Raw genomic sequence first — 72,089 nt, forward strand, 5'->3', positions numbered from 1 at the left:
TCCAGATGCGACGACGGCGACTAGCATGTCGATGGGAGCACACGGATGTGGCAGGAAATACGGCTAGATGACAAATGAGAGAGGAAGAACGGCAGGGGAAAGACGGCAAGCTCACAGCGAACTCGTAGGGTGGCTTGGGAGGCTCGGGGAAGTCTCGGATGTGGTGGATCGACCTGAGGACCGTGCGCGAAGAAGACGTCTCGATGGTGACGATACAGGGACGATCTCGGCCGATCTACTGGTGTAGCTGATGCAGACGAGGCAGTAGCAGCTCCTGGATGTCATCTTGGAGCTCGGGGAGGACGATGGCTACGGCGTCGTCGACACCAAGCTCCGGTGCACGGCGGTTAGTTGATCCAGAGTGTGTGAGAGAGAAAGAGCGGCGCGAGGGGGGAATGGTGAGGCTAGGGTTGATAAAGGGGGTGCGGGGCATTCTTATCCAACGCATGTAGATGGTGGCGAGGCGCGGGATGGCCGCCCCGTGGCTATCCAGCCATGGACGACGCTCATGTGTCCACGAGGTGCCTGGTGAACAGAGAGCAAGGGGATGACCGGGGATGGGCTGGGCCTGCACTGTGGCCATTATGGCCGAGTGCAGCAGTAGGAGTTCCTCTACCTCTTTCCCTTTCTAAAACTTCTTTTGTTTTCTGCTTTTTCTTTTAATAGGCACTGTTTGTATTTAACTAAGCCATCAAATGATTTTTGCAAAATATGGAACTTGGCCCAAACTTTCTATTGCATTTTTAGGAACTGCCACAAAAAGTTTGAGAGGTATTTGAATTCAGTTGAAATTTTGTTTAAATAGAAATGATAAAAATTGGGGTTGTTTGCCATAGTTTAGATAGTTCAGGGCATTTAAACACTTTCTAAAAAGGTTGGTTCACCACCAATATTAACAAATGAATTTGTTCCACATGATGAACATTTTAGTTTTAATGTTTGAAAACTTTTATCGTTTGACTTTAATTCAAATTTGAATTTGAATCGGTTTTGGAACTAACGGTAGATTAATAACAGTAACCAAGGTGACGTGGTACCATTAGCGTGGAATTATTGTAGCTTAATTATCCGGGCGTCACGGGTTCCTCATGGACCAGTTGTACGTGAGCCATCTTCGCCAAGGCCAACTGAAGCAGTGCCTGTGGTTACTCCCACTCATGATGAAAATCCAACTCAGCATCAAGTATCTGAAGAAGGAGAGATTCCTCGGTCAGAACGACGAGATTCTCCTTTCCTCGATGAACCTAAAGATTCGGTTCCTCCCTTTGCTCCACCAACTTCAGAAGAAATTCCTCAATAGCCCCAAATGAATGATAAAGCTTCGGTGCCTGAATATACCCCTGCACAAGTGACAAATCTCTCTCCCTTGAGGATTTCACTCGTCCTAGCTCGAAGACCCTTAGATGTTAAACCTTCAGCATCAAACTCACCAGCAGCTCATCATTTGGATTCCGTCATCTATGGCGATGAAGTACTTTCTGTTGAAGAAGAACTAAAGTACCCATATCCTCGCGAGAGACTGCCCTTGTTTACCACCGGCGTCGGCATCAAAGGGCCTTTGTTCAACATAAATACTCACCCACTTTTCTTTCGAGAGAGTCCTTACAGGAAGCCCGGGATATCTGATTCTCCTTAATTTTGGACTCAGGCGCAGGCGATATACTACTCTCGTATTTTGTATGACAGCCTGAAGATTTTCCCTCGTGAGTTACCAGACTTTGCAACCATGAAAAGCACCGGATGCTTCAATCAAATTCTGCAAGACATCAAAGACTATGGTCTCACTCATGCCTTAGGCTATCAGCATCCATGGAATAGGGAGATTATTCTTCAATTTTATGCAACTCTATATATCTCCAGCGATGAGACAGATAGCACACAGTGGATAATGGAACGGATATTCGTGTTCACAACGGATAGCACACAGAAGGAAAAATAATCAAATGCTCTGCTACGGACTTTGTCTCTCATTTTCATTTTCCTCGATTTGAACATGGCAAAACTGATATTCGTGTTCACAACATTGATGCAGTCACTGATGAAGATTTCTGATGCACAATGGATAAAGAAAAGATCTGTGATTATCACGGTTCTCCTCTGCCTGAACATTTAACCTTCGATAATCATACTCTATACCACATCCTCGCATATACCATCTGTTTGCTGGCTGGAATGAATACTTACAATGTAATATCTGATGTTCTTCGAAGCACCATCCATGCCATCTCTCAGGGTTATATCTTCGATGTCGAAGACATGTTCTTGCGCATCCTAATGGATTCAGCTTAGTGTCCTATCAAAGTATTCACACCATGGATTCAGAAAGTGGTTGACTATGCAATGAAGACTGAATATCTTGCTAAAGTCAGTCACAAGAGCTTCATTCCTCCTATGCGTGATACGCTAAAAGTTATGGAAGATATCACTTCAGGTACAGCACCAGGGTCAAGTACTTCTGACTATCACAACACTTTCAATGGACCAAAGCTGCCCAAGCGTGATCGTCTGCCGAATACTCAACCTCCTTCACATCTTGAAGTGAGCATGCGCACTCAACAATTGCTACTGAAGCATATGGCCGAAGACCGCCAATAGAAAGAATACCTGGTTGTCGAACTTAATGCAATTCACAACCGAACAAAAGTTGTGCATATGATTACAACAGAAAACAAGAAGCGTTTATGGAAATTGCTTCAGAAATTTTTCTCCAAGAAGCAACTCAGCAAATCTCACCTTCAAGAACTCTATCAGTACATTGACCAAGGGTTTAATGATGAAGATTTTCACGATCGCTCCACTCCACCTTTGCCAGCTCGTGAACCTTCAACGAATTTACTTCGAATACAGCTGCACAAATTGCTCGATGAATCAGAAGCCACTTCGCCAACTGTCAAGCCTTCTGAAGAAAATCCTCTGTCTCGCAAGTGTAATGAGGCTGGCCCCAATATTCCTTCCTCATCCAAGACCCAAGTCAGTCTCGAAGGATCAGTTGCTGTTGTTGCCGCTGAAGATGAAGATATTCCGCACACTTCCGAAACAGAAACTTCGTCAGACAGTTCCTCAAGCGATGCCTCAGATTGAATCATATTCATAGTTTTTCACTCATGTTGTTTCATTACCTTTTTGACACTAGTTGACAAAAGGGGGAGAATAACATCGAGAGTTTGATAGATTTGCTTTGTTGGATTTGGTGTTTATGTTTTTCTCGCTCTATCTTTGAGACAATTGCACCATTTCATGTGGGCTGATGTAAAACTTCTGTTTTGGGTTGTAATGTTAATAACCCCACCTGCTGCACTGCTCTTTCTCGAAGCTCTTTGTTTTGTAGGTGAAATTGTTAACAGAAGGTATGAATGATTGCACTTTACTCTCATTGGATTATTAGTCATCAGTACGAATCATTACCTCGTATGATTGAAAATTCTTCACACTCTCAAATGAATTGCAAGGAATTCCATTGTATATCAATTTACCTTGCATACATCTAGGGGGAGTATATTTCATCATCGAATCAAGTAACATAAGTTCACTCTTGTTCGATTTACAATTTACTTATCTATCTTCACTTTGATGATTATCTGTTTTGTCAACAACCGTCCAAAAGGGGGGAGATTGTTGGTGTAATGATAGGCCCCTTATGTTTTGGAGTTTTTTGACATAAACAGTTTGGGACTTATGTGTTTGCTAGTGCACACGGAGTAACAGGCCCTAGAGTAATCGAGGAGTTTGATGAAAACGACGAAGATAATCTCCCTGCACAGCAGCGAAGGTTATCACTGAAGATAAAGCTAACGAGAGTGACCCCTAGAAATTGCTGAAGTTTAAGCAATTGGTCCGGTGATTGTTCGAAGCAAATGACTGTGCTCGAGGAAGAATAAAGATAAAGTGAAGACGTAGTATTTATTTCGTTGTTCTTCTTCTTTCATTGAATCATAGGACCACCGTACTATTAAGAGGGGTATAGCGTTTCGAAGCTTTGATTCTCTGATGCTAAACCCAAACCTATGAAAGCTATGAGAGAAATCTCTTTGTGCCCCGAGCAAATACTTGCCAGCAAGAGACTGTGATCTTCTTTGCTGTAAGAGATTTGCCTCGGACCGAGGAGTTAGCATTACTTGTTCTTTAAGTAATGTTATTGTTGCTCCAAAATCCGACCGTTGAGAACGTGTTGGTTGGCCATTGGCTGGACCTCGTGTCCAAAATTGTCATTTCCCATCTAGGAAGGTTGGGGCTCTAAATAGCCACCCCGCGCCGGCTTTGTCCGGTGGCTACTTCATTTGATTTCTGAGAAGATTGTTGAGCAACCCCCTCTCTGAGCGATTTGAGTTTAAATCCACTGAGAGAAAAACCCTAGAGCCGAAGAATTAGAAAGTGGTTCAGCATCACTGGAATCTAAGTTTAGTACGCTCCACCTATTACCCTTAGAGCTGCAAACTCTCTAGACAGTTAAGTGTCAATTTCTTCAGAGACCAGAGACCAAGAGTGAGTGTGGTTCTCGAAGAAAAAGTCTGTAAAGGTTTGGAGATCGACTTCAAGTATTTACCACGAGTGATCGATATCGGTTGGCGAATCGATTGTCGAGGAGAATAGGGTGAAGGAAGTTTATCTTCCGTGTTAAGTCATAGACCCTCCAACCAGACATAGTCCTTGTGCAAAAGGACAAACTGATCGAACAAATACCTTGTCGCCATCGAGTTAGATCGAACAATTGGCAAAGTTGAAGTGGCAAGCAATTGACAAAGCTGAATGCACCAAGATACGTGTGAGTTGATGACCGCATTTGTACCAACATCAGAGTTGATGACCGCATTTGCACCAACATCAGAGTATCTTACATTAGGTTAATATCACTTGGGAAACAGACAAAAAAACAACCAGCTACTATCTATTGGAATGGATGGGGGTCCTTGGCACAGCGGTAAAAGCCGTTGCCTTGTGACCATGAGGTCATGGGTTGAAGTCTTGGAAACTTTTTTTTATAAAAATGTAGGAAAATGCAGCATACAATAAACCCAAAATGATCGGACCCTTCCCTGGACCATGCGCATGCGAAAGCTACATGCACCGGGCTACCCTACTATCGATTGCAATATGCCTCATTTGGCCTGTCATTGCGATATGGCAAGATTTCTTGTCGAATTAAGCAATCTCTTGTATGCCTGGGAAGACATTTGGCCATCGCTTAGCATCCTAACATGCCTAAGATGAAGAACACGGCGTTCCCGCATGCTGGTGCGGTGATATATGCCCATCAACTAATTCTTGCAAAACCCCGCAAAAGAAACTAATTCTTGCAAAGACAGAACATATAAGCACACAAAGACACATATAACTTCTAATGGTACTGTAGTTTTGTGCCGCTTCTACATTAACTACATGCCACTAATCATATACACAAGTTGAAATACAGAATCAGTTGACGATAATTGTCACTATCACAGATTAACACGTAGGAAGACTCCAACAGGAGTGGATTTCATGCTTCTTTATACTTCGTAAGGTCGAAGGTGAGGGTTCTGGAGCAGCTGCATGTCAGATTTGAGTTGAAGGATCAGCGTACATGAAATATGAAAAAAGGTAATACTAACAAAAGTGCACTTTTCACCTTCTTTCTGAATCCCGATAAACACCAACCAGTGCTTCAGCTTTGTCGTAGAAGCTATCCTTCAGCGATATGACAATACTCTGAAACCCACAACCTCCATCACCATCTTGCTCTTCGCCAGCACGTTCGCATGACTTTGATCGAATAAACCCAGCAACCTTGGCAACATTTAAATTATCTAGAGCTGCATCGACTTCATCCAGTATGAAGAATGGTGATGGCCTGAAACTGCACAATTGCCGCACATGTTTACGTTTTGGACAAAAGGTCTGCATGTGGCTCACACGCACCACAACAAATGGGGATGTTCAAAAAGAGCAATTTACCCTACCAAACTGTAGCTACAAAGGCCAAGAAAATATAGATTACGTAATCTATCCTACATTTAAAATGGTACCTACTACATAATCATGGGGTACAGAAGAAACACCAAGATGTATTAGAAGCAAAATTGGCACCTGAAGAGAACATGTGACCACTTAAGCACAATATGTAATTTCTGTATAAATAACTAAGTCATTCACTGCAAACAATGTTACAACTAACTAATGAACAAGACAGCTTTTTTAATTAATAACAGGGAACATGATAAAGGGAATATATTGCCATGTTTACCAGAAATATTTTACCTGTGAATGGCAAAAAGCAATGCCAGTGCAGCAACAGTCTTCTCCCCACCGGATAACTGTTCCATATCCCTAAAGCGCTTCGTAGGTGGCATAGCTGTGTACTTGATTCCATGAAGAAATGGCTCATCTTCATTTTCTAGATTTAAATATGCTGTTCCTCCGAGTGGATGCGTGTGACTTTTTGTTAACTGCTTATAGATTTTGTCTATGCCTTTAGATATATGATCAAAGGCTTCCATGAACAGCTCATACCTAAGCAAAACAATATTCAGACCCAAAAATATATCCTGAGCAGGCAATATATTAACTTGAAACCGAAAAAGATACATGAAATCCGACAATGCTTGATTAAGAATAATCAATAATCTGAGGCTATAGTAAGCTGAAATCAAACACTGTCTGATTTCTTCCAAAAGAATGCAGCATATTATCATATTTTCAATGCCTTACTGCCCCAAACAAGTTAAGGTAGGCTAGAGTTGAAACCCATAAGATCTCGAAAACATAGTCAGAGTTCTGGCACGTTGATAGCTAACTTCCACGCACCCCTGTTCATGGCTAGAAGTTTGATCTACCCAACTTCTCTTGATATTATCAGCACGTTATATATGCACTTCCAATATGCACTGGCGCTTCTGGAGGCCTGCGGTGTATGTGTATATGCCCAAACCATCGCATACAATGTTGGACAAGCTTCTCATCAATTGGTGCTACCACACCTCCATCACACATATCATCATTATACATGATAAGAGTTGGGGTAGCACCAATTGATGCTCACGTATTATCATGTTTTCAACAATGAATATATTAGTAAGATCTTGTGTAAATATATTAGAGCTCTGACATAAATTGAGCACTTAGACGAGTGGTTTCCAAAATAGAACACTTCCTGAACATACAAATACTAACATAAGTGACATATTAAGTTTAAGCTGCGGTTTCCGGTCAGATAATGCAGGCTCGTAAGTTTAAGCTGTGCTAGAAAGTGGAATTCCATAGAATTTTGCTAGTCCTATATGCCAATCATTCAAGCGAAACTCCACAGTTCGATCAGCATACATTTGCATTGAAAATAAAGAAGCAAGTAAACAGTACCATAACTAGAGACGAAAATAATTGGGCAATACCTTCTTTGCTTGACAGAGTTATACTTGTCAGCTACCTCTCGCTCTTCTTTCCTAGCTGCTTCAAACTTCTCGCTCACCTCTTTTTCCTTCGTTTGAAGTGCTTCATATTGGTCCAATGCTTTTAAGTTTGGAGCAGTGCGTTCAATCTCAGCCATTAGTATACCTATTTTTTGTTTAAACTCTGCCTCAAGTTTGTCACGGTCAGACAGCTGCACTTCTTTAAGGTAGATTTCACTAAGCTGGCTGTAATCAAGGACAAGTTCCTGTGAGGATGATCCAGTGTCCATTGGATCATTAACTGTAGGAAGCTTTAACTGCTCCAGTTCGCACTTCTCATGAATCTCACGTTGGCGTGATCTAAGTTGAACTATCTGTCCCTCCTATAAGAACAACGATGGTTTCATTACTGCATCAGCCTTCAAATTGCCAATATAAATTGTCTAAACACAAACCCAAACAAAAACAACAAAGAAATCAATTGTTTAACAGGCTTCAGCCAGAACCCTATTAAAACTGTCTAAATGAATATTCGATGAAAGCAGTTGTACTGTTAGAGAAACCTACCTTTAACTTCACTTGGCGATCCAGCTTTGCCAATGCAGCAGCAACACTATCATTCTGTTTCTTTAGTTCCTCAATTGCTGTCTCACATTCATCTGACTTCAACTTCCAGTCTGTTTTAGTGAAGAGTTTCATGAATCAGTACAAAGGTGAATGGAGAAGGAACAAGATGTACTAAAATTTTGGACAAGCTGATATTCGTTATGAAGAGCTCGGTTGACAAGACGCTTTGTATGGCATGCTCAGTTTAAAATTCACAGCAAGAGCTCGGTTGACACTCACAAGAACGCTCGATGTTCAAAAAACGAAAGCGGAAGCGAAGCGGAAGGCCACACAGTTTAGAGCAATGAGTTATGCGCTTAAGCATTTTTTGTAAATTGGCCTGAATTTGGCTGTTTTTGAATACACAGGAAAATATGAAACATAGCACATAGGTAACTGAAATAGCATATAAAATGCAGTTCCTCTCACTAGCAGTATCATCATCTCCTGCCTCCATAGTTATGCAATTCCTCTGAGTTCCTCTTCAGTGTCAGTGCTCTCTCTTGTGCTGATGCAGCATCACTAGCAGTAGCATCATCTCCTGCCTCCATACTTATGCAATTCCTAGACAAATTTGGCAATGACTGAATGAGATGAGTACAGGAGAGAGGCAGAGCTGCAGAGGAGGAATAGGAGCACTGCTGCACTGGATCTGGAACAAATGAGGAAGAAGAAGAACTAAAGAACAGAAGTACAGAAGTACAGAACAGCGGAGTAAGATCTGCATAAAGAACAATGAGAGGAGGAATCAGTCTCAATCTTCACCTGACTGAATAGAGTGGACGTCAAGGAGGACCAGGGAGCCATGCCTCCAGGAGCCGCCGCAACAGCCTCTCCTTACCCCTCCGCTTCCAACCCTAGCCACCAGGCCAATTTGGGCTGTGGCCTTTATACCCCCTTTCCCCTCCCGTCTACACTTTTCTGTTCCCGCCCGACCGTTTCCATCGCTATTTCATCGATTAGGCGCGCGCACACTCAGCCAGCACCTAGCGCTAAATCGACCACTTGATTGCGCTAAAAACACTTAACGCTAAAATCTGCACCCAGGGCAGAAGCGAAGCTAGCCAACACTCAGCACTTCAGAAAGATTAAGCGCCGCTAAAAAATGCTTTATTGAACATTGAGAACGCTAGCAGCTGTATATTACATTTCAAAACACCATTTAGAAACAATCAACAGAACTCCATAAGAAAATCTTTGCACAAAATACAAGGATGAAACTAGTATACCTCTATGGAAAGGAAACAGCAAGTTATCAGCCCAAACAGTACATATTCAGGTATGGATACTACTAAGCAAATGCACAATGCCATTACTTCTGGTAGAGCTGGAAAACTAAGCTTAAGGAACAATAAGGTGCAATAACTGTGATATGGGTTCTTTGGTACTTAAATTAAGCAGCAATGAACCAATTAAATGGCAAGGGACATGAATCAGCCAACTAGCATCCCTAAAAGAGCCACCTACTTGGCAATCAAGAACTACGGGTGCAAGTGTGGCAAGCCTGCCTGCTAACCCAGTGTCCCACCTCCCAAAGCAAGCCCACATACTTTCTCGTGGGTTGACTGCATATGGCCGCATTGTTCCCGCGGATTGAACCAGGTTGGCTGCAGCGGACAGCCAACATATCCACAAGATGCCTAAAAGATATCCCCACATCTCCTGACAGTAGACTCAACGGCGGCGCCTCCATCTCCACTGGCAACCTTTCTCCTAAGCTGTAGTCATTAGCAGCTCCAAAGGCCTCCCCTTACTGGATTGTGGCTAGAGCCCGGCCATTCCTCCACCGCCGCTCTATCTCCGCAGATTGGTGCAGCAGCCGCAGCGACACGGATGGCTGAAAGTGAATATAGTCCCCATGTGTGGTTTTGGTAATTAACAAAGCCCTATGTACTAATGTTTGCACTGAAATATATAGCAGTGATGCATGAAGGAGATTTGATGGATTTGGAATGAATGACATCAACATCAAGATTTGCATCAAGATCATTGAGTTCTAGTGATGAATCTATTATGATCAAGAAGTAGACTTCATATTGACTATTTTCTATTCAATCATAGAACTCAAAGATTGTCATGCTTGGGCTTATGGGTTGAGTCATGATGGATCAAGACCTCAAGACAATGATTAAAGAGAAGAATTCCATATATGGCTCAAAGATGAGATTATGATGAGCTCGTATGGTGAGTCATTGTTGATAAAGTCTTGAAGCAAGTAATTCAGGTAAAGAATTCATTGTGCCTCTCAAGATATTGTGATGAAGCATTTAGAAGAGCAAGTAATGACCAATCTAATAAACATGAGAAACTCGACATGGTGATGAGAGAAATGAGATATTGGTTATCATGTCTTGAAGCAATAAAGTGAAGGGAATAGTTCAATGTGGCTTCAAGACATCAAGATAGACTGATAGAGTATGGAATAAAGATAAAGGTTGACCAAGATAAAGCTCAAAGATTGAATTCTAGACGGTCAACACACAAGCGCAAATAATGTACCACATGGGATCTAGTGATATGGTAAGCACTTGCGAATTGTATTTTGTGAACTAACTCATACTATGTGTTTTCTATGTCTATATGGGTTAGGTGATTCTCATGGTCTTGCAACAAAAGAAAGATTTCAAGTAGCCCATGTGAGGATGAAATCAAGTGAAGATGGGCATCAAGGTAGATAAGGGCGAGTTCAAGATAGGTATCTCGAGGAACTACAAGCTTGAAGCTTGAGGATGATCACGTGATGGTCATGTGAAGATGGTCTACACGAAGAGGCTTCCCATAAGGTTATGAGTGATATATTCGAAGAACTTAAACAAACTTCGTACAGACATTGATGAATGGACATATGCTTGAAGCTTGAAGGTCCATTGAAGTATGATGGGTACATGCGAAGATGATATACAAGACAATGCTTCCCATATGGTTTGTGGGGAAGCTATTTGTAGTCTTCACCAAGTGACCGTGATCAAGAACTTCATGTTACTGATCACACTCAACGACAGGAATGCGCCTTGATGATGTGCTGTGGTCAGCAGCCATTTTCTTACAACATCAAAGATGGAGATGGAAACAGCCTCTTGCAGAAATGTAGGGAAAGCTGCGTACTATAGACCCAAAGTAGTCAGACCCTTCCCCAGACCCTGCGCAAGCAGGGGCCACGTGCACCGGGCTGCCCTAGGTTGGGGATGGAACGAGTTGGAGAAGATACAGGTGCTATGAGATTTGTGTTCTAACTTGATGGAGAAAACAACCAGGCCTTAGAGGATTTTTTTTTCATATTTCTGGTTGTTCTATTCTTCAGTTTTTAGTATTTGAAAATGCACAACTGAAACCATCAGGCATTAGTTGGGACTAAAAATTGTGGCGTATGCAGGCTGCCACATTAACCGGCGAAGCTTGCGGGCAATGCGGGCTGCCGCATCAACCCAGCTCAACCACAAGCAGGGAAGGCAGGTGCGGGCTGGACGCATCCCACCCCAGTTGCATCTTGTCAAGGACTACAGAAAAATAGACAAGATACTTCAGAAGTCTACCCTCAGCCTCAGCCTTCAGCTCTTCCATCTGATTTGAAATATGTTCAGCATCAGCCTTAGCACGAGTTTCTCTCTCCTGCAAGCCCTTCAGCTCCTTCTCTAGGGTCTCATGTGTGTTGTTTAACTTTGCAATCGGAGCGTGCATATCTCTCTTTTGTTCATATTCCAGCCTGCAGAACAAAATCATGCCCCGAACGCCATATGAGGTATGCACATGAAAGTAAATGTAGACTTGGCCAGTTGATTCCCATGAAAACAATAAATGAAGGATTACTTACTGGTATTTCAGTTTCGATAATTGATTGCTCAGACTTAGCTTCCTCTCCTGCAGTGCTTGAGCATCTTTCAGTTGCTTTTCTTCATATTCACGAATGTTCTTCACACCAACTGACGTGCTAAAATCCTTGTAGATCCTGTCGACTATCTCATTTATTTTTTTCTCCCGCTTTCTTACTTCCCGTTCGTTTTTAGCAAGACGGCTTTCCAACTAAGAAAATTATGTATTAGTGACTGGTGCACAAGTGACACTTGGAACCTGACTTAAACAACAACAGTTGAACACATGGATATATCACCTCCTCCTTTCCTGGCTCCAGATGATCAATTTCTTTCTCAATATTATGTTTCTCAGATGCCAATTTGTGTAGCTTCTCTTTGAGATTATTCTGCACACAAGAAATAGTATTAGAAACAGCCAGGAAATAGCACTGTTCTAGGAGAGTTTAAAGCATTGTCAAGGTAGTCAAAACTATCTACCAACCTGTTCGACATTCGAGTAATGTAACTTTTTCTCGAGTCCAGTTATTTTCTCAGATACAGCAAGTTCCTTTCTCTGCAACTCCCTGGGGGAACCAAGTTCGGACATTTCAGCCTCTAGCTTACTTTTCTTCTTCTTCAGAGCTACATCACATATTGCATGAAGACCCAGTAAGGCAAATTACAAGATATTGCACATATCTATTGGTAATAATAGAAAAAAAAAGGATATGTACATTCTATTCTGCTGTCGTCCCATTTATTTGATCTAGCTTCCATTCCACCGCTTACTCCACCAGTCATTGTACCAGATTTAGTCAAAAGTATCCCATCGACAGTAACGACTAAATACATACATGTGAGAGCCAAGTAAGCATAATTTTTTTTTAGAAAATTTCATTTCAGAACATGAGCGCATGCACTTACCCTTGTACCTTTCACCACTCCAACTAAGAGTTTTAGCTTCATCAAGTTTGTCACAGACAAGTGTATTCCCAACAGCATACAGAACTGCTTTCTCCAAAGCTCGATCAAATGTATAATGTTAAGGCACAGATGACAAACAAAACCAAACAATTTGGCACAAATGTTTGCGTTTGACCATACAAAGTCATTGAAATATAGCTCATCGACAACTGACACAGGAAGCAAAAGACTGCACCAAATAACAAAACCACAAGCAAGCAAGTGTGCAAACAAAATTGAATAATAATACTAGTCTAAAAATAAGTGAAAGGGCCTTTGAAGTTTTCTGGGGGAAACAGAAATGAAATTTTTATAGAAAATGGATATCCACATGGGGGCAATCAAGGTTGATAAATGTCAACAGCTCTTCTCACTCCATGGAATGATGCATTACAAATTTCAGTAAGGCAGATAAAATCATCTGGTAGATGAACATTTGATTTGATCACTGAAAACTCGAAAGGATACCCAAAAAAAGGAGCATGCAGCAAAATTCACCAAGATACAGAAAAAAAGGATATTGTATCACATCAAAGATCAACTGTGCAGATCCTCCAAGGGTACGCAACCTCTCGGTTATTGGCTTCACACGGATCGATTGTAAGGGAATAAATGTCTGTGGAGGAAGACGTTGTTCCTTCAAATACTGCAGCACAGGAGACATAAAGTTACTGCACGTTCTGGATGATGCCAAAAGTAAAGGACCAACTTAAATCAGAAAATTCTATAACATGACAAACACAAATGCAAAACGTGGTTGATGGACTGTTCCTATTTGGTTGATATCTTTTGTTTTGCCAGAAAAACGGCTACAAAGTGTGGTTTGCCACATCTTTTTGGTGTACGAATTGTTTGCCACAACTATGTCAAAATAATGAGTGTAAGACAAGTGGGCAAGGTAGCTAAGAAAGTGTGGCATTCTACGACAGTGGATATGGAACTACAGTAGCCTCATTCAGGTGAAGTTCGCCCAAGGCAAGTCTTGCAATAAGAGTATCATGTGCTTTCGTCCTTAGGGTGCTATCCATCATGCACCAACCATCCGTCCATGTGACTTTGACATCCATTTGATAAGTTGAAACCCATCCAAGTTTCTTTTAATGCTTCACATGAATTATAGGAAGATTCCATAGATTGGAACTACATCGATTTTTAGCATACACACATCTCTTCGGAAACCATGCAAGCAAATATAAGTGGCGCACTGGTTGTTCGATTTCATTTAACAAGTGCTATGTATTCTGGAGAAATACGTTTTGGATGAAACAAAAAGTAAGTAATAGCATTCACTAAAACGGACAGTATAATATGTTTTCCAATATATAAAAAAATGTTGGAAGACAAGCTAACTAAAATCATGAAAGCAGCACCTTAATGCATTCCTTTCCTGTGCTTTCATCTTCAACCACTACTGCATCCATGAATTTTCCCATGGCAACAGTGACAGCAAGGTTGTATTTCTTTTGTGAGGGCCGACAAAGTTCAGTCATGCGACCATGGACTCCAGGGAAGAGCCTCTTAAGACTCTTAACAGTTTCTGAAAATCGAGCATCCCGCTCACTTTCATGCTTCACAGCTTTGAGTTCACGTAACTGCGTATCTATCTCATCCACCTTCTGCTTCAATGTCAGATACTTAGCTCTGCATAAAGTTTAAAAAATAATGTATTGGACATCAAAATTCAAAACTAACATTTATGGTAGAGCAAAAGTTAATACACTGAATGATTCGAACAAGCAACCCATCGAGATCAAAGGACTTTGCTATGGACTAACCCTGAAGATTGGCGTTCCTTTGCAATCTTGTTATGATCCTCGCGTAAACGTGTAAGCTCATCTTCATGCTTGGGGATTGAATGAAGAATCTTATTAAGCTTTGTCTGCAATTCACTCTCCTGTGATGATATCTCATCAACACGGCTACGCAGCTGTTGCATATTCTCCTCTAAATTCTTTTTGGCTTCAATATCAGCATTTAGCTCTTTGTCTAATACTTCCTTCTCATCTCGCAGCTTTGCTGTCCTCATTCCTGCATCTTCCTTGCTGTAACAGAAGTTAAGGTCCAATGAAGCCGTCATAGGGATGCACGCACAAATATCAAAAGAATGCAAAGACATTGTTCAAAAAGTTCAAATTTATCCATTTTGTCGCAGTTATTCATAACTAATAAAAAAACTCAAAAGCTCACAGATTCCGCGAGGTAGCGAAGGTGATTGTAAAACCAAATCTTACAGTATGGCCTCGTTGCATGTACTATCTACCTACAGACTTGTCTCCCCCCCCCCCCCCCCCCCCCCCCTCACAAATAGATGTTCTAGCATTCAAAGTTTGTTCAGAAATACATATCATTCTACGATTTTGAGACTCGCTCGCTCATTCAACTCCCAAGTACTCCCTCCATCCCATAATGTAAGACCATTTTTGACACTAGTTTTATGCCTAGAAACTAGAAAGATAGGCAAGACAAAATGGTGTTACTCTCCTTAGATAGTACACATGGAGATACGACAGTCAGACTCACATTCTATGATATTCCTGGACTTGGTCATCGGCTAATTGCAGTTTCACTCCTTTATCTTGGCCTTGCTCGTTCAACTCCTCAATAGCACTTGTGACATCAGCCAAAGCACTCTGCAGCCTTTTCATCTCTTCCAAATGTTTATTGTTATCATCCTTCTTTTTGTCAATCTCTTTGTTGCAGCTTTTGATTTTGGATTTGAGCCGAGATATTTGCTCTTTCAATCTAAGAAGCTCGGGTTGCTGAAGAAGAAACATATCAATTAGGATGTAATTAACATGCCCAATTCATAATATCAACAACATTGGTACGCTCTAATTCTCTAGAAGGCAAGCCTTGTTTCACCTACTAATAAGAATTCTACTACAAATTCTAAATTGCAAGAAGCTAAAAATTAAACACGTAATTAAGAGTTGTATGATGCCACGAGAAAACAGAACAGAAGAAAAGAATTTGATAAGCTCTTCATACAGCCACAAACAGAAATGCCATGATGGAAGTGGTGGGGTTTAGGAGTGAAAATAAGGCACCTACCTTTTTGTCAATATCAAGCTTTTTCTTCGACATACTCTTCTCGCATAAGGTAATTTTCTTGAGAAATGCACTTTGCTCCTTCCTTTTTGCAGCAAGTCCATTGTCAGAGGATTGATTATCTTCGCGCGCTTCCTGAAGAGAACGTCTATCATCCTCAAGTTCGGCTTCTATTGTTTCCATGTCTTTTTCAATGCTGTAGAGTTGCCATAGGAGATGCTCTGTTTTTAACAGTTTCTGAAAACAAGCAAAGACATAGGGCGCATAATGTGAATATTTGGTAAGTAACCCAAACTTGAGATTTTTCAGAACAAAAGAAATGAGTGTGGGAGAAGTACCAGGTCCTGCTGTAAGCGCAGATGCTTCTCTGCCTCTTCCTTCTGCGCCTTCTTCTGCTTCCTCTCCATGACGATGGTCCTTTTCTCTTGATAGACAAGTGCAGATTTCTCTTCGGCACTGGTTTTCTGTTCCTCCAATTCGTCGTACTCCCTCCTGAGCTCGTCAGAGCCTGCAATCTGCTCCAGAAGTGCAGTGAGCTCCTTAGGATTCTTGGAGGCAATGGATTCCACGTCACCCTGCAACGCAAATGCTCATGTCACGTCTCCGGAATTATTGCTAATCGAGGAGGAAGAATTAGTGAAGACCTGGAAAACGAGGAAGTTGCGGGCCTTGACGAGAATGCCGAGGGATCTGAGCTTGGCGTTGTAGTCGTCCCACGTGACGAGTCGGCCATCGATACGGTACTCGCTGCCACCGGCGCCGGTAATGGTGCGGGTGAAGTGAAGCTCGCCGCCGGTGCCTGGGAGGTTGTAGACGAGGCGTACGGAGGCCCTGCGACCCTTGGCCTCCTTGTCGCGGTCGTCGAGGGCGTAGATGAGATCCTTGAGCTGGGCGCCACGGAGGTGTGCCGAGCGGACGCCGAGCACAAAACTGATGGCGTCCATGAGATTGGACTTGCCGGCGCCATTGGGACCGATGATGGCCGTGAAGTCGAAGAAGGGGCCGATGGTCTGCGTTCCCTTGTACGACTTAAAATTCTCCACCTCCAGCCGATGGATCCGCCCACCGCCGCCTCTGCTGCTGTGTCCAACGGAGGCCGCCGCGGCCGCCATGTCTTCCCCGCCTCCTAGTTCCCCTTGCCCTTCCTAACTGAACTAGGGTTTTCGTCGAAGGGAGATTCGAAGTGCACGGGGAAGGAGACGGATGCCTGTTGCAGCCATCCAGGGCCGTTTTCTGCTCACATTTAGGCCCACCGATTCAATGGACTACGCAATATTCCGCGGAAACATTCCCTCTTTGTGACAAAGAAAAATCTCCACCGCCTAAAAATGATGAGGCCTCCTTTGGTTCATAGAATAGAAATGTTGTAAAAATAGGAAAATCATAAAAAAATAAGATAACATGTATCTCAATTCCTATAAAGAAAAAGATGCCATTTGATGCATAGGATAGGAATTTTTCTATTGAGTCTTAACTAATGTTTTTTTTCCTCCAAAATGTGAAGGATGTCGTTGCCAACACACGCGATCGAGCAGAGAAAGAAAGTGCGAGAGCTATGAACTTGAACGACAGAGAGAGAGCGAGTTTTGTGCCGCCGTCAACCGCGCAGCTTTTCTGTTTTCCATTCCTCTCTATATCAGTTGCAACAACCTAGCTAGCTACCTCCCGGCAGGCGCGCCATGATCCGCGATGACCGCGCCATCCCACGGCCACGACTCACAGCGCATGCGCCCACCAGGAGAAGAAAACGGGAGAGGGAGAAGTGGTCAGTGCATGCTACAGCACTTGAGCCACCACCTAGCTACGTGCATGTACGGGTCACATCATCTCGCATGCACACATTATTACAAACAGAAAGAAAAACAGAACTACGTTGCTAGCATGAGATTAGACTAAGCATAACATTTCACCCCCTAATCTCACTGCTCCAAACCGATCACTCCAAGCCTCTGTCTCATCTCAATGAAATGAACTCGTCCGAGCGCTTTTGTTAGAGCATCGACCAGTTGATCTTGCGTGCCCACATGATCGATCTCCACTTGATCCTTTTCCATGCAGTCTCTCATAAAATGGAACTTCACGTCAATGTGTTTGCTGTGATCATGGTGTACTGGATTTTTTCTTAAAGCTATAGCAGATTTGTTGTCCACTTGGAGCTTGAACCTCGCAGGAGCAATTCCAGTTATATCTCCCAACAGTCTGCTCAACCACAACCCTTGGCAGGTCGCTGCTGCAATGGCCACATATTCTGCCTCACATGAAGAAAGCGCAACTATCTTCTGCTTCTGAGAGCTCCAGGTGATCAGGTTCTTGCCAAGATAGAAAACATGCCCGGAAGTGCTCTTGCGATCGCCGACGTCGCCGGGGTGATCGCTGTCGCTGAACCCAAGCAGTTTCGCTACACCCTGACCTCTCTTGTAGCTGCATCCATAGTGCTTGGTGCCCTTCACATACCTCAATATATGCTTGAGAGCAGCCCAGTGATGTGTACTAGGCTTCTTCATGAACCGGCTGACGATCCCGACAGAATGTGCTATGTCAGGCCGTGTGTTCACCAGATAGCGCAGTCTTTCAATCACCCTGTGATACAGAGTGGCGTCGAAAGGCTCACCGTCGTCCTCTTTCTTCAGCTTGAGTCGACACTCCATGGACGTGTGGCAGTTGTTGCAGCCCTCCATATTTGCGATCTCCAGTATTTTCTCAGCGTAGCTTTTCTGACAGAGTGTGATGCCGCTGCTGTTCTGCTCCACCTCTATGCCCAAGTAGTAGCTCAGCTTGCCCAGATCACTCATCTTGAAGAGTTGTTGCATCTGCTCCTTGAACGAGGCTATGTCCGCTGCGTTAGTCCCAGTGATAATGAGATCATCCACATAGACCCCCACCAGCAGATACGAGTGAGCATTGCCACGCCTGTAGACTGCGTGCTCCAAAGGACTGCGAGTGAATCCAAGAGCAGTCAGCGATTCATCCAGTTTTGCATACCAGGCGCGTGGAGCTTGATGCAGCCCGTATAAGGCCTTGCGAAGGCGCAGCACACTCTCCTCCTTGCCGGCGATCTCGTACCCCGGCGGCTGAGCAACATAAACCTCTTTGGTGAGATCACCATTCAGAAAAGCTGATTTTACATCCATGTGATGAACTTCCCATCCGGAGTGTGTAGCCAGGGCCAGAAGCAGTCGTACTGTCTCCATGCGAGCTACGGGAGCGAAAACCTCCTCAAAATCCACCCCCTGACGCTGTACATACCCCTTTGCGACGAGGCGAGCTTTGTGTTTGACGGCGTTGCCTGCAGGATCTCGCTTGACACGATAAACCCACTTCAATCTGATCGCTTTGTGTCCAGCAGGCAGCTGAGTGAGCTCCCAAGTCTTGTTGTCAATGATGGACTACATCTCGACGTCCATGGCGCCTTTCCACGCCTTGCTAGCGAGCGCCTCGTCCGTGTCACGCGGCTCCTCGGCGCTGAACAGGCAGCGCACGAGTAGGCAGCGCTCGAACTGCTCGCGCACTGCCTGGTCTTCAGTTTCCTCGAGCACGCTGGTGAAGCTCCGATAGCGCACTGGCTACCCCGTGGGCACATCGTGCCTAGAGTCATGTGAAGGAGGCGTGCCCTTGCCGTTTGACGAGTCTGTGGGCGTCGCTGGCCCGGACTGCAACGAGTCCGGCGTGCTCACCACCGGCGTGGCGACTGCAGCTAGTGAAGCTCCGATAGCGCACTGGCTGCCCCGTGGGCACATCGTGCCTAGAGTCATGTGAAGGAGGCGTGCCCTTGCCGTTTGACGAGTCTGTGGGCGTCGCTGGCCCGGACTGCAACGAGTCCGGCGTGCTCACCACCGGCGTGGCGACTGCAGCTGATCGGGCGTCCCCAAGGCTGGTGTAGAGGGTGTCGCATTGACCGTGGCGTGACCGGCGGGGTGGACGACCCGCTATCCACCTCCTGGACACCGTTCTCCGTGGTGTAGACCACAGTGAAAGTCGCTGGTGCGGTGGTGACCGCGCTCGTGTCCTGAGCGCTCCACATCCATGGCCTATTCTCCTCAAAAACGACATCACGTGTTACCTGGACCTTCTTGGTTGCTGGATCATATGCTCGGTACGCCTTGGAGCCCTCCTCATAACCGACAAATACCATAGGTGTCGATCGATCACTGAGCTTGGTGATGCCGGTGCCGACGTGTTTCACGTGAACCGTGCACCCAAACGTGCGCAGGTGCTGCACATTGGGTTTACGGCCGTGCCACGCCTCATAGGGCGTGACACCCTCCAAGCTTCTTGTTGGCGCGCGGTTTAGCAGATACACTGCCGTTCTCACCGCCTCCTCCCAGAAGAACGCCGACATGCTCATGCTTTTCATCATGCACCTGGCCATCTCCACCACCGTCTGATTCCGACGTTCGACGACGCCGTTTTGCTATGGTGTGTACGGCGCAGTGGTGAAATGCTTGATGCCGCTCTGCTCGCAGTACTCTCTGAACTCGATTGAGTTGAATTCATCGCCGCGGTCTGACCTGAAAGCGCGCAGCTTGCAGTTGCCGTCAGCCTCAGCCATCACTTTGATTTTCTTGAAACAGGAGTACGCCTCATCCTTGGACCTTAGGAGCTCTAGCCACATATAGCGACTATAATCATCTACCACAAGCAGGAAATACTTGTTACCTCCTGGAGTTGTTGGAGTGATCGGCCCGCACAAGTCCGTGTGCACGAGCTCTAGGCCGCGCTCGGCACGGTACGCCGTGGCCTGAGGGAACGGTGCTCGATGTTGCTTTCCCAGAGCGCAGCCGTCACAGTATTCCGCCACGCGATTGATCACCGGCATGCCGCGCACGAGCTGCTTCGTGGACATGGTCCGGAGTGCATGGAAGTGAAGATGCCCCATGCGAGCATGCCATCTCCATGTTGCGTCGTCGCCCTACGCCATCAGACACGCCGGTGCGTCAATGGTGAGTACTCCGGTGTACAGGCGATTTCTAGAGCGCTTGATGCGCGCCAGCACGCGCCGCGCCGGGTCCAGGACGGCCATGACACCGTCGGCGATGTTGATGATGCAGCCGGCCTCGTCCAGTTGTCCCATGAAGAAGATGTTCGTCCGCAGGCTGGGGATGAAGAAGACACCGGTAAGGGCGCGATGATCGCCGCCCTGGCAGCGGAACACAACGCTGTTGTAACGCCCTCGATGCGGCTATATCTCCCACGTGTCGAGGCACGACTTAGAGGCATAACCACATTGAAAGCAATGTCGCAAGTTAGGCAATCTTCACAACATCCCATGTAATATAGATAATAAAAGGGGGGATACATAGTTGGCTTACACTCGCCACGTCAAACAAAGTACATAAATAGCATTACATCAACCAAACACTCATGGCCCGACTACGGCGCCAAAATAAAAGGTAAACCCAACATGTGACACGGTCCCGATCGCCCCAACTGGGCACCACTACTGATCATCAGGGAAAGACACATAGTAACGGCGTGAGTCCTCGTCGAACTCCCACTTGAGCTCAAGCGCGTCATCTGGAACGGAGTCATCAGGCCCTGCATCTGGTTTGGAAGTAATCTGTGAGCCACAGGGACTCAGCAATCTCGCACCCTCGCGATCAAGACTATTTAAGCTTATAGGTAAGGCAAGGTAAATATGTGGAGCTGCAGCAAGCGACTAGCATATATGGTGGCTAACCTGTTCGCAAAAGAGAGCGAGAAGAGAGGGCAAAGCGCGAACGAATAACTAGAGAACAACCTGCGACAAGCATTACTCCAACACCGTGTTCACTTCCCGGACTCCGCCGAGAAGAGACCATCATGGTAACTCACACAGTTGATTCATTTTAATTAAGTTAAGGTTCAAGTTATCTACAACCGGACATTAACAAAATCCCATCTGCCCATAACCGCGGGCACGGCTTTCGAAAGTTCAAAACCCTGCAGGGGAGTCCCAACTTAGCCCATGACAAGCTCTCACGGTCAACGAAGGAATAGACCTTCTCCCGAGACATTCCGATCAGACTCGGTATCCCGGTTCTACAAGACACTTCGACAAGTTAAAACAAATCCAGCAACAATGCCCGAATGTGCCGACAAATCCCGATAAGAGCTGCACATATCTCGTTCTCAGGGCACAATCAGATAAGCAATCCGTACAACTAAAACCAGCCCTCAAGTTTCCCTGAGGTGGCGTTGCAAGGGGCTCTAGGTTGGACCAACACTCAGAGGAGCACTGGCCCGGGGGGGTTTAAATAAGATGACCCTCGGGCTCCGAAAACCCAAAGGAAAAGAGGCTAGGTGGCAAATGGTAAAACCAAGGTTGGGCATTGCTGTAAAAGCTTTATTCAAGGCGAACTATCAAGGGGTTCCCATTATAACCCAACCGCGTAAGGAACGCAAAATCCGGGAACATAACACCGATATGACAGAAACTAGGGCGGCAAGAGTGGAACAAAACACTAGGCGAGAGGCCGAGCCTTCCACCCTTTACCAAGTATATAGATGCATTAAGATAACAAGATAATATAATGATATCCCAACAAGTAAATAATGTTCCAACAAGGAACGGTCTCCAATCTTCACCTGCAACTAGCAACGCTATAAGAGGGCTGAGCAAAGCGGTAACATAGCCAATCAACGGTTTGCTAGGACATGGTGGGTTAGAGGTTTGACATGGCAATTTGGGAGGCATGATAAGCAAGTGGTAGGCATCGTAGCATAGGCATAGCAAAAGAGCGAGCATCTAGCAAAGCAAAGATAGTAGTGATTTCGAGGGTATGATCATCTTGCCTGCAAAGTTGTCAGAGTTGACTGGATCCTCGAAAGCAAACTCAACGGGCTCCTCGTTAGCGAACTCGTCTCCCGGCTCTACCCAAACAAGACAAACAAGCAACAAGGACACAATCAACCACGTGCAAAGCTCAAACAACATGATGCAGACATGGTATGCTATGCGGGATGCAATATGCGATGCATATGCAAGATTTGACAAGGAATGAATGAAACTGGCCTCAACTTGGAAATCCAAGTGTGCCACTGGAAAGGTGAGATGAAATTGCTTGAAAACGATATAAAGAACGCCGGAATCGGAGTCACGGTTTGGAAATGGCAAGCAATTCAAATATGGCACCGGTCTGCGATTTACAGCAAGTAGCCATCTAAATGCAACAAGATGAACATGCTACAGCACTCAAACATGACAACAAAATACATGGAAGGGATCCATACATGATGCTTAACAAAAGATGAACACTGAGCTACGGACAATTCATCCATTAACAGGTTCAAACAAGCATGGCAAAAATGCATTTGGTAAACAGATTCCAGACTTGGTGAAATTAACACTTGTCTGGAATTTCAGATCAGGTAGCACACTTTGGAGCATGAAAATAATATGCTACAGGACCTGAACATGGCAAAGTAAAGCATGGCATGGAGATACTCAAAGAGCTTAATAAAAGTCCCTTAGTGACCTTGAGCCAAAAGGGATCAGAAAATACAATTGCAAGCATGTGAACATGGCAAAAACATAATCAGATCACAGACTTAGTGAAAAACTGGAGCATGCAAATCAGATATCAAGTAGGCATGTTAACGAGCTCGATGCACTCACTACAGAGCATGTCATGACAATCTAAGCATACAACCATCAAGAATACACATTATAAAAGCTATACATGGCAAGAACAATAACATAGAATGCACGGATCAACCACAACATCCTTGACAAAATCGCTAACAAGTAGACAATCTGCCCAGATTCACGAAATGACAAAAGTAGAGCTCTATTGACTCAAGCTAGGGTGCTCCATAATTGCAAACAAAGACATGGATGGATAGAGCACTACAAGATTAACAAAACATCCTTACTGATCATCCTCAAAAGAGGCACGGATCACTAGGAAACAACATGAACATATGGCTTATTAAAATAGACAGATCAAGGACTTAGTGGAAAAGCTAAGTCCCTGAAATCAGCATTAACGATTGCACCACTTTGCAAGCTTGTGCTAGTCACCACACACATCACAAAAATACATGGGTTGCACCTCTGGATAGATGGCAAAACATATAACAAAACACATGTAGAGCTCAGGGGCATATCATGCACACAATAATCATGGCAAAAATGACAAATATCTAATTGGAGCAGCAGATCTGACAATTATCTCAACTAGCACTCTTCCAATAGCATTTAGGGCATCAAGATGAACTCAAATGAAAATGATTCAATGAGATGAAATGATGTGCTCTCTGAGACGAACATTTTCATATGCTATATGCCCAAAATGGAGCTACAGAAGCAAAGTTACGATGCGATGAACAAGGGAAAAATATTAGGGTTTCGGGGATAAAAAGTCAACCGATCCGAGATCCGGATCCAGATCTGGTCGCACGGATAACGAGGTTCGCCGGGGACTTGAAGCTCGCCGGAGATGAAGTCGGCCGCCGGAGGAGAAGGTCAGCGCGGGGCGGAGACGGAGATGGTCGGAGCTTCCCAGGCGTGCGGCGGCGAGGAGCGCGGGCGGGGCGGCGCGCCGGAGCGGGGCGGCTCACCAGCGTCGGGGAAGGAGAAGGGCGCGGGCGGCGCCGGATCTGGCCCGCGGGAGGCGGCGGCTCGGGCCAGGGGTCCCCGCCTGGGCCGGGCGGGCCGGCGAAGTGGGCGCGGGCGCTGGCCACTCCCGGAGCAACACATGGCGGCGGTGGGACGAAGCGGACGCGTCCGGCCGGACAGAAAAATGTCCGCCGGCGCGTGGAGACGAAGGGGACTAGGGTTTCGGGGGGAGGAGAAGGGGAATTTCGGAGGGGGTTCTTTATATAGGCATAGGAGGAGCTAGGAGAGTCCAAATGAGGTGCGGTTTTCGGCCACGCGATCGTGATCGAACACTCTAGATGATCTAGAGGGTTTTGGTGGGTTTTGGGCCAAAATGGAGGGGTGTTGGGCTGCAACACACACGAGGCCAACTCGGTCCCTCGGTTAACCGTTCGAGCATCAAACGAAGTCCAAATGGTACGAAACTTGACAGGCGGTCTACCGGTAGTAAACCAAGGCCACTTGGCAAGTCTCGGTCCAATCCGGAAATGTTTAATCCCCACACACGAAAGAAAGGTAGAATTGACCACCGGAGGAGAACGGAGCGCCGGAATGCAAATCGGACAATGGGAAAGATGCTCGGATGCATGAGATGAACACGTATGCAAATGCAATGCACATGATGACATGATATGAGATGCATGACAATGACAACAACACACGGAGACAAAAACCCGAACCTGAGAAAATAAAATAACTTAACGCCGGAAACGGCAAGAGTTGGAGTACATATTGGGTAAATCATATCCGGTTTGTTACAGCTGCCTCGCCCACGTATGGCCACAACCGAGCCGTCGCCGAACTTCACCGACCCGTGCACTGTCTCGTCGAGCGATGAAAATGTTGGGGAACGTAGCAGAATTTTAAAATTTTCTACACATCACCAAGATCAATCTATGGAGTCATCTAGCAATGAGGGAGAGGGGAGTGCATCTACATACCCTTGTAGATCGCGAGCGGAAGCGTTCAAGAGAACGGGGTTGATGGAGTCGTACTCGTCGTGATCCAAATCACCAATGACCTAGCGCTGAACGGACGGCACCTCCGCGTTCAACACACGTACGGTTGGGAAGACGTCTCCTCCTTATTGATCCAGCAAGGGAAGGAGAGGTTGATGGAGATCCAGTAGCACGATGGCGTGGTGGTGGAAGCAGCGGTGATCTCGGCAGGGCTTCGCCAAGCTCCAACGAGAGAGAGAGAGAGAGGTGTTACGAGGGGAGAGGGAGGGGCCAGGGACTTGGGTGCAGCTGCCCTCCCTCCCCCCACTATATATAGGGCCCCTACGGGGGCACCGACCCTAGGAGATGGGATCTCCAGGGGGGCGGCCAAGGGGGACTTGCCCCCCAAGCCAAATGGGGCGCCCCCCACCCCTAGGGTTTCCAACCCTAGGCGCATGGGGAGGCCCATGGGGGGCGCACCAGCCCACCAGGGGTTGGTTCCCCTCCCACTTCAGCTCATGGGGCCCTCCGGGATAGGAGGCCCCACCCAGTGGACCCCCGGGACCCTTCCGGTGGTCCCGGTACAATACCGATTACCCCCGAAACTTTCCCGATGGCCGAAACTGGACTTCCTATATATAAATCTTCACCTCCAGACCATTCTGGAACTCCTCGTGACGTCCGGGATCTCATCCAGGACTCCGAACAACTTTCGGGTTACCGCATACTAATATCTCTACAACCCTAGCGTCACCGAACCTTAAGTGTGTAGACCCTACGGGTTCGGGAGACACGCAGACATGACCGAGACGACTCTCCGGTCAATAACCAACAGCGGGATCTGGATACCCATGTTGGCTCCCACATGTTCCACGATGATCTCATCGGATGAACCACGATGTCGAGGATTCAATCAATCCCGTATTCAATTCCCTTTGTCAATCGGTACGTTACTTGCCCGAGATTCGATCGTCGGTATCCCAATACCTCGTTCAATCTCGTTACCGGCAAGTCACTTTACTCGTACCGTAATGCATGATCCCGTGACCAAACACTTGGTCACATTGAGCTCATTATGATGATGCATTACCGAGTGAGCCCAGAGATACCTCTCCGTCATACGGAGTGACAAATCCCAGTCTCGATCCATATCAACCCAATGGATACTTTCGGGGATACCTGTAGTATACCTTTATAGTCACCCAGTTACATTGTGACGTTTGGTACACCCAAAGCACTCCTACGGCATCCGAGAGTTACACGATCTCATGGTCTAAGGAAATGATACTTGACATTGGAAAAGCTCTAGCAAATGAACTACACGATCTTGTGCTATGCTTAGGATTGGGTCTTGTCCATCACATCATTCTCCTAATGATGTGATCCCGTTATCAATGACATCCAATGTCCATAGTCAGGAAACCATGACTATCTATTGATCAACGAGCTAGTTAACTAGAGGCTCACTAGGGACATGTTGTGGTCTATGTATTCACACATGTATTATGATTTCCGGATAACACAATTATAGCATGAATAATAGACAATTATCATGAACAAGGAAATATAATAATAATCACTTTATTATTGCCTCTAGGGCATATTTCCAACAGTCTCCCACTTGCACTAGAGTCAATAATCTAGTTACATTGTGATGAATCAAACACCCATAGAGTGCTGGTGTTGATCATGTTTTGCTCGCGGAATAGGTTTAGTCAACGGATCTACAACATTCAGATCCGTATGCACTTTGCAAATATCTATGTCTCCATCTTGAACATTTTCACGAATGGAGTTGAAGCGACGTTTGATGTGCCTAGTCTTCTTGTGAAACCTGGGCTCCTTGGCAAGGGCAATAGCTCCAGTGTTGTCACAGAAGAGAGTGATCGGCCCCGACGCATTGGGTATGACTCCTAGGTCGGTGATGAACTCCTTCATCCAGATTGCTTCCTGCGCTGCCTCCGAGGCTGCGATGTACTCCGCTTCACATGTAGATCCCGCCACGATGCTTTGCTTGCAACTGCACCAGCTTACTGCCCCACCATTCAAAATATACACGTATCCGGTTTGTGACTTAGAGTCATCCAGATCTGTGTCGAAGCTAGCGTCGACGTAACCCTTTACGACGAGCTCCTCGTCACCTCCATATACGAGAAACATATCCTTAGTCCTTTTCAGGTACTTCAGGATGTTCTTGACCGCTGTCCAGTGTTCCATGTCGGGATTACTTTGGTACCTTCCTACCAAACTTACGGCAAGGTTTACATCAGGTCTGGTACACAGCATGACATACATGATAGACCCTATGGATGAGGCATAGGGGACGACACTCATCTTTTCTCTATCTTCTGTCGTGGTCGGACATTGAGCTGAGCTCAATTTCACACCTTGCAACACAGGCAAGAACCCCTTCTTGGACTGATCCATATTGAACTTCTTCAATATCTTATCAAGGTATGTGCTTTGTGAAAGACCTATGAGGCGTCTCGATCTATCTCTATAGATCTTGATGCCTAATATGTAAGCAGCTTCTCCAAGGTCCTTCATTGAAAAACACTTATTCAAGTAGGCCTCAATACTGTCCAAAAGTTCTATATCATTTCCCATTAAAAGTAAGTCATCCACATATAATATGAGAAATGCTACAGAGCTCCCACTCACTTTCTTGTAAACGCAGGCTTCTCCATAAGTCTGCATAAACCCAAACGCTTTGATGATTTCATTAAAGTGAATGTTCCAACTCCGAGATGCTTGCACCAACCCATAGATGGAGCGCTGGAGCTTGCATACCTTGTTAGCATTCTTAGGATCGACAAAACCTTCCGGATGCATCATATACAATTCTTCCTTAAGAAAGCCGTTAAGGAATGCCGTTTTGACATCCATTTGCCATATCTCATAATCATAGTATGCGGCAATTGCTAACATGATTCGGACGGACTTCAGTTTCGCTACGGGTGAGAAGGTCTCATCGTAGTCAACCCCTTGAACTTGTCATAACCTTTAGCGACAAGTCGAGCCTTATAGATGGTAACATTACCATCCGCGTCCGTCTTCTTCTTAAAGATCCATTTATTCTCTATCGCGCACCGATCATCGGGCAAGTCTGTCAAAGTCCATACTTTGTTTTCATACATGGATCCTATCTCGGATTGCATGGCTTCAAGCCATTTGTTGGAATCTGGGCCCGCCATTGCTTCTTCATAGTTCGAAGGTTCACCGTTGTCTAACAACATGATTTCCAGGACAGGGTTGCCATACCATTCTGGTGTGGAACGTGTCCTTGTGGACCTTCGAAGTTCAGTAGCAACTTGATCCGAAGTACCTTGATCATCATCATTAACTTCCTCTCTAGTCGGTGAAGGCACCACAGGAACATCTTCCTGAGCTGCGCTACTTTCCGGTTCAAGAGGTAGTACTTCATCGAGTTCTACTTTCCTCCCACTTACTTCTCTCGAGAGAAACTCTTTCTCCAGAAAGGACCCGCTCTTGGAAACAAAGATCTTGCCTTCGGATCTGAGGTAGAAGGTATACCCATTGGTTTCCTTAGGGTATCCTATGAAGACGCATTTTTCTGACTTGGGTTCGAGCTTTTCAGGTGGAAGTTTCTTGACATAAGCATCGCATCCCCAAACTTTTAGAAACGACAGCTTAGGTTTCTTCCCAAACCATAATTCATATGGTGTCATCTCAAGGGATTTAGACGGTGCCCTATTTAAAGTGAATGTAGCTGTCTCTAGAGCGTATCCCCAAAATGATAGCGGTAAATCAGTGAGTGACATCATAGATCGCACCATATCCAATAGAGTGCGATTACGACGTTCGGACACACCGTTACGCTGAGGTGTTCCAGGCGGCGTGAGTTGTGAAACGATTCCACATTTCCTTAAGTGCGTACCAAATTCGTGACTTAAATATTCTCCCCCACGATCTGATCGTAAGAATTTTATCTTTCGGTCACGTTGATTCTCTACCTCATTCTGAAATTCCTTGAACTTTTCAAAGGTCTCAGACTTGTGTTTCATCAAATAGACATACCCATATCTACTTAAGTCATCAGTGAGAGTGAGAACAAAACGATAGCCACCGCGAGCCTCAACGCTCATTGGACCGCACACATCAGTATGTATAATTTCCAATAAGTTGGTTGCTCGCTCCATTGTTCCGGAGAACGGAGTCTTGGTCATTTTACCCATGAGGCATGGTTCGCATGTGTCAAATGATTCGAAATCAAGAGACTCCAAAAGTCCATCTGTATGGAGCTTCTTCATGCGTTTGACACCGATGTGACCAAGGCGGCTGTGCCACAAATATGTGGGACTATCATTATCAATCTTACATCTTTTGGTATTCACACTATGAATATGTGTAACATCACGTTCGAGATTCATTAAGAATAAACCATTGACCAGCGGAGCATGACCATAAAACATATCTCTCATATAAATAGAACAACCATTATTCTCGGATTTAAATGAGTAGCCATCTCGTATTAAACGAGATCCAGATACAATGTTCATGCTCAAAGCTGGCACTAAATAACAATTATTGAGGTTTAAAACTAATCCCGTAGGTAAATGTAGAGGTAGCGTGCCGACGGCGATCACATCGACCTTGGAACCATTCCCGACGCACATCATCACCTCATCCTTCGCCAGTCTCCGCTTATTCCGCAGCTCCTGTTTTGAGTTACAAATGTGAGCAACCGCACCGGTATCAAATACCTAGGAGATACTACGAGTACTGGTAAGGTACACATCAATTACATGTATATCACATATACCTTTAGTGTTGCCAGCCTTCTTGTCCGCTAAGTATTTGGGGCAGTTCCGCTTCCAGTGTCCCTTTCCCTTGCAATAAAAGCACCGAGTCTCAGGTTTGGGTCCATTCTTTGACTTCTTCCCGGCAACTGGTTTACCGGGCACGGCAACTCCCTTGCCGTCCTTCTTGAAGTTCTTCTTACCCTTGCCTTTCTTGAAACTAGTGGTTTTATTGACCACCAACACTTGATGTTCCTTTTTGATTTCCACCTCCGCTGATTTCAGCATTGAAAATACTTCAGGAATAGTTTTCACCATCCCCTGCATATTGTAGTTCATCACGAAGCTCTTGTATCTAGGTGGGAGCGACTGAAGGATTCTGTCAATGACTGCCTTGTCCCGGAGGTTAATGTCCAGCTGGGACAAGCGATTGTGCAACCTAGACATTTTGAGTATGTGCTCACTGACAGAACTATTTTCCTCCATCTTACAACTATAGAACTTGTCAGAGACTTCATATCTCTCGACCCGGGCATGAGCTTGGAAAACCATTTTCAGCTCTTTGAACATCTCATATGCTCCGTGTCGCTCAAAACGCTTTTGGAGCCCCGGTTCTAAGCGGTAAAGAATGCCGCACTGAACGAGGGAGTAATCATCAGCACGTGACTGCCAAGCGTTCATAACGTCTTGGTTCTCTGGGATGGGTGCATCACCTAGCGGTGCTTCTAGGACATATGCTTTCCTGGCAGCTATGAGGATGATCCTCAGGTTCCGAACCCAGTCCGTATAGTTGCTGCCATCATCTTTCAGCTTGGTTTTCTCTAGGAACGCGTTGAAGTTGAGGTTGACATGAGCGTTGGCCATTTGATCTACAAGACATTTTGCAAAGGTTTTAGACAAAGTTCATGATAATTAAGTTCATCTAATCAAATTATTTAATGAACTCCCACTCAGACAGACATCCCTCTAGTCATCTAAGTGATACATGATCCGAGTCAACTAGGTCGTGTCCGATCATCACGTGAGACGGACTAGTCATCATCGGTGAACATCTTCATGTTGATCGTATCTTCTATACGACTCATGTTCGACCTTTTAGTCTTCCATGTTCCGAGGCCATGTCTGTACATGCTAGGCTCGTCAAGTCAACCTAAGTGTATTGCGTGTGTAAATCTGGCTTACACCCGTTGTATTTGAACGTTAGAATCTATCACACCCGATCATCACGTGGTGCTTCGAAACAACGAACCTTCACAACGGTGCACAGTTAGGGGGAACACTTTCTTGAAATTATGTGAGGGATCATCTTATTTAAGCTACCGTCGTTCTAAGCAAATAAGATGTAAAACATGATAAACATCACATGCAATCAAATAGTGACATGATATGGCCAATATCATTTTGCTCCTTTTGATCACCATCTTCGGGGCGCCATGATCATCATCATCACCGGCATGACACCTTGATCTCCATCATCATGATCTCCATAATCGTGTCTTCATGAAGTTGTCTCGTCATCTATTACTTCTACTACTATGGCTAAAGGTTTAGAAATAAAGTAAAGTAATTACATGACGTTTATGTTGACACGCAGGTCATAAATAAATTAAGACAACTCCTATGGCTCCTGCCGATTGTCATACTCATCGACATGCAAGTCGTGATTCCTATTACAAGAACATGATCAATCTCATACATCACATATATCATTCATCACATCCTTTTGGCCATATCACATCACATGGCACATGCTGCAAAAACAAGTTAGACGTCCTCTAATTGTTGTTGCAAGTTTTTACGTGGCTGCTATAGGTTTCTAGCAAGAACGTTTCTTACCTACGCCAAAACCACAACGTGATATGCCAATTTCTATTTACCCTTCATAAGGACCCTTTTCATCGAATCCAATCCGACAAAAGTGGGAGAGACAGACACCCGCTAGCCACCTTATGCAACTAGTGCATGTCAGTCGGTGGAACCAGTCTCACGTAAGCGTACGTGTAAGGTCGGTCCGGGCCGCTTCATCCCACGATGCTACCGAATCAAGATAAGACTAGTAACGACAAGTAAATTGACAAAATCAACGCCCACAACAACTTGTGTTCTACTCGTGCATAGAAACTACGCATAGACCTAGCTCATGATGCCACTGTTGGGGAACGTAGCAAAATTTTAAAATTTTCTATGCATCACTAAGATCAATCTATGGAGTCATCTAGCAACGAGGGAGAGGGGAGTGCATCTACATACCCTTGTAGATCGCGAGCGGAAGCGTTCAAGAGAACGGGGTTGATGGAGTCGTACTCGTCGTGATCCAAATCATTGATGACCTAGCACCGAACGGACGACACCTCCGCGTTCAACACACGTACGGTTGGGAAGACGTCTCCTCCTTCTTGATCCAGCAAGGGAAGGAGAGGTTGATGGAGATCCAGCAGCACGACGACGTGGTGGTGGAAGCAGCGGTGATCTCGGCAGGGCTTCGCCAAGCTCCAACGAGAGAGAGAGAGGTGTTACGAGGGGAGAGGGAGGGGCCAGGGACTTGGGTGCGGCTGCCCTCCCTCCCCCCACTATATATAGGGCCCCTAGGGGGGGCGCCGGCCCTAGGAGATGGGATCTCCAAGGGGGGGCCAGGGGGACTTGCCCCCAAGCCAAGTGGGGCGCCCCCCACCCCTAGGGTTTCCAACCCTAGGCCCAGGGGGAGCCCATGGGAGGCGCACCAGCCCACCAGGGGCTGGTTCCCCTCCCACTTCAGCCCATGGGGCCCTCCGGGATAGGTGGCCCCACCCGGTGGACCCCCGGGACCCTTCCGGTGGTCCCGGTACAATACCGATTACCCCCGAAACTTTCCCAATGGCCGAAACTGGACTTCCTATATATAAATCTTCACCTCTGGACCATTCCAGAACTCCTCGTGACGTTCGGGATCTCATCCGGGACTCCGAACAACTTCTAGGTTACCGCATACTAATATCTCTACAACCCTAGCGTCACCGAACCTTAAGTGTGTAGACCCTACGGGTTCGGGAGACACGCAGACATGACCGAGACGACTCTCCGGTCAATAACCAACAGCGGGATCTGGATACCCATGTTGGCTCCCACATGTTCCACGATGATCTCATCGGATGAACCACGATGTCGAGGATTCAATCAATCCTGTACTCAATTCCCTTTGTCAATCGGTACGTTACTTGCCCGAGATTCGATCATCGGTATCCCAATACCTCGTTCAATCTCATTACCGGCAAGTCACTTTACTCGTACCGTAATGCATGATCCCGTGACCAAACACTTGGTCACATCGAGCTCATTATGATGATGCATTACCGAGTGGGCCCAGAGATACCTCTCCATCATACGGAGTGACAAATCCCAATCTCGATCCGTATCAACCCAACAGATACTTTCGGGGATACCTGTAGTATACCTTTATAGTCACCCAGTTACGTTGTGACGTTTGGTACACCCAAAGCACTCCTACGGCATCCGGGAGTTACACGATCTCATGGTCTAAGGAAATGATACTTGACATTGGAAAAGCTCTAGCAAACGAACTACACGATCTTGTGCTATGCTTAGGATTGGGTCTTGTCCATCACATCATTCTCCTAATGATGTGATCCCATTATCAATGACATCCAATGTCCATAGTTAGGAAACCATGACTATCTATTGATCAACGAGCTAGTTAACTAGAGGCTCACTAGGGACATGTTGTGGTCTATGTATTCACACATGTATTATGATTTCTGGATAACACAATTATAGCATGAATAATAGACAATTATCATGAACAAGGAAATATAATAATAATCACTTTATTATTGCCTCTAGGGCATATTTCCAACAGAAAAAACGTGTCGATCACCTGTCATATGGCTGCTCGCCCCTGTGTCGAAGAACCACACCCCGTCCGGCGAGGGGACGGGCATGACCTTCTCCTCGTTGAGGTACACATGTTGGGGCACCACGAGTTGGGAGGTGTCCACAGCGGTGACCACGACCATGTACAGGCCCTGATCATGCTCAGCGCCAGCTTGGGCAAGATGTGCTTGCTCCTGATTGCCCTTCTGCTCCTGCTCACGGAGCCAGGTTCGGCACTCCTTCTTCCAGTGCCCTGGAATGCCGCAGTGATGGCACTTGCCTTTCTTCTTCTTGTCGCCAGATCCGCCGGAGCCGCCCGAGCCCGTGCTCCCCGACGCGCCCTTGCCGCCGCCTTGAGGCTTGGCTTTGGTGTGTGCTTTGTTCTTGCCAGTGTTGCCGCCGCCAGACGATGAGCCACCGCCGCTGCCCACCTTCTCACGGGCCAACCACTCCTCGTGTGTGAGCAAGAGGCGCCCACCAGTCTGCGCGCCGTCGTCAAGGTCATAGTGATCCTCACACGTAGAGAAGCGGCCGACGAGCTCCTCAATGGTCATGGCCTTCAGATCGAGGAGTGACTCGATCGCCATCGCCATCGACCGGTAGCGGCGCGACACCAGTCGAAGGAATTTCTGCATAGCCTTGTTCTCGGTGACGGGGTCGCCGAACAGCTCGAGATCGGCGACGAGGGCGGCGAGCCGTAGCCCAAAATCCTCAATGGACTCTCCGTCTTTGAACCGGAGATCCTCGAATTCGCGCCGGCGCACTTGTGCCTTGGCCTCGCGGGCGCGCGCTGCCCATCCTCATCATCTTGATGGCCTCCCATGCCACCTTCGCCATGTCCTTCGCGGCCAGCACGCGCAACATCTCCGGCGGGACGCCGGTGAGGATAATCTGCAGCGCGCGCCGGTCGTCGTTCTCGTCGGCGTCGTCTTCGGTCACCGCAGTCCAGACGTAGGCAACCTGCAACTTGACTTGCATCAGGAGTGCCCACTCCTAGTAATTGGTGCGGGTGAGCATCAGCGACGCCCCCAACTCCTCGCGCACGACGCGCTCCACCACGCGAAACTCGCCGCTCCCGCTACCAGTGAGGCGCGCGACCGGCGCCTTGGACGAAGGCGTCTGCGTTGGAGATCTCGCGCCGCCCTTGCTCTTCCCGTCTGACTCGTCGCCCGACATATGCGCGCCGCCGCAGATCAGACACCACCGGCCACTGGAGCAGGATCAAACACCAGGCTCTGATGCCAATTGTCGTTGCCAACACACGCGATCAAGCAGAGAAAGAAAGGGCGAGAGCTATGAACTTGAACGACAGAGAGAGAGAGTGAGTTTTGTGCCGCCGTCAACTGCGCAGCTTTTCTATTTTCCATTCCTCTCTATATCAGTTGCAACAACCTAGCTAGCTACCTCCCGGTGGGCGCGCCATGATCCGTGATGGCTGCGCCATCCCACGGCCATGACTCACAGCGCATGCGCCCACCAAGAGAAGAAAACGGGAGAGGGATAAGTGGTCAGTGCATGCTACGGCACTTGAGCCACCACCTAGCTACATGCATGTCTCGGTCACATCATCCCGCATGCACACATTATTACAAACAGAAAGAAAAACAGAACTACGTTGCTAGCATGAGATTATACTAAGCATAACAAAGGATTGATTCCTATCCTACATAGGAATAGGAATCCACTCCTACAAACCAAAGGGCCTCAAAGGAAATTTTCCTATGCAAATCCTATCCTATAGAAATCCTATAACATTCCTACAAACCAAAGGAGGCCTGAGTTTAGATTACAAAATTGGATGAACGTTACATCAGCTAATCTGTGCTGATAAAAGACATACAAGGAGACTGAATTGACTGAAATAATATTTACACGCAGTGCAGCATGATAGATGCAATATTTTCAATAAAAATTTCATCATTTTCAGCGGCCACATGAGCAACAGGTGCCTCTTGCTGCATCTGGAGGACTACAGCTGGAGGCAATCCAGGAAGCGGTATAATAGCCTCTTGTTCATTAACAGGCATGATTTTCACTTGGTCAATCAATTCATCATGTGGGTAAGCCAACATGATATTAAGCATACCAACTCCAAGATTATGAGCATCATTAGGAGCAAAAACATGTAAGTTAACAGGTACATTGTGAGCCGTCTGGTTAACCTCTTCATTCAGTGGGTTGCCTCCAAATTGAATATTGTTTGAAATTGCCCCATCCAACAAACAAACAGTAGTGGTAATACTATTATTTTCATCCTAAATATGAAGAGCCTCCTCTTCACCAACTTACCGCAGGTTCTCATTCACAGTCATTATCAAGTGCCACATTATTATTGGATTGGCTGCTGAAAAGCCCAATGAACATCTTCATCTGTCATCCATGTCGGCATCCTGATATGATCATGCCCATGTTGTGGCCCTAGAGGGTTCAAACTAGGGAAATCAAAAGGTTGATAAAGCATTGGGTGTGGGTTAACCCTAGGAGGGGGATTGGTATTTATCAGGGGGCGCATGATGGGGATTGTTGCATGGAAAAAATTCTGCAAACACTCAAGATATATTCGATGGAGATGCTAGCAATGAGAGGGAGAGGCTACATACCCGTGTAGACCGAAAGTGTCACACATACGGCTCGTTCATACACTTCATAATTACCTTGGCGTAGTCGTACTCCCTTCACGATCCAATCCAATCCAGCACCGCACGAACATCACCTCCGAGATGTTCAAACGTATGGCTCGGCGATGTCTCCTCCTCCTTGATCCAGCAAGCAGGGGTGGAAAGGTAGATGGGATCTAGGCCAGAACGGCGGCGTGGTGGTGATGGTGGTAGTGGAGTTTCTGCATGGCTTCACCAAGCGCTGGGGTGAAGGGAAGTGGAGGGAGAGGGAGGGCGGCGACTAGCAATGGGATGGGTGGTGCGCCTAGCCTATCTCCTCCCTTTATATAGGGGGTGAGGGGATGTGGCTAGCTCTGGCCACCCCTCCAAGCCAAGGGGTGGATGCCCCCTCCCCAGCCGCATGGGCCTTACGCGGAGTGGCGCTTGGCCCATCTGGGCTGGTGTGCCCTCCCCAGGGTCCATGAGGATCTTCGAGGTAGGTGGACCCTTGAAACCTTTCAAGACTCCCGGTACAATGTCGGTAACCCCCCGAACTTTTCCGGTACCCTGAAACCCACTTTCCATATATAAATCTTTACTTTCGGACCATTCCAGAGCTCCTCTTGATGTCCGAGGTCCCATAAGAGACTCCGAACTACCTTCGGTCTTGCCAACATTAATATCCCAGTACTACCCTAGCATTTATCGAATGTTAAGTGTGTGACCTTGCGCATTCGAGAACATGCAGACATGATCGAGACACCTCTTCGATCAATAATCAGTAGTGGGACCTGGATGTCCATATTGACTCCTACATATTCAACAAATATCTTTATTGGTTTGAACCACGATGTCAAGGATTCAGATAATCATGTATACAAATCTCTTTGTCCCGCGATATGTTCCTTGCCCGAGATTCGATCATCGGTATCGCCATACTCCAATCTTGTTATCGGCAAGTCTCTTTACTAGTTCCATAATACAAGATCTCCATGACTAGACTCATTAGTAACTTGCTTGCAAACTTTTCATGGTGTTGTATTACGGAGAAGGCCCAGAGATATCTCTCTGTTATATGAAATGACAAATCCCAGTCTCGATCCCTGCAACCCATGATAGAGGCGATGTAACGCCCTCGATGCGACTATATCTCCCACGTGTCGAAGCACGACTTAGAGGCATAACCACATTGAAAGCAATGTCGCAAGTGAGGTAATCTTCACACAACCCATGCAATACATAAGGGAAAGAGTTACATAGTTGGCTTACAATCACCCCTTCACACAATTACATGAATAAAGCATTACATCAACCAGATACAATCAAGGTCTGACTACGGAACCAAAATAAAAAGAAGACTACCCCAAATGCTACACAGATCCCCGATCGAGCCCAACTGGGCTCCACTGCTGATCAACTAGAATGAAACAACATAAAGGACAAGATCTTCATCGAGCTCCACCTTGAGCTTGGTTGCGTCACCTACACGGTTCAACGGCACCTGCAAGCTGGTTTTGGAAGTATCTGTGAGTCACGGGGACTCAGCAATCTTACACCCTCGCGATCAAGACTATTTAAGCTTATGGGTAAGGTAAAGGTATGAGGTGGAGCTGCAGCAGTGACTAGCATATTTGGTGGCTAACATATACGCAAAAGCGAGCGAGAAGAGAAGGCAAAGCACGATCGAGGAAACTATGATCAAGAAGTGATCCTAGAACAACCTACGTCAAGCATAACTCCAACACCGTGTTCACTTCCCGGACTCCGCCGGAAAGAGACCATCACGGTTACACACGCGGTTGATGCATTTTAATTAAGATCAACTTCAGGTTTTCTACAACCGGACATTAACAAATTCCCATCTGCCCATAACCGCGGGCACGGCTTTTGAAAGTTCAAAACCCTGCAGGGGTGTCCCAACTTAGCCCATCACAAGCTCTCACGGTCAACGAAGAATATTCCTTCTAGCGGGAAGACCCGACCAGACTCGGAATCCCGGTTACAAGACATTTCGATAATGGTAAAACAAGACCAACAAAGCCACCCAGATGTGCCGACAAATCCCGATAGGAGCTGCACATATCTCGTTCTCAGGGCACACCGGATGAGCAAGACGTCGGGTGGGCCATCCCAGAGTTGCCCCTGGTAGCTTCGGACATCGCTCAGTTGGACCAACACTTAGAGAAGCACTGGCCCGGGGGGGTTAAAATAAAGATGACCCTTGAGTCTGCAGAACCCAAGGGAAAGAAAAGGCTAGGTGGCGAATGGTAAAACCAATGTTGGGCATTGCTGGAGGAGTTTTATTCAAGGCGAACTGTCAAGGGGTTCCCATTATAACCCAACCGCGTAAGGAACGCAAAATCCGGGAACATAACACCGGTATGACGGAAACTAGGGCGGCAAGAGTGGAACAAAACACTAGGCATAAGGCCGAGCCTTCCACCCTTTACCAAGTATATAGACGCATTAATTAAATAAGATATATTGTGATATCCCAACAAGTAAACATGTTCCAACAAGGAACAACATCTCCATGTTCCAATAAGGAACAAACTTTAATCTTCACCTGCAACTAACAACGTATAAGAGGGGCTGAGCAAAGTGGTAACATAGCCAAACAACGGTTTGCTAGGACAAGGTGGGTTAGAGGCTTGGTTCAACAATATGGGAGGCATGATAAGCAAGTGGTAGGTATCGCAGCATAGGCATAGCAAAAGAGCGAGAAACTAGCAAGCAAAGATAGAAGTGATTTCGAGGGTATGGTCATCTTGCCTGAGATCTCGCAAGGAAGAAGAACGAGTCCATGAAGAAGTCAAACGGACGTAGTCGAACGGATCCTCACAAACGCGACGTTATCGGAACCAACCCGAAGAAGCAACACCAGAAAAGAGCAAACAACATAGTAAACAACCACCACATAGACATGGCATGATGCGCAAACAAGTATGATGCATGTCCGATTTAAAGAGGGCATGGCATGGCAAAGTGCACAAGCAATCCTACAAATTAAGTGGAGCTCAATATGCAACTCCGTTGCATATTGACGAAACACCACGTTCAAGTTATTTAGTTCGATCTCATTTATGTACCCAACAATATTAAATGTTGTTAAACATGGCAAGAGGGTGAAGCAAATGAAAACTACCTATCTAGGCAAGTTTAAATGAGGCCGGAACGACAAACAACAAGTCGGGAAACTCCTCATGTGCATATTTTGGTTATGGTACTGTTCTGCCCTAAACCATATTTTATAGCTGTTAAACATGCAAAGAAATGTCACCATGTTAAACTAGGCATTTTTCTACCCCATTTACATATAAAGTTTATTAAATTCCGAGTTACGGTTATTTAGTTATGAAATAAATCATTTTAGCAAGTTATTTAAGCAAATTTAAACAAACAGCATTTTAAACATTTTAAACATAGATGAAAGTTGCATATTATTAAACTAGATGAAAATCTAAGCAAGTTTCATATTAAGTTTGTTTTAAACTGATGCACGGTTGGAGAGTTATAAAATGCATGATGCTTGGGGGGTTTTCTGCAAAACTGTTTTACTGGAATAAAAGCAAATTCGGAGCAGCAGAAAAAATATAACTACTGGCTGGATCTGGTTGGTCCATCAGGAACAAGCGTTGGGGAAGGCAGCTCACCCAGCGGGCCTGGCCCGGTAGATGGAGGCAGGCCGAGCCTACCTGATGCGGCTGGAGGGCCCGCTCATGGCACGCGACCCAGGTGCGGGGGCGCGGTCAACGAGGGACGAGCGAGCTCCTGGTTCTATCGTTTCTGAAGAATCGGAAAAAACAACCGGATCCTGGCGATGCAGAAGATTACGCGGGGCGGGGCTTGAGCGCTCGGGGTTGGCGGGCGAGCAAGGCAGGAGAAGGTCAATGCGAGCGATGACCTGGCGCGGTGCGAAGCGAAAGAAGACCCCGCGGATTCCAGCGAAGCAGAGACAGCGGTGGCGGGGTGCTCTCTGGTGAAGGTAGCCAAGACGGCGGCGGCACCATGGGAGCTCCTGTTCGTCCTGTACAAAGAGAGGCAGAGGACTGAGAGAGAAGGAGGAGTATGCAGGAGAGGAAGACAAGAGGGGAAGGATGGACAGAGGGACGGCGACCTGTGGTCCTCCAGCGTCTCGCTCACCGGCGCGGCGGTGAGGCAGCAGATCGAGCGGAGGCGGAGCTCTGCTCAGGACAGAGAAAAGGGATGGCGCGAAGTGGAGCTTGGGTCAGCGACGGGCGTGCTCGTCTGCTCGGGAAGGAGAGCGCTCGTCTCCTTGCGTGGGCGCACGAGGCAGGGCCTCTAGCAGCAACTTAGAGGGATCAAGGGGAGGAGTGGAGTGCTCCGGCTGGATGGATTGATGGGACAAGGAATTGGGGATGGATCTCGAGAGATTTCGAGTGGGTGGCGGCGGCGGACACGGGATGGATGGGACAGATCCCTAGGTTTTAGGGTTGCCCACTATTTATATTGCAAAGGGATTAGGGTAGAGGCAATCACGTCCCTACGATCGTAAATGGACGGCTAAGAAAAATATAGGTTGGGAAGTCCAAATGAGAAAATAGAGACGTTTTCTAGATGTTTGGGGATGATCCGGACACGACGGTGACGACTGCTCGGGTCGGGTCCGGAACAATTTTTCGGACGCGCGCGCGAGGAGAGTCGCGGGCTGACGAGAGAGGTTAGGTTGGACCTGGCGGTAGGTCGTGAGCTATGTAGACGGTCTCGAGCCGAGAGAAGAGAATAGAGGGAGGACCGCGTCTGTTTCCGGAGACCGAAAACGTCCGACGATAGACCGACTATATTGCCGCTATAGTTAAACGTTGGGGCGTCAAACGAACTCCAAATGCGATGAAACTTGGCAGGCGGCCTACTAACAACAAAACAACACCGCATGCCAACTTTCAACCCATTCCGAGAACATTTTCCGGCCACTTATAAAATAATATTTCGGACATGCCGCGGGCGCGTGCAAGTGTGTCTGGGCTCAGAACGGACAATGGATGGCATTGGGGGAACCCGAACAGATGCAGGTTTTGAAAACATGATGATGCAATGCACATGATGACATGATGAAATGCAACATGCAAGCAAATGACATGGCAACGCCAGTGAATAACTGGAAGACACCTGGCGCGTCGGTCTCGGGGCGTTACAGGCGAGGGGCCCGATCTTTTGATGAGATGTTAACTATCGATTTGGTGGAGTCAACTTTGACGATCCAGCTACGAACGTGCAACAACGTTGCACCTTAGCAATCGCTAAACCAATCTCCTGAGGTTACTAATGATGCCTTCACACGATCAGCCTGACCACGAATGTCTATTCCTGCATGCAATCGAAAATCAAGCAAGAATATGGTAATCCAATTTGAATATTGCGAATATATGTGAAGTATTGATAAAAGTGGGGATCCAAAAGCAGCTTTGATACCACTTGATAGAGGCGAGGGTCCTGATCTTTCAGTAAGATGATAACTATCGATTTGGTGGAGACGACTTTAACGATCCAACTACAAACGTGCACCCACATTGTGCCTTAGCAATCACTACACAAATATCCTCAGGTTACTGACGATGCTTGTCGGCGTGGACCCATGATCTATGGGGTGGCTCAACCCCTTTGTGGTTCGGCGAGGGGGTGCACTAAACGCAAAGAGAAAGAACAACAGGAGGCATTGTGGTCTTTTACCTAGGTTTGGGCCGCTGAGAAGCGTAAAACCCTACTTCTTTGGTGTATTGGTTGAGTGTGAGCACAAGTACACGAAGCACTCTCCCCCGGCAAGGCACAAGGAGAGGGCTGCTACACATGTACATATGCTTGAGGTTGCTATGGGTTTGAACCCTTGTAAAGGTTGCCCTAGCCCTCCTTTTATAGTTCAAGGGGTTACCACAATGGCAAAAGGGTTGCTACATGGTGATTAGATAGTAACAGTGCTATCATACCTAACTCTGTTGGTTAGGACAAAAAGCATTAAATGCATCACTAGGTGTCATGAGGAGGAGAAGCCCTGATAAGGATGCAACACCGCTTGCCCAACTAACTCCTATTAGCTTGACACACCATTTGGACGGGTGTCGATAAAGGTAATCTTCATTCCGGTGAGCCGCCATGTGCCCGATAAGCCCCACCAAACTACCCACAGGCTCGACACCTCATCGATGGGTGACTATCTGCTCGATGAGGTGGAGCGCTGGCATTTGGTGAAGTCTTGTTGGGTCTAGCATTTGTCGGGCCTTTGCCTTGCCGGCAGGGGTCACTTCTAGTGCTTCATCTTGTAGCTTGTCTTGGTCTTCTTGATGCGCTTCTTGATCTCTCAAAGAGCTGCTTCTTTTGATTTGGAAATCTTTGTTGAGAATTTATCATGCCGGAGGAGCTGCTACTTGTCTATGCATAAGTCAGGGTATTACACACCAATGTTTAGTACACCGACAGGAGCCCCCGGGCCTTGGTCACACGTGCCGCCGGGCATCATTGTTATTTTCTTATAAGCCCTTTATGAGGTGTCACTTCAGACACCCGACTATGGCATTTATTTTCAAGACCTCTCGAGGCGTCGCTTTTAGACACCCGTTTGGCATTTCTTTTCAAGACCTCTCGAGGCGTCGCATTTAGACACCCGCTTGGCATTTTTCTTGGAATTCTTTGGGCGGTCCAACGCCCGATGTTCCATTTCATTTCCTTGATTTACTACTGACATGATTTACTTATCCCTGCCATGCTTTGATTTTCAGTCAACTCATGCATATAATTTAATTCATCATGAGCATATGCATCCGGTATATCTTTTGTTCATCATGTTTGCGAGTAGATTCAAACGTACTCACTGGCTTCTCCCTGGCTATTGTCTTGGCCAGATCATGATTCCGAGAGGAGTACTACGAACACACCCTGCAACCTAGGATTCAAAGATAGTAGCCACGCGATATAGAAGTTATTCGGGTCAGCTGTTCCTGTGGAAATGGAGTCCCATCAATGTTGGAGATCCACGAGTCAATTCCGTCATCCACCACTAGATATCCTTGTTATACTCATTGGAACTTTATGGTCTTGTACTCAAACTATTGTAATTGCTTGGAATTCTGTATCAAGGAAGTGTCCACCAGCAAATAGTAATCCTGGGGCTGGTGACGACACAAGGGTCATTTGTTGGGATTTTATGTCCCGGAAATCCGGCCCCGACAACCTTGGTATCAGAGCGAGGCCAAACAATGCACTGACAAGCGGTGTTAAATTTGTCTTAAAGTGATACTCGTGCTTTTGAAACCTTCTTTGCTTCTTTATTAATCTAAACTTGGGCCAACCCCCAGCCTTCTTCCAGTTTTCTTATCGCCTTGGCGGCATTTCAGCGCTTGCATCAGAAACCGGGGGCGCGTATGCATGTGGGTTGCCACCAGGTTTAGCCCGGGCAGTCCCATGGTCACACGTGGCTTGGGATAACTGCCATCTCAGTCATCATTCCTGCCTTTTACTGCACCTCCCATAACGCGGATTGAGCACGAGACGTGGGATTGGTGCAGAAGGGTGGTCGTGGAAATAACGCTTCAATCAGAGGAGCTAGGAAGCCGGATTGGCGAGGTGGGGTGGTTGATGGAGTAATGCGCTTGCCAGGAGCGCATGGCGTGGAATTGGTGAAGCGAGGCGGTTGCTCTATGGTAGTAGAGAGCCAGCCCCCACGCCTTCCCCTATAGAAGGAGGGGGCGTGATGTCGCTTGAGCTACGTCGCTATTTCCCCAAAGAGGAAGGGATGATGCAACATAGCTACGGTAGGTATTTCCCTCAGTTATGAAACCATGGTATCAATCCAGTAGGAGAACCAAGCAACACTGTGTAAACGGTACCTACACACAAAGAACAAATACTTGCAACCCGACGCGTATAAGGGGCTGTCAATCCCTTCTTTGGGTAACGGCGCCAGAGATTGTCAAGTTGACGCGATAAAATTGTGATAGATTGGATAAATGGATCTGGATAAAACGCGAAATAAAATAAATAACAAAAAATGCAGCAAGGTATTTTTGGGTTTTTGGAATAATATATCTGAAAATAAAAGTGGCAGATAATAGATCGGAAAGCGAATATGATAAAGAAGAGATCCTAGGGCCGTAGATTTCACTAGTGGCTTCTCTCAAGAAAATAGCACACGGTGGGCAAACAAATTACTATTGGGAAATTGATAAAACCTCAAATAATTATGACGATATCGAGGCAATGATCAATATATAGGCATCACGTCCAAGATTAATAGACCGACTCCTGCCTGCATCTACTACTATTACTCCACACATCGATCGCTATCCAGCATGCATCTAGTGTATTAAGTTCATGGAGAAACGGAGTAATGCACTAAGAACGATGACATGATGTAGACGAGATCTATTCATGTAGGAATAGCCCCCATCTTGTTATCCTTAATAGCAACGATACGTACGTGTCTTGCTGCCCCTTCTGTCACTGGGAGAAAACACCGCACGATCGAACCCATAACAAAGTACCTCTTCCCATTGCATGAAAAATCGATCTAGTTGGCCTAAATAAACCAAAGATTCAAAGAAGAAATACGAGGCTATAAATTATCATGCATATAAGAGATCAAAAGAAGACTCAAATAACTTTCATGGATATATAGATCAGATAATAAACTCAAAGTTCATCGGATCCCAACAAACACATCGCAAAAACTAGTTACATCAAATAGATCTCCAAGAGACCATTGTATTGAGATCAAAAGAGAGAGAGAGGAAGCCATCTAGATAATGCCTACGGACTCGTAGGTCTACAATGAACTAATCACGCATCATCAGAGAGGCACCAATGAGGATGATGAATCCTCCGTGATGGTGTTTAGATTGGATCTCGTGGTTTTGGAACTTGCGGTGGCTGGAATTGTGTTTCGTCGACTCCCCTAGGGTTTTTGGAATATTTGGGTATTTATAGGATGAAGAGGTGGTGCGGGAGGCCACCGAGGTGGGCATAACCCACCAGGGCGCGACTGGGCCCCCAGGCGCGCCCAGGTGGGTTGTGCCCTCGGGGCACCCCTCTGGTACTTCTTTGGCCCAAGTTGTTCCTTCTGGTCCAAAAAAATCTCGCATTTGGACTCCATTTGGTATTGATTTTCTGCGAAGTAAAAAACAAGAAAAAAACAACTACTGGCACTAGGCACTATGTCAACTAGATGACACCCCGCGCGTTGCTGCGGAACTTGTTATGTGTCTCTGATGATATAATCGATACTCCCTCCGTCCCAGAGTTATACTAAGGTTGAGACACTTATTTTGGGACGGAGGTAGTATATGAATATTTGTGTAATTAGGGCTACATTTTGTTTGCTAAATAGATTTATGTGGTTGTGGGTATCCCAAACCACGGTTAGGAATAGCCATTTTTCTGTTTGGCTGAGGATAATAAGTGGTTATAGGTAGCCAACTTTGTATTTGGTTGAAAGGATAAAAGATGGGTAATTTGTTGAGATTTACCTCTTCGCTATGAGATGGTGAGGTTACCACCCTTGTAGATAAAATTATTGCTATGAACTACTCAAAAATATTTAGCCACATATTGTCATTATGCAACTGGTTCTTAACAATCGCTTTGGAGAGTGCCAAAAATAGCTCAATTACATAGATTAGATGAAGCTGTAGGATATAGTCAAACATGCCCACTGAACCCGTCGCACTTGTTCAGATTGGGATTGACAATCTGTTGATTCTTCATAGAGAATTAACGGAGAGAAAGTTAACAACAAAGAGGAGTGATATAAATTTATGCAGAGGGAGATGAAATTAACAGAGAGAGAAATCTCAGCCCACCATCTCCTAGCTCCTGATCGTGGCCTTCGGGCACCTATAACCAAAGGAGAAAAATCAGTATAGTGCCCCTGCAATAAAAAATGAATTAATGGCCAGAGGAGTGGATGGATCATGAACCGATGCATGTGACATTCATCTAGTTCTCGGGCTGGAAATGGAATCGAGTGCGCTACCACTGGAGCATGGTGTTGCTCCAGGGGAACCCGTCCGCTCCGAGGAACCCCATCTCGTCTGCCTCCCCGGAGGTCCTCTGTCACACGCTGGCTTCCCTGCCCCGGCTCTGTGCCATCTCCGCCAGCGGTGGCATGTCCACCACCACATCATCGTCCACCGCCCTCTCCACCCTGCTGGACCCAGCCAGTGCGTTGGCCACCACCAACACCACCACGGCCAACGCGGCCAGCACGGAGATGCATGCACATCACGCACCCCAACCCCACTCCGGCACTCCTCCACATCATCAAACGGGGCCAGCGGCGTGTACGCGTACGACAGCATCGTCTCACCGGGACTAACGGCCCAAGACTCCATTGACAACGATCTTCAAGGAAAATAATATGAATCGATTTCGATAGATGGATCGACGTGTGGACGGAATGGATAGCCATGGCTCGATCCCCCGACGAGCCCGATGGATCTGGTGCTGCTGCCCTCCATCTGCTGCTAATGTGTGCCCACGCTCCGTAGCCGCCGCAAGTCTCAATAGGGGAGGGAGGAAGGGCACGCTCCAAGTTTTCTGTGATGTGAGGGAACCGTCTCCGCTGCCTGATTCCCCAGGACGCCGCAACATCTCGCTCTACGGACGCTGTTGGGGAGACGCTGGGTTTGAAGCAGACTATAGAAGTCGTCGGCGTCATAGTAGTATATAAGTACATCGAGGTGGGGATGTAAAGGGAACTGTTTTGATTTCAAGACATTTAGGCAAAGTCAGTGGAGACATATTGATTCACGTAAGATGGAGAGGGAGATGGAAACAATCATCAATGACTTTTGATCTATTTGTGTGGGTGGACTTGCAGGAGATGAAGAGAGAATTGAAGAGACGATGTGCAACTCATCGGTAACAAATTGAGTGGAAGGACAGGCATCGACAAATTTAAAGCGCACGATAGTAGAGCAAAAGAGGATGACGTGGACTAATGGGAGAACAGAGGGTGAAAATGAGTTGGGATCAGAGGTGACGTGGCGGCATGTGAGTGGTTGCTGATGTGGATAGCCTGCATGTCAAGAGAAATAAGATAGTGGGGATGAACTATTTAGGTATTATAGATAGGTTAGTCCCCCAAAAATGGTAGAAAGTTGCTATAAAATGATTGTAAAACATCCAAGAATGATAATATAACAGCATGGAACAAGCAAAACTTATAGATACGTTGGAGACGTATCAGCATCCCGAAGCTTAATTCCTACTCGTCCTCGAGTAGGTAAATGATAAAAATAGAATTTTTGATGTGGAATGCTACCTAACATGTTCATCACATATTATTTTCTTTTGTAGCATGGACATTTGGACTTTTATATGATTCAGAGCAATAGTCTAGTTTTGACATGAAGATTTAAATACTCAAGCATATCAACAAGCAACCATGTCTTTCAAAATATCAACACTAAAGCAAGTTATCCCTAGCCCATCATGCTCAATCATTGATCCATTCATGAAACACACCTGCATATTAGCTATACCCAATGCTTAAGTACGATCATAGTGCCCCTTAGTTGGTGCTTTATAAGAGAAGATGGAGACTCAAACAAAAATAAAAATTGCATAAGTTAAATAGAGAGGCCCTTCACAGAGGGAAGTAAGGATTTGTAGAGGTGCCAGAGCTCAAAGCTTAAATTGAGAGATAAAGATTTTGAGAGGCATACTTCTCCCGTCAACGAAAATGACCGAATAATTCCCAACACTTTCCATGCTAGATATATCATACGTGGTTCCCAAACAGAAAATAAAATTTATTCCTTTTTCCACCATTCTTTCACATTCCACGGCTAGCCGTATCCACGGGTGCCGTCCATACCAACACTTACAAAGGAATTTATTATTCGACAATATAAAGTAAATTTCTTTTTCATTTCGGGACTGGGCATCCCTATTACCACCGTACTCTCATGCAACGACAAGTGAATAAACACTCATCTTGAGAATAACACATCTAGCATGGAAAATATTGGCCACCCCCTGCCGCTTCTTGAGGTACGAGCACACAAAAGGAAATTTATTTCGAAAATTAGAGATGACACATACAAATTTGCTTAGAATGGCATGGGAATACCTCATATAGGTAGGTATGGTGGACTCATATGGCAAAGCTGGGTTTAAGGATTTTGGATGCACAAGTAGTATCTCTACTTAGTACAAGTGAAGGCTATCAAATAGATTGAGAAGCATCCAACCAAGAATCAAAAAAATCACATAAGCGAGCATTAAGCATAACTAACACCTAATAATGCACCACAAGTAGGATGTAATTTCATTGCATAACTATTGACTTTCGTGCTTGCATAGGGAATCACAAATCTCAACACCAATATTCTTACTAAAGCATAATTACTCACCAACATGACTCACATATTATTATCATCATATCGCAAAACTATTACGAAGAATCAAGTTTATTTTGTCCAATGATCTTCATGAAAGTTTTTATTATATCCCTCTTGAATATCTATCACTTTGGGACTAATTTCATATGTTGCAATTGCTTTTGATAAGCACAAACAAATTTAAGTGAAGAACATGAGCATAAAATTTTTCATCTCTCAAAATAATATAAGTGAAGCATGAGATAATTTCTTCAAAAATATTAAAGCACACCGTGCTCAAAAAGATATAAGTGAATCACTAGAGCAATTCCATAGCTCAAAAGATTGAAGCGAAGCATGAAGAGCAATTCTAACAAATCTTAGCATAATTTTGACTCTCTCGAATAAGTGTGTTTGGCAAGGATAGATGACACAAACTAAAAAGCAAAACAAGCAAAGAGTCATATCATACAAGACGCTCCAAGCAAAACTCATGAAAAGTGACGAATAAAAATATAGCTCCAAGTAAAATACCAATGGTCGTTAGAAGAAAGAGGGGATGCCTTCCGGGGCATCCCCAAGCTTAGTTGCTTATTTCTTCTTTGGACAATAACTTGGGGTGCCATGGGGCATCCCCAAGCTTAAGATCTTCTTGCTCCTTATTCCTTCATCCATCGTGATCTCACCCAAAACTTGAAAACTTCAATCACACAAAACTCAACAAAACCTTCGTGAGATCCGTTAGTATAAGAAAGCAAATCACCACTCTAAGTATTGTTGCAAACCCATTCATATTTTATTTTTGCATTATATCTATTGTATTCCAACTTTACCATGGCTTATACCCCCCGATACAAACCATAGATTCATCAAAATAAGCACACAACGCAAAGAAAAAAAAATCTATCAAAAACAGAATAGTCTATAGCAATATGAAAACTCCGTATACTTCTGTAACTCCAAAAATTCTAAAAAATTAGGAAAACGTAGGCAATTTATTTATCAATCTTGTGTAAAAACTTCAGAATTTTTCGCCAGTTCTGTGATTTAGTAAAATTATTTTACTGGACGTAAAAGTTTTTGTTTTTCAACAAGATCAAATCAACTATCACCAAACATAATCCAAAGGCTTTACTTGGCATAAAAACTAATTAAAACATAAAAACACAATCATAACATTAGCATAATTGTGCAAACACTCAAGAACATAAATAAAAAGGCAAATAAAATTTATTCATTGGGTTGCCTCCCAACAAGCGCTATCGTTTTATGCCCCTAGCTAGGCATAATGCATATATTCAAGTATTATCATCTTTGGTTCTAGATCCATAACATGCCCTCATGATTGATTCATATGGTGGCCTAATTCTTGTTCTAGGGAAGTGTTCCATACCCTTCCTTAGTGGAAATTGAAATTTAATATTGCCTTCTTTCATATCAATCACGACACCTATAGTGCGTAAAAACGATCTACTAAGTATAATTGGACAAGACAGATTGCAATCAGTATCAAGAACAATAAAATCTATGGGTACATAATTCCTATTTGCAAGAATAAGAAATCATCAATTTTTCCCATAGGCTTTTTAATAGTAGAATCTGCCAAGTGCAAATTAAAAGAACATTCTTCAATATCGGTAAGACCAAGCACACCACGTAAAGATTTCGAAATTGTGGAAACACTAGCATTCAAATCACATAAAGCAAAACACTCATAATTTTTAATCTTGACTTTGATAGTAGGTTCCCATTCATCATGTAATTTCCTAGGAATTGAAATATCTAATTCCAACTTTTCTTCTAAAGCTTTCATCATGGCATCTACGATATGTTTAGTAAAAGCTTTATTGTGTTCATAGGCATGGGGCGAATTTATCATGGATTGCAACAAAGAAATACAATCAACCAAGGAGCAATTACCATAATTAAAGTGTTTGTAACCCAAAAGGGTGGGCACATCACTAGTTAAGGTTTTGACCTCTCCAAACCCACTTTTATCATTTTTTTCATCAAGATTCTCACCCTCTGAATTGTCGGGACACCATCTAGCCAAAGTTGACTCTTCTTCAGTCCCTTTATCCTCAATTTTAATTTTACTAAACAAAGAATAAATAGAAGAAACACAAATCATTTTAAGATCTTCATCATTTTTATTAAAGCAATCGGTAGTGAACGCTATTTCTAAAAATTCTCTTTTAGCTCTAAGCATAGCGGTTCTTTTCTTACTTTCATCTATAGAAACATATAAAGCTTTAATTGATTCTTCAACCTTGGGCACAAAAAATTTCAACTTGAGATTTTCTACATCATGGGAAATTCTATCAATGCTTCTAGACATATCATCAATCTTATTCAACTTTTCTTCTATCGTGGTACTGAAAGCTTTTTGAGCATTAATAAATTCTTCAATATTATTCTCAAGATCAAAGGTGTTCCTATTTTTATTATTATAAGAAGGATTACCATAATTATTAGTGGAAATTTCCCGGGAAAGGCTTAGGATTAAAATTACCTCTATAAGCATTGTTATTAAAGTTGTTTCACGAGATAAAATTCATATCTATGACATCACTATTTTGCCCAATAAAAGTAGACGAAGGCACATCATTAAGATCAATAGGAGCATTTTTATCAGCAACCAATTTCATAAGAGCATCAACCTTTTCACTCAAATTAGAAATTTCTTCAATCGAATTAACTTTTTTACTAGTAGGTGCTCTTTCGGTATGCCACTGTGAATAATTTTTCATAATATTATCTAGCAATTTAGTAGCTTCACCCAAAGTAATTTCCATAAAAGTACCACCCGCGACGGAATCTAAAAGAGTTCTATAAGAAAAATTCAATCCCGCATAAATTTTTTGTATAATCATCCAATGATTATACCATGAGTAGGCCAATTTCTTTGCATCAATTCCATTCTTTCCCAAGATTGCGCAACATGTTCATGTTCAATTTGCTTAAAATTCATGATATGAGTTCTAATGGAAATAATTTTCACGGGCGGAGAGTACTTAGTAATAAAGCATCTTTGCACTTATCCCAATAATCAATACTATTGCGAGACAACGAAGAAAACCAAATTTTTGCACGATCTCGCAAGAAAAAGGAAATAATTTAAACTTCACAATATCATTTCCACATCTTTTTTCTTTTGCATATCGCATAATTCTACATACGCATGTGTTAAGATGGGATGCGGCATCCTCGTTAGGAGTGCCGAAAAATTGATCTTTCATGACAAGATTCAACAAAGTGACATTAATATCACAAGACTCCGCACTAGTGGCGGGAGGAGCAATCAGAGTGCTAATAAAATCATTGTTATTGGTATTGGAAAAATCACACAATTTGGTATTTTCTTGAGACATCGCAACTACACAAACAAGATTTCACACAAAAATAGATCTGACGAGCAAACGAGGAACGCAAAAAAGAGGGCGAATAAAATGGAAATTTTTTGTGAAGTGAGGGAGATGAAAATGAGAAGCAAATGGCAAATAATGTAAATTGCAAGGAGATGAGATTTGTGATTAGGAACCTGATAGATGTTGATGATGTATGCCCAGATGTTGATGATGTATGCCCGACAACGGGGCCAGAAATTCCTTTTGATGTCGCTTGATCTACGTCAGTATTTCCCCAAAGATGAAGGGATGATGCATCACAACTATGGTAGGTATTTCCCTCAGTTATGAAACCAAGGTATCAATCTAGAAGGAGAGCCAAGCAACACTATGTAAATGGTACCTGCACACAAACAACAAATACTTGCAACCCGATGCATATAAGGGGTTGTCAATCCCTTCTTTGAGTAACGGCGCCAGAGATTGTGAAGTTGACGCGATAAAATTGTGATAGATTGGATAAATAGATCTTGATAAAATGCGAAATAAATAAATAATAAAAAAATTGTAGCAATGTATTTTTGGGTTTTTGAAATAATAGATCTGAAAATAAAAGTGGCAAATAATAGACCGGAAAGCAAATATGATAAAGAAGAGACCCGGGGGCCGTAGATTTCACTAGTGGCTTCTCTCAAGAAAATAGCACACGGTGGGTAAACAAATTACTGTTGGGAAATTGATAAAACCTCAAATAATTATGACGATATCTAGGCAATGATCAATATATAGGCATCACGTCCAAGATTAGTAGACCGACTCCTGCCTGCATCTACTACTATTACTCCACACATCTACCGCTATCCAGCATGCATCTAGTGTATTAAGTTCATGGAGAAATGGAGTAATGCAATAAGAACAATGACATGATGTAGACGAGATCTATTCACGTAGGAATAGCCCCCATCTTGTTATCCTTAATAGCAATGATACATACGTGTCTTGATGCCCCTTCTGTCACTGGGAAAGAACACCACATGATCAAACCCATCACAAAGCACCTCTTTCCAATGCAAGATTCGAAGAAGAAGTATGAGGCTATAAATAATCATGCATATAAGAGATCAAAATAAGACTCAAATAACTTTCATGGATATATAGATCTGATCATAAACTCAAAGTTCATTGGATCCCAACAAACACACCGTAAAAATGAGTTACATCAAATAGATCTCCAAGAGACCGTTGTATTGATAATCAAGAGAGAGAGAGAGAGGAAGCCATCTAGCTACTGCCTATGGACCCGTAGATCTACAATGAACTACTCACGTATCATCGGAGAGGCACCAATGAGGACGATGAACCCCTCCGTGATGGTGTTTAGATTGGATCTCATGGTTCTGGAACTTGCGGCGGCTGGAGTTGTATTTCATCGACTTCCCTAGGGTTTTTGGAATATTTGGGTATTTATAGGGCGAAGAGGAGGTGCAGGAGGCCACCGAGGTGCCCCCCTCGGGGCACCCCTCTGGTACTTCCTTTGCCCAAGTTGTTCCTTCTGGTCCAGAAAAATTCTCCAAAAAGTTTCGCTGCGTTTGGACTCCGTTTGGTATTGATTTTCCGCGAAGTAAAAAATAAGCAAAAAACAGCAACTGGCACTGGGCACTATGTAATAGATTAGTCCAAGAAATGATATAAAATTGCTATAAAATGATTGTAAAACATCCAAGAATGATAATATAACAACATCGAACAAGCAAAAATTACAGATACGTTGGAGATGTATCAGGGCGTGGGAGGCGATGCTCATCCATCTCTCCCTCCTCTGTTCTTTCTACAACTGCCACCATCATGGCGAGAGGAAGAGGCCAGGTTCGTGCTTCCATTGCTGCAGCGAGAGCTTCTCCTCGACGACACTCCCTCTGTGGCTGTAGAGGCGGACTCCAGTGCGCGGGGCGGGGCCGCAGGGCGAGGTCGTGTTCGACGCGGCGCTCGTTGATACGTCTCCAACGTATCTATAATTTTTGATTGTTACATGCTATTATATTATCCGTTTTGGATTTTTAATGGGCTTTAGTATGCAATTTTATATTATTTTTGGGACTAACCTATTAACCGAAGGCCCAGAGCAAATTGCTATTTTTTGTTATTTCAGTGTTTCACAGAAAAGGAATATCAAACGGAATCCAAACGGAATGAACCCTTCACGAGGTTCGTTTTTGGAACAAACGCAATCCAGGAGACTTGGAGTGGACGTCAAGAAAGAAGCGAGGAGGCCACGAGGCAGGAGGGCGCACCCCAGGGGGGTGGGCGCGCCCCCACCCTCGTGGGCCCTCGCAGCTCCACCGACCTACTTCTTCCTCCTATATGTGCCCATATACCCTGAAAACATCCAGGAGCACCACGAAACCCTATTTCCACCGCCGCAACCTTCTGTACCCGTGAGATTCCATCTTGGGGCCTTTTCCAGCGCTCCGCCAGAGGGGGAATCGATCACGGAGGGCTTCTACATCAACACCATAGCCTCTCCGATGATGTGTGAGTAGTTTACCACAAACCTTCGGGTCAATAGTTATTAGCTAGATGGCTTCTTCTCTCTCTTTGGATCTCAATACAAAGTTCTCCTTGATTCTCTTGGAGATCTATTCGATGTAATTCTTTTTGCGGTGTGTTTGTCGAGATCCGATGAATTGTGGGTTTATGATCAAGTTTATCTATGAACAATATTTGATTCTTCTCTGAATTCTTATATGCATGATTTAAATATCTTTGCAAGTCTCTTCGAATTATTAGTTTGGTTTGGCCTACTAGATTGATCTTTCTTGCAATGGGAGAAGTTCTTAGCTTTGGGTTCAATCTTACGGTATCCTTTCCTAGTGACAGTAGGGGCAGCAAGGCACATATTGTATTGTTGCCATCGAGGATAAAAAGATGGGGTTTATATCATATTGCTTGAGTTTATCCCTTTACATCATGTCATCTTTCCTAATGCGTTACTCTGTTCTTATGAACTTAATACTCTAGATGCATGCTGGATAGCGGTCGATGTGTGGAGTAATAGTAGTAGATGCAGAATCATTCCGGTCTACTTGTCACGGACGTGATGCCTATATACATGATCATGCCTAGATATTCTCATAATTATTCACTTTTCTATCATTTGCTCGACAGTAATTTGTTCACCCACCGTAGATTATGCTGTCTTGAGAGAAGCCACTAGTGAAACCTATGGCCCCCGGGTCTATTCTCCATTATTTTATTCTCGCAACAACTAGCTAGTTCTGTTGCCATTTATTTTGCAATATTTAATTTCCAATCTACACAAGAATACCAAAAATATTTATCTTATTATCTTTATCAGATCTCACTTTTTTAAGTGATCGTGAAGGGATTGACAACCCCTTTATCGCGTTGGTTGCGAGGTTCTTGTTTGTTTGTGCAGGTACTAGGCGACTTGCGTGTAGTCTCCTACTGGATTGATACCTTGGTTGTCAAAAACCGAGGGAAATACTTACGCTACTTTGTTGCATCACCCTTTCCTCTTCAAGGGAAAACCAATGCATGCTCAAGAGGTAGCAAGAAGGATTTCTGGTGCCGTTGTCGGGGAGGCTTACACCAAGTCAAGTCAAGATTCGATCTCCCGCCAATGTGCGATTTCTGGCGCCGTTGCGGGGATATTTACGCACAAGTCAAGACATACCAAGTACCCATCACAAACTTTTATCCCTCGCATTACATTATTTGCCATTTGCCTCTCATTTTCGTCTCCCCCACTTCACCCTTGCCGTTTTATTCGCCCTCTTTTCTGTTTGCCTCTTTTCCGTCCGTCTCTTTTCGCTTGCTTCTTATGTGTCCGTGTGTTAGATCGTTTGTTTCGTCGTCATGGCTAGTACTTCTATCATTGTTAGAACTCCCGATCATGAAGTTCTTAATTTTAAACAAAGGGAGGGAGAAAATCTAAAAAATGCTTGGCATAGAATTTGCAATGCTCAGAATAGATCTAGTAAGAAGCAATCTACTTCCATTCTTCTTCGCAATTTTTATGTAGGCATCACTCCTTGGAACAGATATATTCTTGATACCATTACCGGAGGTAATTTCTTGGGTAGCCATACTTTTGATTCTTATAATGCTATGCTAGATTTGTTTGGCCCACCACCTCTTTTGGTTAATGGAACTATTTTAACCTTGGAACATGTGATGCAAAGGCTTGAAATTATTGAAAATAAAGTTGCCACTGTAGAGTTGATTTAAAATTTGGATAAAAAGATCCACAACCAAATTACCCAATACGGATCTAAGTAGGAGTTGCTCTTAATTTTTTTAAAGAACCCATAGTTAACGAAAAGATAAATCAAGATTCCACAAGAATTGATAAATTTGAGGATATTATTACAAACTTAGGGCCTGCCTTTTCTTCCGTGAAAAATACCCCAAATCCTCCTACTACTAAAATAAGTTTATATATGTGCCTAAAAATAAAGGTGAATCTTCTAGTAAGGAAAATGCGGATCTCAAATCAATAAGTGTTCACAGCAACTTTTTCGCTATCACTAAGGAACCTTTTTCTACAGATGAATTTCTTGATTTCTTTTCTAGGAGTTTGATCATTAATAAAAAGAAGGAAACTCCTAAGGGCTATAAGTGTTCCATTGAAGAAATACCAACCAAAGATGACAATACCTAGATCTATTCTTGCTTTTATGCCTAGCTAGGGGCGTTAAACGATGCGCTTGTTGGGAGGCAACCCAATTTTATTTTTGTTTCTTGATTTTTGTTTCTGCTTAGTAATAAATAATTCATCTAGCTTCTGTTTAGATGTGGTTTTATGTTTTTAATTAGTGTTTGTGCCAAGTAGAACCTTTGGGAAGACTTGGGGGAAGTCTTTGCGATCTTGCTGTAAAAAACAGAAACTTTAGCGCTCATGAAATTAGCTGCCATTTTTTACTGGATAGTGCGATTGGGTTGATTCTTTTTGCAGATGATTAATATACAAATTCCTCACGTCCACAAGTTTATTTCAGAATTTCTGGGGTTACATAAGTATTCAAAATCTACAGATTGCTACAGACTGTTCTGTTTTTGACAAATTCTGTTTTTCGTGTGTTGTTTGCTTATTTTGATGAATCTATGGCTAGTATCGGGGGGTATGAACCATAGAGAAGTTGGAATACAGTAGGTTTAACAACAATACAAATAAAGAATGATTTCATTACAATACCTTAGGTGGTGATTTGTTATATTATACTAACGGAGCTCATGAGATTTTCTGTTGAGTTTTGTGTTGTGAAGTTTTCAAGTTTTGGGTAAAGATTTGATGGATTTTGGAATAAGGAGTGGCAAGACCTAAGCTTGGGGATGCCTAAGGCACCCCAAGGTAAAATTCAAGGACAAACAAAAGCCTAAACTTGGGGATGCCCCGAAAGGCATCCCCTCTTTCGTCTTCGTCCATCGGTAACTTTACTTGAGGCTATATTTTTATTCACCACATGATATGTGTTTTGCTTGGAGCATCTTGTATGATTTGAGTCTTTGCTTTTTTGTTTACCACAATCATCCTTGCTGTACACACCTTTTGGAGAGATACACATGAATCGGAATTTATTAGAATACTCTATGTGCTTCACTTATATCTTTTGAGCTAGATAATTTTGCTCTAGTGCTTCACTTATATTTTTTTAAGAGCATGGTGGTGGTTTTATTTTATAGAAATTATTGATATTTCATGCTTCACTTATATTATTTTGAGAGTCTTTTAGAACAACATGGTAATTTGCTTTGGCTATAAAATTAGTCCTAATATGATAGGCATCCAAGATGGGTATAACAAAAACTTTCATAAAAAGTGCATTGAGTACTATGAGAAGTTTGATTATTTATGATTGTTTTGAGATATGAGGATGGTAATATTAGAGTCATGCTAGTTGATTAGTTGTGAATTTGAGAGATACTTGTGTTAAAGTTTGTGATTCTCGTAGCATGCACGTATGGTGAACCGTTATGTGATGAAGTTGGAGCATGATTTATTTATCGATTGTCTTCCTTATGAGTGGCGGTCGGGGACGAGCGATGGTCTTTTCCTACCAATCTATCCCCCTAGGGGCATGCGGGTAGTACTTTGTTTCGATAACTAATAGATTTTTGCAATAAGTATGTGAGTTATTTATGACTAATGTTGAGTCCATGGATTATACGCACTCTCACCCTTCCACCATTGCTAGCCTCTATAGTACCGCGCAACTTTCGCCGATACCATAAACCCACCATATATTTTCCTCAAAACAGCCACCATACCTACCTATTATGGCATTTCCATAGCCATTTCGAGATATATTTCCATGCAACTTTCCACCGTTCCGTTTATTATGACACGCTTCATTATTGTCATATTGCTTTGCATGATCATGTAGTTGACATCGTATTTGTGGCAAAGCCACCGTTCATAATTATTTCATACATGTCACTCTTGATTCATCGCATATCCTGGTACACCACCAGAGGCATTCACATAGAGTCATATTTTTGTTCTAGTATCGAGTTGTAATTCTTGAGTTGTAAGTAAATAAAAGTGTGATGATCATCATTATTAGAGCATTGTCCCATGTGAGGAAAGGATGATGGAGACTATGATTCCCCCACAAGTCGGGATGAGACTCCGGATGAAAAATAAAAAAATAAAATAAAATAAAAAGAGGCCATAAAAAATAGAGAGAAAATGCCCAAATAAAAAAACGAGAGAAAAAGAGAGAAGGGGCAATGCTACTATCCTTTTACCACACTTGTGCTTCAAATTAGCACCATGATCTTCATGATAGAGAGTCTCCTATGTTTCACTTTCATATACTAGTGGGAATTTTACATTATAGAACTTGGCTTGTATATTCAATGATGGGCTTCCTCAAAATGCCCTAGGTCTTCGTGAGCAAGCAAGTTGGATGCACACCCACTTAGTTTCTTTTGTTGAGCTTCCATACACTTATAGCTCTAGTGCATCCGTTGCATGGAAATCCCTACTCACCCACATTGATATCTATTGATGGGCATCTCCATAGCCCGTTGATACGCCTAGTTGATGTGAGACTATCTTCTCATTTTTGTCTTCTCCACAACCACCATTCTATTCCACCTATAGTGCTATATCCATGGCTCACGCTCATATATTGCGTGAAGATTGAAAAAGTTTGAGAACATCAAAATTATGAAACGATTGCTTGGCTTGTCATCGGGGTTGTCCATGATTTAAATATTTTGTGTGGTGAAGATAGAGCATAGCCAGACTATATGATTTTGTAGGGATAGCTTTCTTTGGCCATGTTATTTTGAGAATACACGATTGCTTTGTTAGTATGCTTGATGTATTATTGTTTTTATGTCAATATTAAACTTTTTTCTTGGATCTTATGGATCTGAATATTCTTGCCACAATAAAGAGAATTACTTTGAAAATTATGTTAGGAAGCATTCCACATCAAAAATTCCATTTTTTATCATTTACCTACTCGAGGACGAGCAGGAATTAAGCTTGGGGATGCTTGATACGTCTCCAATGTATCTACAATTTTTGATTGTTCCATGCTATTATATTATCCGTTTTGGATGTTTAATGGGCTTTATTATGCACTTTTATATTATTTTTGGGACTAACCTATTAACTGAAGGCCCAGGGCAAATTGCTGTTTTTTGCCTATTTCAGTGTTTCGCAGAAAAGGAATATCAAACGGAATGAAACCTTCGCGAGGATCGTTTTTGGAACAAATGCAATCCAGGAGACTTGGAGTGGACGTCAAGAAAGAAGCGAGGAGGCCACGAGGCAGGAGGGCATGCCCCAGGGGGGTGGGCGCCCCCCACCCTTGTGGGCCCCTCGCAGCTACACCGACCTACTTCTTCCTCCTATATATACCCATATATACTGAAAACATCCAGGAGCACCACGAAACCCTATTTCCACCGCCGCAACCTTCTGTACCCGTGATATCCCATCTTGGGGCCTTTTCCGGCACTCCGCTGGAGGGGGAACCGATCACGGAGGGCTTCTACATCAACACCATAGCCTCTCCGATGATGTGTGAGTAGTTTACCATAGACCTTCGGGTCCATAGTTATTAGCTAGATGGCTTCTTCTCTCTTTTTGTATCTCAATACAAAGTTCTCCTCGATTCTCTTGGAGATCTATTCGATGTAATTCTTTTTGCGGTGTGTTTGTCGAGATCCGATGAATTGTGGGTTTATGATCATGTTTATCTATGAACAATAATTGATTATTCTCTGAATTCTTATATGCATGATTTAAATATCTTTCCAAGTCTCTTTGAATTATTAGTTTGGTTTGGCCTACTAGATTGATCTTTCTTGCAATGGGAGAAGTGCTTAGCTTTGGGTTCAATCTTGTGCTGTCCTTTTCCAGTGACAGCATGGGCAACAAGGCACATATTGTATTGTTGCCATCGAGGATAAAAAGATGGGGTTTATATCATATTGCTTGAGTTTATCCCTCTACATCATGTCGCATTGCCTAATGCGTTACTCTGTTCTTATGAACTTAATACTCTAGATGCATGCTGGATAGCGGTCGATGTGTGGAGTAATTGTAGTAGATGCAGAATCGTTTCGGTCTACTTGTCACGGACGTGATGCCTATATACATGATCATGTCTAGATATTCTCATAATTATTCACTTTTCTATCAATTGCTCGACAGTAATTTGTTCACCCACCGTAGATTATGCTATCTTGAGAGAAGCCACTAGTGAAACCTATGGCCCCCGGGTGTATTCTCCATTATTTTATTCTCCCAACAACTAGCTATTTCTGTTGCCGTTTATTTTGCAATCTTTACTTTCCAATCTACACAAAAATACCAAAAATATTTATCTTATTATCTTTATTAGATCTCACTTTTGTACGTGACCATGAAGGGATTGACAACCCCTTTATCGCGTTGGTTGCGAGGTTCTTGTTTGTTTGTGCAGGTACTAGGCGACTTGCGTGTAGTCTCCTACTGGATTGATACCTTGGTTCTCAAAAATTGAGGGAAATACTTACACTACTTTGCTACATCACCCTTTGCTCTTCAAGGGAAAACCGACGCATGCTTAAGAGGTAGCACTGGTGGCCGGGGAGGCCGGAGCGGAGCGCCCGTCGCCCCATGATAACCACAAGTATAGGGGATCACAACAATTTTCGAGGGTAGAGTATTCAACCCAAATTTATTGATTCTACACAAGGGGAGCCAAAGAATATTTGCAAGTATTAGCAGTTGAGTTGTCAATTCAACCACACCTAGAGACTAAATATCTGCATCAAAGTGATCAGTAGAATAGTAGTATGATAGTTTGATAGCGATATCAATAGTAGTAGCAACAATAGTAATAGTAACAGCCGTAGCAGTAATTTTGTAGCAGTTTTTAACAGTAGTAACAACAATGGTAACCTAGCAAGAACAATATGTGAAAAGCTCGTAGGCATTGGATTGGTGATTTTGTTGAATGATATTCATCATATAACAGTCATAACCTAGGGCGACATAGAACTAGCTCTAGTTCGTCAATATAATGTAGGCATGTATTCCGTAAATAGTCATACGTGCTTATGAAAAAGAACTTGCATGACATCTTTTGTCCTCTCCTCTCATGGCAGTGGGGTCCATAAGGAAACTAAGGGATATCAAGGCCTCCTTTTAATAGAGAACCAGAACAAAGCATTAGCACTTAGTGAATACATGAACTCCTCAAAATATGGTACACCTGAAAGAATCCCAATTATTGTCACCTTGGGGTATGCGGATCATAACACATAATAGGTGCATATACCTTGCAAGATCGGATCACGGACATAGATATAATGGTGATAACATAAACGGATCAGATCTAAAATCATGGCACTCGGGCCCTAGTGATAAGCATTAAGCATAGCAAAGTCATAGCAACATCAATCTCAGAACATAGTGGATACTGGGGATCAAGCCCTAACAAAACTAACTTGATTACATGATGAATCTCATCCAACCCACCACCGGCCAGCGAGCATACGAAGGAATTACTCACTGGCTATGAGCATCATGAAATTGGTGATAGAGGATGGTTGATGATGAGGAAGACAGAAGATCCCTCTCTCTGGAGCTCCGAACGGGCTCCAGATCTGGCCTCCCGATGAAGAACAGGGGGTGGCGGCGGCTCTGTATCGTAAAACATGATGAAACTTCCCATCCTATTTTTTCTCCAAAAATAGGAATTTATAGAGTTGGAATTAGGGTCAGCGGATCCTTGTGGGCCCCACTACCCACCATGGCGTGCCAGAGGGGGGTGGCACGCCCTGGTGCCTAGTGGGCAGCTGGGGCCCCCTCTAGTGGGTCTTGGTTCCAGTATTTTTTATTCCAAAATAATTCTCCAAAAAGGTTCGTCCAATTTCGAGATCTTTTATTTCTGCACAAAAAACAACACCATGGTAGTTCTGCTGAAAACAGTGCCAGACCAGGTTAGTTTCATTCAAATCATGCAAATTAGAGTCCAAAACAAGAGCAAAAGCGTTAGGAAAAGTAGATACGATGGAGACGTATCCACTCCCCCAAGCTTAACCCATTGCTTGTCCGCAAGCAATTTAGTTGACAAACTGAAAGTGATAAAGAAAAACTTTTACGAACTCTTTTGTTCTTGTGTCCATATATATGCTTAAATAGCACCCAGGTTTTCAGCAAAGATCATGACTGACCATGCAAACAACAACTCTTAGAAATTATATTCACTCACATCAATGGCATAATCGACTAGCGAGCAATAATAAGATATGTCAAATGCCAACGCTTTGTCAAAACCATCATGATATAATATGATAATAATGGTATCTCGCTAGCCCTTTCTGAGACCACAAAACATAACTGTGGAGCACCTCCAAAGTTCAAGCAGTGACTAAACATTGTAATTCATGGTAGAAGAGATCCAGTCATGATGCATTCAACATTAACTATACACAATGCATGAGGATGACAATAGTGCTCTCAGGACTGGTGCTTATTTGATAAGGTGATGACTCAACATAAATGTAAAATAACATGGAAGTAAATAGATAGTCCCTTTGCAGAGGGATTTGCAGAGGTGCCAGAGCTCGAAGCTTAAATTATATATATATATATAATTTTTGGAGGTATACCCTTCCTGTCAACATTACGACCAAGAGTTTTCAATATCTTCCATGCTAAACAAATTAGCGGTGGTTCCCAAGCGATAAAAATAAAGTTTACTCCTCCTCCACCAACAAACACAAGCCATGGCTAGCCGAATCCTTGGGTTCCCTCCATACCGACAACAGTCCGGTTTTTTTTTGTTTAATTATTTGTAAATTTTTATTTTGGGACTGGGCATCCCTATTAGCAGTACCTCTCGTGTAAGGACGAGTGAATAAACACTCATCATGAGAATAACCCGCTTAGCATGGAAGATACTGACCACCCCCTGTCGCTCCATGAGCAGTCCGAGAACACAAAATATATGTTCATTTGATTTTTAGAGGTGGCATATGCAAATTTACTTGGAACGATAGGGTAATACCGCATATTGGTAGATATAGTGGACTCATCTTGAATAACTTTGGTTTAAGGGTTTTGATGCACAAGCAGTATTCCCACTTAGTACAGGCGAAGACTACAAGTTAGGTTGAGAAGCGACCAATTAGAGAGTGAAAATGGTCATGATCATGCATTATGAATAATTAAATTGAATACTAGCATGAGTAGGATATAAACACCATGACATAAATATTGTGGAGGCTATGTTGGTTTTGATTCAACTACATGCGTGAACATGTGCCAAGTCAAGCCACTTGAAACATTCATAGGAGGATACCATATCATCATAGTACATCACAACCATTTTAATGCATGTTGGCATCTATGATAATTCATTATCCATTCCGAGCTACTTAAGCATGGCATGAGCAACTATAATTTCTAATTGTCGTTGCAAACATGTTCAATCATAATATGCTGAATCATGGGTACTAAGTTAAACATATTTACAAAAACAAAAACAAGTTGAGTTCATACACGCCTTTCCTGCTACAGTCACTTCATCATATATCGTCATTATTGCCTTTCACTTGCACGATGAATGATATGAAAATAATAAGAGTGCAAGAGTGCCGTGGACTAAACTGGAATATGCACATTTTATTTAGAGAAGACAAAATAATATGGGCTCTTTGTTAGATCAACAATAATGCATATGAGAGCCACTCAACATTTTCATCATGGTCTTCTCCTTAGTACGACTCAACAAAACAAAAGAACAGAATTTCAGAGAAACGCACTGAAATATTTTTGGAGTTTTTGATTTTTCTTGTGTAAAGAAAATTAAAGAAAGAAAGAAAAAACGAAAATGAGAAAACTATTTACACGGGAAAGCTCACAACAAGCAAAAGAAGAAATGGAAAATCTTTTTGGGTTTTATTTTAATACTACAACTAAATAAAACTAGAAAGAAAAATTGAAGGAAGCAAGAAATATTTTTGGGTTTTCTCAAAGTTTTTCAAACACACAAGAAGAAAGCGAGAGAATAAAACTAACATGGATAATACAACGAAAAAGAATTAACACTGACAACTGGAATGAAGTGTGTGAACATGAATATAGTGTCGGTGGAAATGCATACTCCCCCAAGCTTAGGCTTTTGGCCTAGCTTGGTAATCACCATCCGTAGTAGCCATCCGGTCCCATGTGGAAGTGCTGAGGCGGCGACACCTGAGCGTCCCACCGTTGTGGCTCCTCCTCTACCGCTGCCTTGTTGTTCCAGTAGGCGACAATGTCCGCTGGTAGGATGGTGTACTTGTTCCTGGCATGAGAATCAAACAAAGCAGGTGCATGCAACGGGATTATATCAAGGGTTTTCTCACTAAAAACCAAGTTGTAACAAATATTGTTAGAAGAATCTGCAACATCAGTAAAGTGGTGAGCCACCATTGTCTGATCTAGATAAACTCTGGGCAAAGGATAGTCATGGTGGCGTATCTGAACATTAAAACGTCTCGCTAAGCGATTGACATAAATACCACCATGGATTTTACCCTTACTTCTGTTGATGTGTGATGACCCACAAGTATAGGGGATCAATTGTAGTCCTTTCGATAAGTAAGAGTGTCGAACCAACGAGGAGCAGAAGGAAATGACAAGTAGTTTTCAGCAAGGTATTCTCCACAAGCACTGAAATTATAAGTAATGAGTAGTTTGATAGCAAGATAATTTGTAATGAGCAAGTAATGGTAACGGTAACAAAAGTGCAGCAAGGTAGCCCAATACTTTTGAGGCAAAGGACAGACCAAAACGGTCTCTTATGATAAGCAAATCGTTCTTGAGGGTACACGGGAATTTCATCTAGTCACTTTCATCATGTTGGTTTGATTTGTGTTCGCTACTTTGGTAATTTGATATGTGGGTGGACCGGTGCTTAGGTGATGTTCCTACTTGAACAAGCCTCCTACTTATGATTAACCCCCTCACAAGCATCCGCAACTATGAGAAAATTATTAAGAATAAATCTAACCATAGCATTAAACTTTTGGATCCAAATCGGCCCCTTACGGAATAGCGCATAAAATAGGTTTAAGCTTTGGTCACTCTCGCAACCCATCATCTAATAACTACTCCACAATGCATTCCCTTACGCCCAAATATGGTGAAGTGTCATGTAGTCAACGTTCACATGACACCACTAAGGGAATCACAACATACATACCATCAAAATATCGAACACATATCAAGTTCACATGATTACTTGCAACAAGATTTCTCCCGTGACCTCAAGAACAAAAGTAACTACTCACAAATGATAATCATGCTCAAGATCAGAGGGGCATTAAATAGCATAATGGATCTGAACATATAATCTTCCACAGAATAAACCATATAGTAATCAACTGCAAGATGTAATCAACACTACTAGTCACCCACAAGCACCAATCTAAGGTTCTGGTACAAAGATTGAACACAAGATATGAACTAGGGTTTGAGAGGATATGGTGCTTTTGAAGATGTTGATGGATATTGCCATCCCAAAGATGGGAGAGTTGTTGGTGATGATGATGACAATGATTTCCCCCTTCGGGAGGGAAGTTCCTCCGACGGAATCGCTCCACCGGAGGGCAAAAGTGCTTCTGCCCAAGTTCTGCTTCGAGACGGCTGCGCTTCGTCCTGAAATTACTCTCCTTATTTTTTTCTAGGTCAAAATGACTAATATACCAGAAGAGGGGCATCGGAGGTGGGCCGAGGAGGGCACAACCCACCAGGGCACGCTTGGGCTCCCTGGCGCGCCCAGGTGGGTTGTGCCCACCTGGTGTGCCCCCTCTGGTACTTATTTGCTCCAATAATTCTTATATATTCCATAAAAATTCTCTGTGCAGTTTAATCTCATTTATAATAAACCGTAGGAAAACATGATGCAAAATGGACATATCAATGTGCAGACGACATGCAATAATAGCCCATAGGTTAAAGTTGTGATCATTGTGAAGTGCACGGCGTAAAATGACGAGGTCAGGGGCACTAAGTATACCGCCCTTCTCTCTAGAAGTCAAACACTTCATTATAAATAAGGCAAATTAACGCACAGAAGGAAACTGCAAACTAGTGGCTGTGGATTTCGACATGCCTCTTTCCTCACCCACCGTCAAAGTGAGCGGGAAGTCCTCAAACTCAACCGGTTTAGGCTCTCTCAATTCCCCATCAGAGGGAATTAAAACATATCTCATAGAATTTAGTGGGCGGTATCTGATGGGTTTCAGAATATAAATTAAACTGCACGCAGGAGGTTCATGCCTATTCAAAAAATATTTTTTTTGCACAAAGGCGTTCGTGAGGGTGTGGTGTTGGTCACATTCATTTGCATGGAAGTTGGTAAGTCTAGCATTTGCAATGAATTGCACGAACTCTTGGTGGAATCTGGCTTCTCTATGAAGGCAATGTGCGGCCATTCGCACGACCGGACTCCCGTCCATCGCGGAATGTTGATGTCACCCGCTGATGATTCACTGGTGACTCCCTTGGCATTCTTCTTAGATGAACTCCTTTGAAAAGGTCCATCTTCCTAAGAACAAATTTCTAAAAAAATTGAGCCAAAAAATTTTGTCAACAAAACTTCACAAGATTGATAGCAACTACTCATATGGATGTTTAGAGGCTATATCAAGCATTCAAACTGCTTGGAACTTAAAGAATTCAACATGCAAGCCCATTTAAAGCAGCACCAAGCGTAGAGAATACTCAAAATATAAACCACTAGAACAAAAACTAATTGGAGCAATGGAGGAGTCACATACCAACTAGCAATCCCCCAAAACAGTTTCGAAAACGGAGCTTCGAGCAAACAGATCAGAATCTGTGGGTTTGAGAGCAAGAACACGGGAGAGAGAGCTAGAGTGATTTTTTTGGAGGTAGGTGGCGAAGTGAGCTAAAGGGATAAGTGAGGGGGGCCTTATGGGGCCCACTACCCACCAGGGCGTGCCTGGGTTAGTTGATGCACCTTGGTGCCTAGTGGGCACAAGGGGCACCCCCCTGTGATGTTATTTATATCAGAAATTCTTAAATATTCAAAAAAATTATGTCAAAATTTCAGGTCATTCTGAGCACTTTTTTATTGCACGGAAAATTCAGAAAACAGGATAAACATGGTATTTTATTGCATTCAACTAAAAATAACAAAAAACTAAAAGTGGGTACAAAGAGTTGTGCCTACTAAATTCATCGACCACATGCCCATCGAAAATAATCCATTAATAGGGTTGATCAAGTCTTATTAACAACCACTTTCGATTAGCATGAACCCGAAGAATCTTTGTAAAACACTATGTTACCTCAACGAGGATATGCATATTCCCAACAATAAGTATTTCATATTTCTTTTTGGCATTAGGAAAAGGGAGTTGGAAACTTCCAATAGTAATTGTTGGAGACTTTTCAATAACATTAATACCATTAACTTGAAATTGATTCCTTGGAAAATGCACCGTATGATCTTTACCATTGATATGAAAAGTGACTTTGCTTTTATTACAATCAATAATTGCCCCTGCAGTATTCAAAAAGGGTCTACCAAGGATATCCGACATGTTGTTGTCCTCGGGCATATCAAGTATAACAAAGTCTGTTAGGATAGTAACATTTACAACAACAACAACGGGCACATCCTCACAAATACCAATAGGTATGGCAGTTGATTTGTCAGCCATTTGCAATGATATTTTAGTAGGTGTGAGCTTATTCAAATCAAGTCTTTTATATAAAGAGAAAGGAATAACACTAACACCGGCTCCCAAATCACATAAAGCAGTTTTGACATAGTCTATTTTAATGGAGCATGGTATAGTTGGTATTCCTGGATCTCTTAGTTTCTTAGGTACTCCATCCTTAAAAGAATAATTAGCAAGCATAGTGGATATTTCATCTTTAGGTATTTTCCTTTTATTAGTGACAATATCTCTCATATATTTAGCACAAGGGCAATCTTTCATTCAAACTAGTACGCAAAAAGACTGGCCTAAGCATTTCAGCAAAGCGTTCAAATTCTTCATCATCTTTTTTCTTAGATGGTTTGGGTGGAAAGGGCATGGGTTTCTGAACCCATGGCTCTCTTTCTTTACCATGTTTTCTAGTAACAATGTCTCTTTTGTCATAACGCTTATTTTTAGGGTGTCCTTCAGGATAAAGTGGCTCCTGAGTCATTGTACCTCCTCTAGTCATTACTCTAACAACATGATCATTCATATTATTATTCATTTCATTTAGTAACTCACATTGAGATTTAGAACTTGTTCTAACTGAGTTTGAACCATAAAAGCATTATTGATTCTAAATCATTATTGTTGATTCTAAAGTACCTCCTCTAGTCATTACTCTAACAACATGCATGCGGGTTAGCTAGCATTATTAACTCCTCTAACATCATTATTGATTCTAAATAACAAGTCACTCAAGCGAGCAATCATATCAGAATTTTGTTTTAATTGTTTCATAACATAGGCATTGAAATGATCTTGCTTCATAATGTAATTGTCAAATTCATATAAGCATTGACTAGGAGGTTTATTATAAGGGGTGTCACCTTCATCAAACTTTAAAAGAGAATTTACCTCCACCACCTGAGGTGGTGTGTCAAGACCATGTTTATCTTTAGCTTTAACACCTTTTTCCTTCATACATTTCTTTGCCTCTTACATATCTTCAGGACTGAGAAATAAAATTGTCGGTGTTCTGGGAACGGGGGTCCCCAGACTTGCCTGCCTGCGGCCCGCAGCGTGGCACCACCACCGGCCCTGTACGGCCCATCTTCACCAGCAAACACCCAAGACCCTCGCGAGGCAGACGATGCAAGACCTCCTCAGGGGCAGCCTCACCAGGCTGTCTCGCGAGGGGAGGAGAGATCAAGGCAAGGGACACCTCGCGAGGTTCCTGTGACGCAAGCCATGATGACTGGAACCAGGCGGACACCAGCGCGCGCAGTATCCTCGTTTCCTCTTTGGTTCTAAAGGGGCAAGCGCAGGCGAGGAGTCCCGAGGCATCATGCAAAGGTTTCCATATCGGTGCAACAAGACCAATACCAGCAGGACGGCAAGACGAAGGTCACCGTGGAGCCCAAGACGGCGTCACCACCAGAGCCTTTGGCAGGCGAAGACCACTATTGTCAGGATAGATTGTACTAGTTGTCTCCCTTTGAATTTGGCCATTGTGGGATCCCTTCCCGTTCAATATTTGGGAAGAGGACCAGGGCCCGTATAAGTAGGAGTAGCCACCACCATAGGAGAGATCCCGATCTTCGACCACACAAGCACACCAAGCACAAGAATGCCTCACCTCGCGAGGCTGTTCTTCCCTTGTACTGTTCAACCTCAGCCCAAGAGGCAATCCACCGCACCACACTGGAGTAGGCTATTGCACCGCAATGGTGGCCCAAACTAGTATAAATCTTGTGTCTCATGTTCTTTGGGTTCGTCGAGCTAGGCCGTGAGATCGTAGAGTGTGCGAGCTAGAGAGGGGGGGATCTTCATGCGCACCCTAGTGTTCGAACCTCAAGGGTTTTGCCGGAACCCGAAATCTGACATCTGGTGCGCCAGGTAGGGGTGCGCCGGAGTTTCTCTTCCCCCGGTTGATCCGCCGACGTCTTGAGAGTCCGATGTCCGGTGACCCGAGGACCAACGCCGACCGCTGGGCAGCTTGGCTGGCCCGGGCAGCGCCATCGCCCAAGAAGACCCAAACCCAGCGCCCCAGGTGGCGCGCGTGCCGCCAAGCACCGCGGGACGCGGGCAGCGCAGTCAAACGCCGTCCACCCTCACTCCACGACAAGTGCGGGCAGCCGCAAGGGCCTCAAGCCACGCTGCAGCTAGGGTGCCGCACACTCGACGGGACCAAGCGAACATGAGGGCCACACTCACGGTGGCTCGGGAGCTGCTGCGATGCCGGCTGATGGAGAGCGGCCGGGACGCCTTGCTGGAGCGCGTCGCCGAGCTACTGGACGCCGCGGCCTCCGAAGAGCCGCCCTTCTGCTCCTTGCTCACGCCTCAAACCACAACCGGATCGCATGGCGGGCCTCGCCGTGCCTGCACTCCCCCAGGTGCGCCAGGAGGCTTCATCGACAACGGCGCAACCAGAGGCGCTGGGCGCCCACTCGTGCCCGCGCCACCTCCGATGGGCGCGGGTACGAGCATCGCCACCCGCGGCCATGGCGGAATGCCGCCCAACCATCCTCAGGGCGGCGTGACATGGAGCGTGGGGCACTTTGGCGAGGTCTTCGGGGTGGCGGCCTCGGAGGCCTACGTGCCCCGCATGATAGACCAGGAGTATGCGCTGGAAGACGACCCCGACTCGTTCCTTGAGCCGGGCTGGGAGGATGAGGCACTAGAAGCTGATGCCTTCCAGGAGCCCCCCGAGCGCGCCGTGAGCCTCACCAACCATGCCGGCGACGACAGCTACAGGGTACCACTAATCTCTTAGGAGCAAGCTTATGCTAACCATGGGTCGCAGGAGGATCAGGTCACAACGGCGGACGGCAGCCCCAGCTCAACGGCCTCCCTCCCACCAGGAGGAGCACACTGGGGGCTGTAGGGGAGAGGCTGGGAGCCAGGTCCCTCCCCGCACCGCACGGAGCAAGGCGCCCCTCGAAGGTAGGCCCTCTGTCGGGGAGGTGCTGATGAGCCTTCCCCCGGCAGAGGACCCGTGGTCGCCGAGGGCGCCGCTGGCGTCCCCTTTGCCCCTTTGCTTCGTCCTGGTTTCCATTGAACCAATGGTGGTCGAGGGCGGCGCAAGGCGGGGCCCTCGTCTGGCGATATGAAATAAGGCTCACGCCTGTGAAGATCTCCGGTCATGACACTCTCACGTAATAATGAGTGGGGCTGCACACACCCCGGAGTCTCAGGAGCGCCGCCCTCGGGCCTCGGGGGCTCCCTCCCACGCCTAGTGGCAGCACTTAGCTCCGCGCTGGTGAGAAGACAAGAAGACTAGACTAGGTGCCGGACACGGCCATTTGCTCTTAACATCTTTTCTGTAGCCCTGTTCTGGCTTTGGATTTAAGTTGAAGTTGAATTTTCATTGCTATGTACGCGGGGGGGGGGGTGACTTTTCTCATTTGTTTGATTTCTTGCCATCTGGTTCCTTGCCCAACTCGGAGTTCGTACCTGCTGCCTCCCCCCTCGCGAGCCCCTCGAGAGCGGGGCTAGGAGTGGCACGTGCGCGCTACGCGTACGCCCTTCCACGGCTGGCGCTTGCTCCTCGCGACACCCTCTCGGGCGGATCGACATGCCCTTTAGGAGCTCACGACCTCACGAGCTAGCCGGAAGCTGGCCCCGGCCAAGGTAAATTTCAGCAATAAACTTGCGGCATGACTCACGGCCCATAAAAAAACACATCTTCAGCTTGGCCTAAGGAATAGAGGTAGTAA

General features: G+C 44.5%; 2 protein-coding genes and 1 long non-coding RNA gene across 3 annotated transcripts; all 3 read right to left on the reverse strand.

Moving 5' to 3' along the window:
- Positions 1-5,309: 5,309 nt before the first annotated feature.
- On the reverse strand, positions 5,310-17,018 carry TTN8 (Structural maintenance of chromosomes (SMC) family protein). Its single transcript, XM_087536267.1, has 18 exons — positions 16,414-17,018; positions 16,108-16,344; positions 15,773-16,006; positions 15,242-15,480; positions 14,497-14,763; positions 14,092-14,362; positions 13,241-13,367; positions 12,683-12,790; positions 12,493-12,600; positions 12,261-12,400; positions 12,076-12,165; positions 11,779-11,987; positions 11,501-11,670; positions 7,929-8,038; positions 7,365-7,744; positions 6,235-6,486; positions 5,606-5,833; positions 5,310-5,525 (listed from the first exon to the last, which is right to left on the reverse strand). The coding sequence occupies exons 1-18, from the start codon at positions 16,879-16,881 to the stop codon at positions 5,477-5,479; spliced, it is 3,687 nt and encodes a 1,228-aa protein (XP_087392393.1). The 5' UTR covers positions 16,882-17,018; the 3' UTR covers positions 5,310-5,476.
- Positions 17,019-33,875: 16,857 nt separating this feature from the next.
- On the reverse strand, positions 33,876-34,887 carry LOC147959690 (uncharacterized). The gene is made up of 2 exons (XM_087532820.1): positions 34,680-34,887; positions 33,876-34,636 (listed from the first exon to the last, which is right to left on the reverse strand). Exons 1-2 carry the CDS (start codon positions 34,885-34,887, stop codon positions 33,876-33,878), a joined length of 969 nt encoding a protein of 322 aa, XP_087388946.1.
- A 2,827-nt stretch (positions 34,888-37,714) lies between these two features.
- On the reverse strand, positions 37,715-41,088 carry LOC147959691 (uncharacterized). The gene is made up of 2 exons (XR_015610647.1): positions 39,279-41,088; positions 37,715-38,014 (listed from the first exon to the last, which is right to left on the reverse strand). It is a non-coding gene; the product is annotated as an uncharacterized LOC147959691 (long non-coding RNA).
- Positions 41,089-72,089: the final 31,001 nt, after the last annotated feature.

This window comes from Triticum urartu, chromosome 7A (assembly GCF_056163025.1).
Source record: "Triticum urartu cultivar PI428250 chromosome 7A, HENAU_Tu73, whole genome shotgun sequence".
Taxonomy (NCBI): domain Eukaryota; kingdom Viridiplantae; phylum Streptophyta; class Magnoliopsida; order Poales; family Poaceae; genus Triticum; species Triticum urartu.

Bases quoted from the DNA above. Each gene is read 5' to 3' on its own strand.
- LOC147959690 (XM_087532820.1), bottom strand. From the start codon at position 34,887: ATGCAAGTCAAGTTGCAGGTTGCCTACGTCTGGACTGCGGTGACCGAA. The intron at 34,637-34,679 runs GCACAAGTGCGC...TCCGGTTCAAAG, and splicing joins CGCGCGCCCGCGAGGCCAAG to ACGGAGAGTCCATTGAGGAT.
- TTN8 (XM_087536267.1), bottom strand. From the start codon at position 16,881: ATGGCGGCCGCGGCGGCCTCCGTTGGACACAGCAGCAGAGGCGGCGGT. The intron at 15,481-15,772 runs GTAGGTGCCTTA...TTTCTTCTTCAG, and splicing joins AGCTTGATATTGACAAAAAG to CAACCCGAGCTTCTTAGATT. The intron at 5,834-6,234 runs GTAAAATATTTC...GCAATTGTGCAG, and splicing joins TTGCTTTTTGCCATTCACAG to TTTCAGGCCATCACCATTCT.